We start from the raw sequence: 59472 nt of genomic DNA on the forward strand, positions 1-59472 counted from the left end.
CCAACCCTTGAACCGTTGCTGTAAATCTCCTCATCAAATCCTCCCCAGTTGGGACACATAGTTTTTCGAGGGCAGGAGCCAGCTGTGTCCCCCTTTGCCTGGCAAAGCAATAAAGCTATTCTTTTCTACTTCACCCAAAACTCTGTCTCTGAGACTTGATTAGGCACTGGTGCACAAAGGCTGAGCTTTCGGCATCAGAGCCAAGACACAACCAAGCTAAAGAGCAGGAGAAGGAAGGATTTATTACCTGCAACAACTTAGGAGAACACCAGGATCTTTCCCAAAGCAGTGTTTCTCTGAACAGCAGAACTGGGGGAGCTTTAAGCTAAGGGTATAGGCATATTCATGAAGGAGCTTGGGTGGCTGACAAAGTCCAGGCTTCAGTTGATTGAAGTCATGAGTGTCAGAAAAGGTCAACCTCATCATCCACTAGGTTCTAGTTGATCTGGTGGTTGAGTGCTTCAGGCTAATCTGTATCATTGAAACAGAACTGGGAGCCTTTACAACTGATACGTTATCTTTGCTATTGTTACTTCTCTTGCCTGATGACAGTCGTACATTTCTGCATTCTTTTGTTCCCTCAAGATCAATGATAACTGAGACCTGTTCAAGGACAAGCATTGTGGCCATGCTTAGACCCCAAAATGGCTTGGGCCAAAAATGTCTTCTCTTCTGTCAAGAAAGCCATGCTTGGTTCTCTTTCTCCAGAGACTCCATACCCTATCTGCTTACACACAAATCATTTTATTTTCATAGATCTTGCTAAAGTGATCTGTTTACTGAAGAACCCGTGGAAGTTAACATATGTTGTGATTCTAGATTCTACCTCCCAGGGCTCAGTCTCTCTGTCTGTAAAATGGGTCAGTTAAGTCATGGTGCAGGTACATGACAGCTTTTGCTGATTTGAGTCAAAATGGGGAAGGGATATGAGAACAATGCTATTCAATTCTTTTAAAGCTACCTTTGTTCTATGTCTAATTCTGAGATGATTCCAACAATTTCTGGTAGCCATATCTTCCTTTTTTAAATCAGACTAATAGGAGATAATTTTGTTCTTGTTTCTTTGGTTTGTTTTTTGCTTTTGAGTATCTTGCTAGCTACACTATGTCAATCATTATAGTTCTGAAATTTATTTTCTTGGTCCATGAAGTACAACCAACCGGAACTGATAGACAAGCAGATTTCTTGTTCAAGTCCACAGTTCTTGTTTCCGAAAAGTCTGCATGTATCTATTTTAGCAAGTAAAGCATTTTTACCATGATCTTAGCTTCTTAGTCTTTCTCTTGTCACCCAAACCCCAGCACCCACTCTTCATCCCACCCACCACTCCTCCAAGGCACCAGGTAAGCTAATCCCTGCCTGGAACATCCCTCCCATTCCAGGTCAGGCCCCTCCTTTCTCTGTAAATTCAGGACTTGCCTATTTTACAAACATTTCCTGAATTGTTCCACCCTGTTCCAGTCACTGTAATCTAAGTGATTACAGCCTGATAGCATGAACACAGAGAAATGATTCCAATGCATGTTAGAAAGCATAGACTGTTGAACATGTGTTTCTCTTTTTCTCATCAGCAAAGCCTCTCTCCACCTAATACCCTGTAACTACCTCCCCAAAGTTAATAAATCAGAGCATTTAGGACCGGAAGCAGTCTTGGCAGCTAAGTGACTTGCCCAAGGTCACAAAGCTGGTTCCAGGAAGAACAGCCTCCTGCCTCTTCCTGTCAGGGTCGGTGACATTGACCACACCACCATCCCATCAGGAATTCCTGGGAGAACGTCTACTGGCTTTAATATCAACTTAACGCTTACTGGCTGATTTCGGAATCTAACCAGGAGACACTTGGCACTCAGATAAAGAGTTCTCTTAGAGATTGGCTACAGCAGTTTCCTAGAAATTTCTCTGCCCAGAATTAATCATATCTCTCTGAACTAGCCACTTCCAAGGCATGGTCTTGGCTAGGACCTTGAAATCACCACCCTCCTGACTCCATAGCTGTTAATGGTCTGCCTTATAGATAGGACTTTGATGTCTAGTAATTTCAGAAGCACATTAATCCATTTCAGCACGCTTATTTTGAACCACAGTGCCTCAGGTACACACACTTCTCACCGTAAACATCTTATTCCTTTATATGCTCTGACTTCCACCACAAAACATGGATTTTATTTTAGTTACTTCAATCTGAGATAAGTACAACTTTGTTTAGACTGTAAAATACATCAAAAAATGGCCTTTAGAGATTAACTTTTTTTAAACATCTTTATTGAAGTATAATTGTTTTACAATGGTGTGTCAGTTTCTGCTTTATAACAAACTGAATCCGCTATACATATACATATATCCCCATACCTCCTCCCTCTTGCGTTTCTCTCCCACCCTCCCTAACCCACCCCTCTAGGTGGTCACAAAGCACCGAGCTGATCCAATAGAGATTAGCTTTAATGATGAATTTAGTAACTCTTTCAAAGAAAAGACCTCAAAAATGCCAGTGTGACTCTGTCTCTGCAGGGTGAGTGGGTCTCAGCTGTCCCCATCCATCGCTGGCTGGGGTGGGGTGGGGTGTGGTGGTCAGCAGCTGGTCAGCTGCTGGATACCCGGCCACTGCCCTCACAGCACAGGGAAGGGGCTAGAACCCACAGGCCCCCGGCAGTGAGGTTGCTCATGATCCCTCCTTCCTCCGGTCACTAGTCCGCACTCTGTGCAATTCCACCAGCAGTGTTTATCACGTGTCTCAGCTCCACCTGAGAGCTCCCTGAGCCAACTGCTTAAGCTAAATCCTTAGGAGCCCATGAGACATGGGGGTTACTCAGCTGGCCAACATGTAGTCACCCTCTGCCTTGATGGGAAGAGAAAGCATGAAGAAGATCTCCTCCCCTCTTCCCACGGGTGCAATATTGCTCACCCCACCCCCTTGATGGGAAAGCTGGACACTGGATTACTTTGCAAATAACTGAAAATAGGAGGATTTTGCTTGTGCACCTAGATTCCCAGCAGAGCCCCAGGATGGTGAGAAGGATTTTCAGGGAATGAGGCCTCTGTGATGTGTAAAGACAATGGAACAAAGCTACTCCTTCTCTGTGTGCCCACCCGGCTAAGTCCCATCTGTGTACAGCACACCTGACCCCTAGGGAGCTGTTCTCTAGCAGGGGGAGCGGGAAACCCCAAACCCACTTCCCAGGCTAAGATCAATTTCTGAGACACGCGGTAAGTTTCCGGCACTCAGTCCTGCAGGGATTTCACAAACACGAGGTGCCAGGCACTAGGCACCCGGCTGTTCCCAGGGCAAGAGATAAGTGTGGCTGCAGCAGCCAGGGAACGCTGCACACACCAGGCGTTTGAAAGGTGGCTTTTGTTCGGGAGAAGGGCGAGGGTGGTGCCGGAGGGAAAGCAAGAGGCTGGAAGGAGCCTGCTGCGCTTGGGGGCGGGGGGGGGGGGGCGGTGAGGAGACAGGCCGGCGGAGGGAGCTACTGGAGGAGGTGGGGTCCCTGCATCCCCGGTGGAGGGTGTGCACTCTGACTGCCCATATGGGCCACACTCCCTGCCACCTGTTTCCTTTGTGGGACACGCCCTGCCTTTCCTTTGCCCGGCTGGGATCTACCTGATCTCCGAGACCAGGGTCATAGGTCACCCCTCTGGGAAGCCCTTGCCTCCCTCCCTGCGCACCCCCACGTCTGAGCTGCCCCTGCCTGTGTCCCCAGGGCTCTCGGCATACGCGATGACAAGGACTGGCTTGCTGGTCGACCTCCTACTAGGTCGTGAGCGCTGTCGGGCGGCACCCCGGGGCCAGCAGAGAGTCAGCATTCAAGTCTGCTGAACATGGAGCCCGATGAGGAGGGAGGAGGGGATGAATTATGAAAGCTGAGGGGAAGGGGTTCGCTCCGCCCCTTATGGGGACCTACAAGGATTGAAAGGGTGTTTCTTGGCTGGTATATGGTTACTCGAGAAGACTACGCGTGCATTCCCTGGGTTCATGTGAAACCCGCCAGGGCTCCAGGGCTACCAAGGATGTCAGATGCCTCTCAGCACCTCGGTTTCCTCGTGTCAAGAAACGGTTTCTCAGAGATTGTCACAGGATTGCTGGACATTGTTAAAATCTTTACCTTTGACCCAGCAATCCCACCCCTGGGACTCTGTCCCATAGAAATAAGCATAAAACCCAGCCCACAGGCATATACAAGGATGCTTATTGCAGCTTTGTTTGTGGCGGTAAAACACGGAAACGAAGGGACGCCAATGAGGGGCACATGGGCTGTTATGACACACTCGTGCCAGGCAAGGGGGAACGCCCACCTCCACGAAGTGACGTGGAGTGATTTGTCCAGGATCCTGCCCAGTGAGGGTAGCAGACATGACCCTCCCTTCCCTTGCCCTTCTCTTCCTTTCCAGAAGAACTCATCTGCTTTGTGTGTGCAGGGCAGGCAGCCACATCCGGGCTGCTGGAGCCAGTCAGGGTGAGAGGGCAGCTTGCAGGACAAGTCAGATTCTGAGCAGGGCATGGAGGGGGAAGCCTAGAGGGAGGCTGGCCCAGGGGGAGTGTCAGGGCCTGGGTGAATGAGGAGGGCATCTGCTTAGAGGGGCTGCCCAGCAGGGGTATCAGAGGCCCAGCAGAGAGGAGGGTCCTATGGGGGCTTGGGCTGGGGCTCAGAGCCCTGGCAGGGTGAGGCGAGAAGTCCAGGAGGGCTGAGGGGGATTCTGCCTGGGGGAACAGCCCAGATGCCTCACTGTCAGAGGTGGGAGGTCCAGAGAAGGACAAGTCGGAACTTGGATAAACTCTTTGGTGTTAAATGGGAAAGGGAGGTACCAGTGTGAATTCATGGTTGTCAATGTACATAATAAGTATAGATTCAGATGTGTGTATGTATAGATGCATGTGTACACATATATACATATGTGTGTGAATATATATACATAGGTGTAGCTATATATGTGTGTGCGTATGTGGGTATAGATATGAGTGTGTGCACATGTCTGTATAATCTGTAACTCTGTTGACTGGAAGCAGCCACCTCCTGCCCTTGCCATCCCCCCATAGCGACGAGTGCATCTAATGCCTGAATCTTGGCTTTTAAATATCATTCTCTGTAAAAGGAAGAGAAGCTCCTTGGAGAAATGGCCAATTCCAGTGCTGGGGCAGGGAAAGCACAGGTGAGCCTGTAACATCTGGTATCAGAAAGCAAGAAAGTGTTCAAATAAGGAGGGGGACACGTCCAAAGGACACAGACATGGACATCAAAGTAAATCATGAGAGTTAACAAATTATAACCCATTACATACAAAAGGAATCTATGAGTCCGTCTAATATAAATAAATGAGTGAATTGAAAGTTTGATGAAGAACAAGATATTTACATAGTGTCAACTATTTATTAACTACAAAGAGAAAAAGAGCGACTGTGCTAAAACAGATACAGATAGCACCACGTAACCAGCCATCAAGCTGTGTGCCATCAGCAATGATGAGTAGAGCCTGAGCACCACCGATAGGCTCCCACGGGAAGAACCCGTCATTTCTGTACTGTTCCTGCCAAAGATGACAAGGAAGCGCACTCCAAGGTGTTCAGAGCCGATGGCGCATCATGTTGGCAACTTTGTCTCAAATGGATCAGAGGTTCAAAAAAAATAATAATGAACAGGTATTTTGTATCGTACTTGCAACTTTTCCATAAGTTTTAATGAGTAATGCAAAGCAAGCCGTTGAAAACCCTTGAAATATGATCTTAATTGTGTAGAGCAATGACAGCCGCTCACCTCTGTCCATGAGTGTGTCTCTCTTTGACTACACGAGTACAGAGACAAATAAGAACTCCCACGAGGTACGCTGTACACGGTGACCTTGGGTGGAACCAGGAGCAGAGGGAGGGAGCCGAGAATAAGGAGAAAAAGTAAAAGACTAACTTAAAAATAAAAAAAAAACTTGCAATCATACACTTAATGTAAAATAACGTGTGTATTGATCTGCTGGGGCGGCCAAAGACCGGGTGGCTTGAACCACAGACTTATTTTTTCACAATTCTGGGGGTCAGAAGTCCAAGGTCAAGGTGTGGGCAGGGTTGGTTTCACTCTGAGGCCTCTCCTGGACTTGCAGATGGCCGCCTTCTCACTGGGTCCTCCCTCACATGGTCTTCCCTAGATGTGCACACATGCGCATCCCTGGAGTCTCTTCAAGTGTCCAAATTTCCTCTTCTGAGAACACCAGTCACACTGGATTAGGGGCCATGCTAACAGCCTCATTTTAACTTAATTTCTTTTTTAAAGGCTCCATCTCCACGTACAGTCACATTCTGAGCTACTAAGGGTTAGCAATTTGGGAGGGACTTGATCCAGCCCATGTCAGTGTGAACATGTACGTGTGCACACATATGTATACGTATGTGTATGTGTGTATATGTTTGTGGACGTATATGTAAAAGCCTAGACTGATCATCCTGTGTGTTCCCAGTCGTAGCAAACTTCCACTGTGACTTGTTCTGGACTTCTTGTTGAAGGACATTTGGTGACTCTTGCTCTTAAAAAAAATATTTTTATAGGGTTGTGTGTTTCCTGAGTTTTCTTAATTCCAGTCAAAAGCAACAGCAATTCTGTTGTTTCATTTTAGGTTAACCTAGTCTTGGGAAATGACATGGGTTCGGGTAATCCTCTCTGATAACAGGATGTTAATGAAATGCTACACAGAGTCCTCTTCCCTTTGGGGTCAAATGATCAGAGATCAAACTGTCTTTTCACGACAGCTCCACTTCTCATGAAGTATATACGTTTGTCCCTATCATTTCTTTGTCTCATATATTGTTCTGTGGCTTCATCAAGACATTTCATCTCCCCATCCCCCGTGGGGAAGTTCCCCACTTCCTTTTCTTTCCCTTACACTTTTCGGTTTCAGCTCATTCAGTCTATGTGTTTGGAATTGTCTTTTCTCATAACCAAGTCCCACATACCCATATTGAATGAACAGTCCAACACCACCTCAAGAAAGAAAAGACACACCATCTCCAAAGCCCGATTTCAGAAAAGAACAACCTGCATTTTCTTTAGAACATCCATTGTGCATTTGGTGCTGTGGCTTCTCAATTCCTGTGTTTGTCAGGCCTACAGAGATGTGGGAAGTGTTTTGCTTGCTCTAGAAGTGCCTCAAATAAACCTTCAGGTCGCTCTGTTTTCTTTTCTCCAATCAGTCTAGTTGGGCTGTCAAACCACGAAGTGGACAGAAATAAGCTCGCCCTCATGGTCTGCTAGATGGAGCGAACTGTACCCGTCACACGTGGTGTCATTCCTCAAATCAAGCACTGGGGTTGCAAGGACATAGAACAGCCGGCACCGCTGGATTCTGGGAGTTCAGCCCCTGTGGTGGGTGCAGAGTGTACTGGCCTTGGGCTAGTGCTACTCCGCTGTTCACACGCTACTGACCTCACCTGTTTGCCTTCTCACCTGTGTCATGGACAAGGGCACTCCTCTTCTGTATTCACTGGACAGCCCGTTAAGTTCTAGGTCACATATGACCGGGCTCCATAATGGCAGAGCCCTGTGGACAGGGAAGGTAAGAGGCAGCGTGCGTGTAGCAGAGATGAGGGGTTGGCTGGGAGGTGGGAGGTCTGGGTGACATGTCTCCCTCAGAAGCTTCCTCTGAACCTCAGATTACTCACTGGGAAAACGGGGGTTCACGAGCCAACCTCACAGCTGTCTGTTCCACAGTTGGGCCGTCCAGGGGTATTCAGACAGCGTTTTCCCAGAACACTTTATTATCCTGTTTCGGGGAGTAATAAGGCCATCTGCCTAGGGATGCTGCTCTCTGGGGCGGGACCAGGGGAGCAGAACCCACCGTGCCTGGGAGGTTCGGAGCCCACGGAGGCTCTCTGGGGCTCATTCAAGCCCCAGCCCCTCCCTCCTTGGGAGTCTTCCTGCTCACGGGTCCGTCGCACCTGAATGGCCGGCGCTGGGCTGCCGGCTCCTCCCTGCTTCGCATCAGGTAGGTGAGTACTCTGCAGACACCACCAGGTGGAGTCAACGACTCAGTCTCCCTCAGGGAGCGGATCTTCGGGACCTCGGCCCCTAAGCTGAGTGCAATCTCCCTGCCAAGTGTGATTGTCTTGTTCAAGCACACTCCAGAAAGTGGGGGGCAGGGAGACCTGTCCCACTGACCTATCGGCCCAGATCAAGTTTGCAAAGCTATGGTAGCCAGCAATGCATTGTCTTCACCGGCTCACGGTGGACAGTGCATGTGCTATGAATTTCTTCAATGTTCTTCTCATGCTAGGGATTCGCTCTCTCAATCATTCAAATTTTACTGAAACCTACCCTACACCCAGCTCAGTGCTGGGGACTGAGCTCCCACAGACAGATAAGACACCGTCCTTGCCCTTAGAGAGTCCTTGTTCTAGTGAGAGGTGAGCACACAGAAGGCATGGGTATCCAATAAATACTAATTGACGTGCAGATATAAGAGCACAGCCCACACTTTGCATGCCCCTCCCTGTTAATGTGGAATACTGACCTATTCATTAAAAAAAACTTTTAGAGGCTACAGAATGTAGCTATGGAATAATCCAGTCCAACGGACCAAAATGGGGAGCCAATCCTTGACCTTGATCCCTTGAAGCCAAGTTTCTGATCCTTCATAAGACAAGTCACTAAAGTTTTAAAACTTGTAGGTAGAAGGGCTGAATACTGGTTGTGACTGAAAATCACATTTTGGGTTCTTTTTGCTCATTGGAAAATACTTTCTTTCCCCTTTGCTCAACAAGTGAAGCCAGTGATGGCACAGGTGACCATATACCTATATATCTTTCTGCAGCATCTGTGTGCCTGATGCCTATGTAATAAACCCATCACCAGGACACAAACTTCACCTTGGAGGGCTGAGGGCTTGCTTTGCTACCCAAAAAGGAAACAGTGACACTCGGCATTTCATAGTGCTTCCCGGTATTCATTAAACAGAATCATAATCAAGAGAATATTAAGAGTTTCAAGTGAAACTCTTTCTATTGATATAAAAAAAAAACCATACAAACCAACTGAAAACTACAGGAAACATTTAAAGGAGACCAATGGAAAGTATAGACATCAATATCTTTTCTATCAACTAACAAAACTCAGTTATAAAGTCCGGTGTTCACACCACAATGTCAGTAACAACAAAAGCAAATAACTTGGGGAAAAACTTATTAAAAATGCACAGGGAGGGCTTCCCTGGTGGCGCAGTGGTTGAGAGTCCGCCTGCCGATGCAGGGGACACGGGTTCGTGCCCCGGTCCGGGAAGATCCCACGTGCCGCGGAGCGGCTGGGCTCGTGAGCCACGGCTGCTGAGCCTGCGCGTCTGGAGCCTGTGCTCCGCGGCGGGAGAGGCCACAACAGTGAGAGGCCCGCGTACCACAAAAACAAAACAAAACAAAACAAGACAAAAATGCACAGGGAATAGATGTCTATCTCAGTAAATATGTAAATATTTACATATTTACAGAGTGACATAACTGAGTTGCATAAACTGAGAGAGAAAATATTTCTGGATGGTGAGATTGAAGAGATTAAAGTACTGTAAAAATGGCAGTTCTTCTCCCAAAGAATTGAGACGTTCTATTTGATCTCAAAGGAAATTTTAATGGTGGTGGTTTTTTTTTTTGAACTTGAAAAAGTTAACATAAAGTTTATCTGGAACATGGACTGAATAAATAAGAACAGTCAGTGAATAAGAATAGTGTAGGTCTTATCTACAGAAGACCCTTTCTATGATTTAGAGTAGGCTTATAGAAGTATAAACAGAAAAAAATAAACAGAAGAGAGCTAAGAACCCATCAACAGCTCTTAATACACATAAGAACTATATATTTTATAAAAGTGGCATCACAAATCAATGGTGATGGATATTTTTTAAAGTAATGGTGCTGGCAAAATTTCTTGACATTTTGGAAAAAATAATGTTGGCTTCTTATCTCACATCCCCAATAAATTCCATATGAATTAAATAATAATACAGGGAAGATAACTCCATAAAAATCACATATGTGAAAACTTTATACCCTCTCAGGAATGAGAGTCCAGGCATAAAAGCAATGGAAGAAGTAAAAGAAAAAAATCTATTTGAGTTTTGAACACCTTTGTAGGTTAAAACTCCTTAAAATAAAAAGGCCAAGAATAAACTGGAAAAAAATTGTTGGCACAAATTTCCACCTTCCTAAAATGCACTGGCTTTTCCTTGGCTCCCCATTCCAAGAAAGAACAGGCTATTTCTGTGTTGGTGTGTGCTGTACTGTTCTTATTTCTGCTTTCAAGACCTCTGTGTCCATCCATCAGAGACATGTGAACACCTCGTGTGGAAATTCCACCCTTTACTTTCCGAACATCTATGTAAAATAGCTAAATACTTCCATGCTTAAGAAACTCATCATGGTAAGTGTATTCTTATAAGTGTATTCCTTTAGATTTAGATTTTAAAACTAAAAATGTGGTATGGTCCCTTTAAGAAAAGTTGGTTCATAAAATTCTCAGGAGGCAAAAACTGGATTTTGAAGGAGTGAACTTCACCAAACTTCAAGTGGATACTCGATGGGAGAAAAGGACTTCACTGGGAAGGGGATATGACTCCCTTGATAGGACAAGAGGTCCCTGAACGCACGCACGTCAGTGACAGGAAGATAAGTGAGGGCAGGATTCTCTAACTTCGTCAGTACCTGGCAGATATGATTTACCTAGCAAACAAAATCCATGGATTATTCATCTGTTCAGCTCCAATATAAAACCAGGATTAATTTTACTTACAGCAAATATTTATTGCATGTATGCAATATAAAATCATAGCCACATGCATACATGCTTGTTAAAAGGAAATAAAATCTAGTTAATTTGTAACTTCTGCTTCTGATCAAGGTGGAGTAAGAGATTTACTCTCCTGCCTGAAACAATCATTAAAAACCAAATAAAACACATCAAACCGTCATTTTCAAGGTATTGGACATCAGGCAGTGAAGAACAGTAGTCCTAAGAGATGGGAAATAGGCAATGTGAGCCCTCTGATGACCCCACCTTACTGCCATGAGAGAGTTTTCAGGCCATGGTGCAGGGACAGGGAATCCAGGTGGTGCCCAGTGGACTTCCTTAGTCAACAGAGCTCTATTAAATCAACAGAGCTGAGAATATGGGAGAACAGGGTGCCTAGAATTTGTAGAATAAAATACTAGAAGGAAAATTGCATGGAGAGAGAATTCCTGAGGTCTATGGAAGGTCCTCTCAAGAATGCAGCAGAGTACTGCTAGGCAAATGCACATGAGGAAACTGTGAGGCTGGGTAAAGACCTGTCTGGAAGGATGAGTGGCAAGGGTGCCTGCTACTCACACAGGGCCAGAAAGAGTGCCTGTCCCCACAACAAGACAGGGAAGCATCATAATTAATGGGTCATTTTGTAGGGCACTCAAAGTCATATTTTGTCAGTAATGTGAAATAATTAGCCTGAAGCTAAATGCTGCTCTGTTTCAACTAAATTCTTAAAGCAAGACCCAAAAGGATGAAAGTTTTTCCAAGTAAGTTAACTGCATCCCAAAACAAAGCTCAAGAATACTTAGATATGGAAAAATATTCAGCACCAAACAAAGTAAAATTCACCAAGCATGCAAAGAAACAGGAAAATATCTATGAGGAGAAAAATCAACCAATCACAACCAACCCAGAACTGATTAAATGTTAGAATTAGCAAACAAGGACATAAAACAGTTATTATAACTGTGCAATTGTATTTTAGATGTTCAAGAAATATTATAACTATATAACTGTATTCTAGATGTCCAAATCAAACATTTAGAGACAAAACTACAAATTATTAGACAGAAATATACTGGATGTGATTAACAACAGATTAGACATTGCAGAATGAAAGATAGTGACTTTGAAAACAGCGATAAAAGCTATCCAAAATAAAATACAAAAAACCCCCCACAAAACCTTAAAAAGATGACAAAATCATCAGCAAAATATAGAACAACTTCAAATGACCGAATATATGTATATTTAGAGTCTTGGAAGCAAAGTATAAAGGGGGACACCAGAAAAAACTATTTTAAAGAAATAATGAATGATCTTTTTCCAAATTTGGTGAAGAGTATAAACCCATAGATCCAAAATGCTTGATCAAAGACGCCTGAGCACAAAACATGAAAAAGATCACACCAGGTTACTTCATAATCAAATTTCTCAAGCCACACATAAAGAAAAAATCAGAAAAGCAGCTGAAGAAAAAAGACATGGTGTATATAGAGAGGAGCAAAGATAAGGATGACAGCAGGTTTCTTTTTGGAAACAGTGCAAGCAAGAAGATAGTGGAGCAACATCTTCAAAGTACAGGCACATCTAGGAGATATTGCAGATTCTGTTCCAGACCACCACAATAAAGCAAATCACATGAATTTTTCGGTTTCCTGGTGCATATAAATGTTATATAATATAACCTACGGTTATATCATAATTAATTGTGAAATACTAATTGCTTTACTCCTAAGATTAGTAACAAAACAAGATGTCTCCTCTATCCACTTCTATTCAGAATTGTACTGGAGATTCCATCCAGCTCAATCAAGCAAGAAAAAGAAATAAAAACCATCCAGACTGGAAAAGAAAAAGTAAACTGTCTTTATTTGCAGATGATTTGGTTGTCTATGATAGAATCTACAATTAAAAAAAAAAAAAAACCCTACTAAATTGGACTTCCCTGGTGATACAGTGGTTAAGAATCCACCTTCCAGGGCTTCCCTGGTGGCACAGTGGTTAAGAATCCACCTGCCAATGCAGGGGACACAGGTTCGAGCCCTGGTCCTGGAAGATCACACATGCCTGCGGAGCAACTAAGCCCGTGTGCTACAACTACTGAGCCTGCACTCTAGAGCCCGAGAGCCATAACTACTGAGCTCGTGTGCCACAACTATTGAAGCCTGCATGCTGAGAGCCCCTGCTCCACAACAAGAGAAGCCACTGCAATGAGAGGCCTGTGCACCGCAATGAAGAGTAGCCCCCGCTCACCACAACTAGAGAAAGCCCTCAAGCAGCAACGAAGACCCAATGGAACCAAAAATAAATAAATAAAATAAATTAAAAAAAAAAAAAAAGAACCTGCCTGCCAGTGCAAGGACACAGGTTAGAGCCCTGGTCTGGGAAGATCCCACATGCCATGGAGCAACTCAGCCTGTGTGCCAAAACTACTGAGACCGCATGCCACAAATACTGAAGCCAGTGCACCTAGAGCCCATGCTCTGCAGCAAGAGAAGCAACTGCAATGAGGAGCCCGCGCCCCACAACAGAGTAGCCCCCACTCACTGCAACTAGAGAAAGCCCTTGCACAGCAACAAAGACCCAACAGAGCCATAAATAAATAAATAAATAAATAAAATTTTAAAAATAATTGAAGATATTATATACACAAACACAAAAGTAAACCATTAAAAATAGCTACTAAAACTAATAACGGATTTTATCATTGTTGCAAGATACAGGATAAATATGCAAAATATGTTTATATACTAGCACCAATCAAAAATTAAATTTTGGGGGGGGTCTTTATACATATCCTTTAATGCATCTGTGCAAGAGTGTTTCTAGGTGAGATATAACAATTAAAATTAAACATTTAAAAAAATAGCACCAACAATAAGAAATAGTTAGAGAAATATTTGACAAAAGATATGCAAGACCCCTATATTGAGAGCTTGCAAAAGAATGATGAGAAAAATTAAAGAAGACCTAAGAGAGAGAGATGCCCTTTTCATACATTGGAAGACAATATTGTTAAAATTTTAACTTGTGCTAAATTGATCCTCATATTCAACACAATCTCTATCAAAATTCCAGACGGCTTTTCTGTAGAACTTCACAAGCAAATTCTAGCATTCATATGGAAATGCCGAGAACCTAGAATAGGCGAAGAACTTTGAAAAAGAACAAAGTTGGAGAACTAACACTACTTGATTTCAAGATCATTATAGAGAATTCCCTGGCGGTCCAGTGGTTAGGACTCCACGCTTTCACTGCCGAGGGCCCAGGGTTCAATCCCTGGTCAGGGAACTAGGATCCCACAAGCCGTGTTGCATGGCCAAAAAAAAAAAAAAAATTATTATAAAGCTACACCAATCAAGGCAATGTAGTATTGGCATAGAGATAGCCAAATAGATCAATGGAAGAGTCCAGTGTCCAGAAATAGACCCATACATTTATGGACAACAGATTGTGACAAAGGTGGAAAGTCATTTCAGTAGAGAAAGCAGAGACTTTTCAACAAATGATGTTGGAGCAATAGGATATATCCATTTGCCAAGAAATTAACTTTGACACATACCTCACATTGGATATAAAAATTAGCTCAAAAAGAATCATGGATTCAGTATACACATTATCACACAGTAGATATATGACCAAAAGCTAAAATTACAAAATTTGTAGAAGAAATCATCAGAGAAAATCTTTGTGATCTTGGGTAGGGCAAATATTTCTTAGATATGGCATCAAAATCACCATCTATAAAAGAAAAAATTGATAAGTTGGACTTTATCAAAAATAAAAATTTCTTCTCTTTAAAAGATATTATTAAGAGAATGAGATGATAAACCACAGACCTGGAGAAAATATTTGCAAATCATAGCTGATAAAGAACTTGTATCCAGAATGTGCAAAGAACTCCCAAAATTGAACAATAAGAAAACAAGCGATAAAAGAATGGCAAAATATTTGACCAGACACTTCGCAAAAGGAGATAGATGGATAGCTAACAAGCAAATAAAAAGAGGTACAAGATTAATTTGTACACTTCTGTCGGTTTTCCAGCTGAAGTAAGGTCCTGCAGGGGGCGCTGGAGAGCAGGGAGGGGTCAGTGAGGAAAGCAGGGGGTAGGGGATAGTATGCGTGAGTGTGGCGTAAGGTGGGGAGACCCGAAGGTCTTATTCTAGAGCAAGAAGTAGAGCCGTGGAGGAGGAATGGTATCCCTTTGTTTGCCAGACCGGAAATAGTAGATTGTAAAGGGCCCCGGGGAAGTAGTGAAACCAGGTAGAGGAGCCTCGCCACAATCCCCGTGAGAAAGCATGGTGGCTTGGGCCAGGGCGGTGGCAGGGAAGGTGGTGAGAAGTGTCCGATTCTGCTCATTTTGCCAGCTGGAGCTAATGGGTTACCTGTGTGTGCAAAAGAAATAGGGGTCAAGACTGACGTTAAGGTTTTTTGGCCTGAACAACAGGAAAAAAGGACTTGCCATTAACTCCGAGTTCAGGGGTCTTAGCTTGCAAGCTTGCTTCAAAATTCCTTTCAAAATGTTGAAAATCTGAACCCGTTTTAAAAAGGCTGTTAATAGAGATATTTCAAGCTTAAAAATAAAATGACTTCACTTGCTACTTGATTAGCTGTCTGTTTGAAAATTGGTAGCAGCCAAAGAAATATAAGATTAAAAAATTTGCTAGAGAAAACATTTGAAAATGAAACGCTCCTTTCTGGTTAATAACAGAGGGGTGGGTGGGAGAGACAAAGTCCGGTTTTAGCTGCAACTAAAATGGATCCAGTCTGGGCAAAAAAAGAGTGCTTTTCGGGGAGGAAACTTGGAGAAGTTCTGCATTGTATAATTTAATATTCATTCAGTTGTGGCTTCTGCCACCCTGTAAGTTGGTAAGCAGAGCTGCGGAGAAAAATAAGCTGGACCATTTCTGGGTCCTGACATGGGCATCAAAGAGAAGGAGCATGGGGGTGAGAGCAGCCACCTTCGAGGGGGAAGATGCCTAAGAAGCAGAGAGCTTGGCCAGGTGCTACAGAGCTGCTGATGCCCAGTAGGCAGAGGCTGGGGGCAGGGGTCTCTTTAAGGTGCGGAAGAAAAGGAGGTGCAGGAGCAAACTCCCTGCCTGTCAAGGATTCGTAGGACATGAGCTTTACTGTTCACCTGCCCCTCCCTGACCCCCAGCAGCTGAGCTACTTACCCAGACTTACAAAACTGTCAGAGTCTGAATGGACTCCTGATCTTTATTTATTTTTTTTAACATCTTTATTGGAATGTAATTGCTTTACAATGTCGTGTTAGTTTCTGCTGTATAACAAAGTGAATCAGCTATCCGTATCCCCCCCAACTCTTGCGTCTCCCTCTCACCCTCCCTATCCCACCCCTCCAGGTGGTCACAAAGCACCAACCTGATCTCCCTGTGCTGTGCAGCAGCTTCCCACTAGCTATCTGTTTTACATCTGGTAGTGTATATATGTCACTGCTAATTTCTCACTTCGTCCCAGCTTAACCTTCCCACTCCCGGTGTCCTCAAGTCCATTCTCTACGTCTGCGTCTTTATTCCTGCCCTGCCCCTAGGTTCATCAGAACCATTTTTTTTTTTTAGATTCCATATATATACGTTAGCATACAGTATTTGTTTTTCTCTTTCTGACTTACTTCACTCTGTATGACAGACTCTAGGGCCACCCACCTCACTACAAATAACTCAATTTCATTTCTTTTTATGGCTGAGTAATATTCCATTGTATATATGTGCCACATCTTCTTTATCCATTCATCTGTCGATGGACACTTAGGTTGTTTCCATCTCCTGGTTATTGTAAATAGAGCTGCAATGAATATTTTGGTACATGACTCTTTTTGAATTATGGTTTTCTCAGGGTATATGCCCGGTAGTGGGATTGCTGGGTCATATGGTAGTTCTGTTTTCAGTTTTTTTAAGGAATCTCCATACTGCAGCGGCAGAGGCTGGCTTGACATTGCAACAGCCTGAGGCACACCATGTGTTCTCCCGGGGAAGCTGTCCCTGGGTCTCGGGACCCTGGCAGTGGCGGGCTGCACAGGCTCCTGGGGCGGTGTGGGTAGTGACCTGCGCTCGCACACAAGATTCTTGGTTGCAGTGGTGGCAGCGTTAGCATTTCGTGCCCATCTCTGTGGTCCGATATGATAGCCGTGGTTCACGCCCGTCTCTGGAGCTCATTTAGGCGGCGCTCTGAATCCCCTATCCTTTCGCACCCTAAAACAAATGGCCTCTTGCCTCTTCGGCAGGTCTAGACTTTTTCCTGGACTCCCTCCTGGCTAGCCGTGGTGCACTAGCCCCCTTCAGGCTGTGTTCACACAGCCAACCCCAGTCCTCTCCCTGGGATCTGACCTCCCAAGCCGGAGCCTCAGCTCCCAGCCCCCACCCGCCCCGGCAGGTGAGCAGACAAGCCCCTCGGGCTGGTGAGTGCTGGTCAGCACCGATCCTCTCTGTGCGGGAATCTCTCTGCTTTGCCCTCTGCACCCCTGTTGCTGCGCTCTCCTCCGCGTCTCCGAAGCTTCCCCCCTCCGCCACCCGCAGTCTCTGCCCACAAGGGGCTTCTAGCGTGTGGAAACCTTTCCTCTTTCACGGCTCCCTCCCAGAGGCGCAGGTCCTGTCCCTATTCTTTTGTCTCTTGTTTTTTCTTTTTTCTTTTGCCCTGCCCAGGTATGTGGGGGTTTTCTTGCCTTTGGGGAGGTCTGAGGTCTTCTGCCAGCATTCAGTAGGTGTTCTGTAGGAGTTGTTCTACATGTAGATGTAATTATTTTTAAGTTATTTATTTAATTTATTTAATTTTTGACTGCATTGGGTCTTTGTTGCTGCGAGCGGGCTTTCTCTAGTTGTGGAGAGCAGTGGCTACTCTTCGTTGTGGTGCATGGACCTCTCATTGCAGTGGCTTCTCTTGTTGCGGAGCACGGGCTCTACGTGCACGGGCTTCAGTAGTTGCGGCACGCAGGCTCAAAAGTTGTGGCATGCGGGCTTAGTTGCTCCATGGCATGTGGGATCTTTCCAGACCAGGGCTCAAAACCATGTCCCCTGCACTGGCAGGTGGATTCTTAACCACTGCACCACCAGGAAAGCCCCAACATGTAGATGTATTTTTGATGTATTTGTGGGGAGGAAGGTGATCTCCACATCTTACTCTTCCACCATCTTGAAGGTCCCTGACTCCTGATCTTTAGACCCACCTTAGTCAGTGCTCTTTCTGCTATCCCATGATGCTACATCCAGCATAGTGCTGTGCATGAAAAGGGGCCAGGAGATAGTCCTTGCCTACTTGGACTTAATCACAGAAAGATTCAGTTCACAATGCAGAAGATGTAGTAATTCAGGGCAAAGAGATCAGTGCTATGTGGGGCCTCCATACGCCCTGACCATGAAGCACTGACCCGATTTTTTTCCACCCCCAGTTTTCAATTTGACTGTGGATATCTCTGGCTCCTGCACAAAGCCAACTCAAGATGCATCGCCTGGTACTATGAGGACGTCTCCCAGTACGTAAACGTATTTCCTCTTACCAACTGGCAGAGTGGCAGTGTAAGCAAGTAGAGGTGCTGAGCCCTCGGGTGGCGTCAGCAGCATTCCTGAGCCATCTCCCAGAGCTGTAGGCATTTCAACAACGAGCAAGAAGCAGCACCTGCTGTGGCTGCTGGCACTGGCTGTCGGCAAGGATTTGCCCCATCAGATGCTCAGCAGTGCCGAGGGAGACTCGTGAATGTCGTCACTGGCACACTGACATAAATTGGAGTTGAGCTTGAATTTCACTGGCCGTTTTCTGGCTCGGGTGGTCTTTTCCAACCACAAGCTGCTAGACTTCAAAGACAACAGCTCTGCAGAGTCAGAATCCAAGCCAGGCCTGCCAGTGACCCCAAGCAACCTGTAATTAAGGGAGCATCTCACCAGCCAGGAAGGGCTGGGTCATGGTGGTACCGTCCCCAAGGAAGAACATTCTGGGGCCTGGTTTCACTCACCCTCCGCTGTCTCACTTATTTGTCAACATGGTGAATAAGAGGCTGAAAAATAGGACCACAGGGTTTCAAAATGTGGATTATCTGGTTTTTTCCTCAGGTGTCTGAATGCACTGACCAGAAGAAAAGATCCCAGATAAAACTGGATGTTTTCAAGAAGTGAACTTTAACTTTGCATATATTACACCCAATTATCAAATGAACAAAAGCTGTGTAAGGATTTATTTACCGTTTGGCAAGCATATGGTCATCCAATCATCAGCACCACGGAAAATGACCAAACACAATCCTCTGGGCTTGGCTCAAGGCATTTATTTTTTCACAGGTGAAGGAGATGGAGAGAGAAACAGATACTTTCTTAAAAAGAAAATGTGAGCTTGGAAGGAACATTTTGGTTACTTAGAATCAGCTCAATGAGTATCCTTGAAATTTCACAAAAATCTTTGTTCTTAAGTACATTGGGGACGACTCAAACAGTACAAGCTTGCCAAGCCGGAGTCAGTAGAAGCTACATTATTTTGAGGGTCTGAGCCCAGGCCTCTGTTGCAAATAGGACCGAGCAGTTAACTAATACTAGCCCGGAGGTTTTATTGCAGTTTCTGTGAAAGAGCCCGAGAAGAGGCAACAGGAGACCAGGGATGCTATTGCAGGGACTGTCTCTAACTAGCTGTGTAGCATAACCTCATTTACTCTCAGGGCCTCCACTTCTCATCTCTAAAAGAAAGGATGTGGACCAGTAGTTCTCATCTGGGGACATTTAGCGACGTCTGGGACATTGGTCATGACTTGGAGTGGGAAGGGTGTTACTGGCATCTAGGGAGTAGACACCAGTGACGCTGCTATGTGAGAAACCTGGTTTCCATTAGATCGGACTGGATTTCCCACAAGGCAATACGTAGCTCAAACATCTTATGGGTCTATAAATAGTTCACTATATTTCTTCCATTCCAGATCCCTTGTTTTTAAGTTGTCCCAGATTATTTATCTTCAATATAAGTAATAATTTTCATATGTTACCAAAAATATGCAGATAAGTAGCACTTTTTTAATGCTTAAAAAAGCAACAATAGAATAAAACCTCCCAAGTCATTGGGAACAGCCTCCTAATAAATATTTACAATGGCAGTTGGCAATGATTCCACATCTTTCCAGGGTATCATCTATGTCCCAGCAGTAAAATTAATCTTTTGAGCAGCTACCTTAATAGCTGTTTGGATGATGTTTGCTGAATAAATGATTCATCAAATAATGTCTCTGGTGTTGAAAGAAACATGAAGCTTGGGAAAGTCCTAAACTGTGGGAACCAGCGAGGCAAGGACGTCAGTGTATGACTGTCATTGTTGGGCCCACGCACAGATTTTAAAAATAAAATAAAGCCCAAAACCTTTTCCCTACAAAATCATCTTTTCCAATAGAGCCTTTGTTTAGAAGAACACGCATTTCTTCACAGACTCCCAACCTTTCCTAAAGCCTGAGTCAGGTGCACCTTCTTTGGTGCTTCTATAGAATCCCATGTAGCATTGAACTTCTTGTATTTTATTATAAATGTTTCATTTGTCTCTCTGGCCCTCTGGACTCTAGGTTCCCTGAAGAAAACGCCTGTGCCTTGCTCATTTGTCATCCTCAGCACCTAGCTACAGAAGGTATACAGTAGGCACATCATAAATATTAGTTGACACTGGTCAACATGGCAGACTTAGCAGATCTCCTCTGTGATGCTCCTCACACAGGTATATGCTGGATAGAACCATTGACGGATAGAGAGCCAAGCTCCAAAGCAAGAAAGGGATCTCCCTAGAGGCTAAAGTCATAGAAGGAACTCAAAATCAGAGGGGTGGTTCTTGAGATTCAACGTGAGTTGAGTCCATGGAATGCCATAAACCCCTTGGTGCTGGGGTTTAATGCTAAGGAAGTCATGGATACAAGCCCTGGAGGTGATGAGCAGCTGAAACTGAGCTCCCCAAATAAAGCTAAGGGTTGGAGGAAATTCACTCCCAGAAACACAAAAATAAGGAAATCTAAAAAATATTTTTAAATGAGTAGATTTTTAAAGTTTTAAAGGTTTTCAAAGTATGGAAAGGAAGTATTTGATTGTGTGGTGCAAGAATACAGAATTATGTTAAAAAGAAAAAACCAAGGAGATTGAAAAGCCACCAAATAGAAATTCAGCCATTTAAATAAAATGCCTTAGACAAATTAAACTGCAGGGTAAGGACAGCAGAGGAGAAATACATCTGGGAACATAACATAGACCTCAACACAGAGAAATAAAGAGACGGAAAATGTAGGCAAAAGTTAAAAGAAATGGAGAAAAGAGTGAAAAACTCCAGCTTATTTATGAAGAGTCCACTTGAGCGACAGCTGAGAGAATGGAGCAGAAATATATCTGAAGGAAAAAGAGAGCATTTTCTTGAATAAGAACTCCTACGAGACTTCTCCCCTCACACTGGTGGAGCTGTTGTTCTCTGACCAGGTACGTCTGCTTGCTGATGGCATTGCTACAGCCTCAGAGACCTAGCCGAGGGGATTCTGGAAGAGAGTGGCCTAGAAGGCAAATTCTCCCTGCTCTGAGACCACACCCCCAAACGTGATGTCATGTCTTATCATTCTCTGGGACTGTTTCCCCATCACGCTGTTATGTCTCCGACCAAGCCTGGTTTGGTTTCTTTGCAGAGAGTAGTTAAAGCTTCTTCAGACAAATAACTAGCTTGTGAGAGGTGGAACATACACACAGTAATGGCCAGACTGTATAAAGACAGAACTTCTGCATCCATCAGTTCAGGAAGCCAAATAACAGCCTGCAGCAACTGAACCAAAACAGCCAGAACTTGATTAATAACTGGTAGCATCTCTGTTTAGGACCTACCATAGAAAATGAAATACGCAGCCCTAACCAATCACACAGTCGCCCTGCTTCTGGTCAGCTGCCTTCAGCTTCCCCGTGCCCGCAGCCTCCATCAGGGCATTCCTGGAGCTGTGCCCTTCTCCACTAAGAAGGCTTCCCACTCCTCTGCCAAAATGCAAGGGGCTGACTCCCTTGGTACAGCAAGCTCTGAATAGAGAGCCTTTTTTTGTCCTCAATTGCATGGTTTTTGTTCATTTCCACACTTGCTTAGTTTAGCTTTTAGCACAAATGAATTTTTTCCTCTAAAAATGGATTATTTCACCCTCTAAAATTAATATGAAGAAAAGAGGTAAATTCTTCAATTTAATTCTCGGTTATACACGACTTTCTTCTGTGTTCCTTTCCTGCGTGCTCTGGGTAAATGAATATAGCTTGTAAGTCCCCCAATTTACTTCCAGTCCTATGAAAACCACGACCTTAAGCTGTCTATTCTTTCTATTCCTGAATCAAAGGAACCTAAATTCTGAGACTCGATCTTGAGGAAATCTCAAATATAAATGACACTTTGATCACTTGCCATCATCTTTCATTTCAACCAGAAGTAGACAAGCCTTTCCTTCATCTTCTACTTGAAGTTGTCTTTCTTGGGAAGATGAAGAACTTCTAGAGGAATTAATTCTGTTGCTGATGTACTTGATAACTTTTCTCTTACTAAATGAGGGTCGTAACCCAAAGAGATGAAAAGGACACAGACAGTAGTTGATCCAGGAACCATATACCTCACACAACCCAGCTTGGCTCTACCTGTATTAATGTGGAAGGTTGAGAGAAAGAGGGGAGAATTTATATGTATTTACGCTGTGGTGATATATCTGTAGCATACTAAGTGCTATGAGGGTCTTTGTGCATGACAGAGAAGACTTTGGATTTACAACTAGCAAATCACTAAGTCCTTAAATTATGGTGTTTAAAGGATCCCTAGAGATTTAGTCTGTGCCTTTCTATTTATGGATGGGGAAATTTAGGTGGTGTCAGCCTTACCCCTCCAATATGGATTTCCTCATCATCATTTCATCTAATGAATTTAGAGTGTGTTAAAGATTGATGCCTAGATTATTTCATGAGATTAAAAAAAATCATTATGAACCAATAGATTTTTAAAATACACGTGTGTTTCAATGCATTGCAGTTATTATTCTTGTTGGTGCCCCAATTGTCATGCTGTAGGCCAATGGGAGCATCTTTATGGGGTTCCTTTGCCCTTTCGGCATGACCAGTACTCTCGTATTTTCCGGCCTGACAGGATGTCCCAGCTCATCGTGTTAATTGACTCCCCCGATCTGGAATCAGCAGTTTTTCCAAGGAGATGCCCCTCCCTTTCATCCGCTGCACCCCTGCTCTGAGCTGAAGTCACAAAAAAGTTAAGATGTCCTGGGCCCGTCCTTTCTAACCAGAATTCTTTGAACCTCAGGCACAACACTTCTACTGGCAAAGCTTATGGCTTTGCTGTGAATTAAAATCTCTGTTTCTGACACTTTTTAAAAAAAATCAGCTTGGGGCTTCCCTGGTGGCGCAGTGGTTGAGAGTCCGCCTGCTGATGCAGGGGACACGGGTTCGTGCCCCGGTCCGGGAAGATCCCACATGCCGCGGAGCGGCTGGGCCCATGAGCCATGGCCACTGAGCCTGCGCGTCCGGAGCCTGTGCTCTGCAACGGGAGAGGCCACAACAGTCAGAGGCCTGCATACTGCAAAAAAAAAAAAAAAATCAGCTTGGGATTAATTGACATCAGCATTATTTATTCCTTTTGACTCTGGCACACATACCTGTGTGGAAATCCCCACCTCATAAGCATATGAGAGGATTACAGGCCGTGTTACCCTCAGTGCTCTGGATAAGTGGTCTTAAGAAATAATAACTTGGGGACTTCCCTAGTGGCACAATGGTTGTGAATCCACCTGCCAATGCAGGGGACACAGGTTTGATCCCTGGTCCGGGAAGATCCCACATGCCACAGAGCAACTAAGCCCGTGCACCACAACTACTGAGCCTGTGCTTTAGAGCCCACGAGCTACAACTACTGAAGCCCATGCACCTAGAGCCCGTGCTCAGCAACAAGAGAGGCCACAGCAATGAGAAGTCCATGCACCACAACAAAGAGTAGCTCCCGCTCGCCGCAACTAGAGAAAGCCCGTGCACAGCAACGAAGACCCAATGCAACCGAAAAAAAAGAAAGAAAAAAAAAAAGAAGTCAGTTGAGGAGGAAATTGATCACTAATCCAAACTTAAAAAAAAAAAAAAAAGCTGAGAATTATGGAAATGAAAATCTTAAAGATTCTTCTCTTCTCATTCTCCAGTGGCACCCATGTAACATTAAAAGGTATGCCTTCTAGCCAGACCAGGTTCACTATCTCTTTGAAGAAAGCAGTCCAATCAAGTTGACTCGCTCCTGGGTCTTGGTTAAATGCCCATGAAAGTTCGATTGTATTGGGTTGGCCAAAAGGTTTGTTTGTTTGTTTCCATAAGATGGGTCTAGTAGCACTTGGTTGTCTTTAACTTCATTCAAAACAATTTTATTAGATTGTATGTGACAGCTGTCTTATCAGTGTGCATTTAAAAAATGCATCAAAACTGGTGAATTTTTGTATAGCCATTTTAACATTGAAGATGGAAGAAAAAGAGCAACATTTTTGGCATATTATGCTTTATTATTTCAAGAAAGGTAAAAACGCAACCAAAACGCAAAAAAAGATTTGTGCAGTATATGGAGAAGGTGCTGTGACTGGTCAAATGTGTCAAAAGTGATTTGAGAAGTTTTGTGCAGGAGATTTCTCACTGGACGATGCTCCACGGTTCGGTAGACCAGTTGAAGTTGATCACAATCGAATCGAGACATTAATTGAGAACAATCAATGTTATACCACGAGGGAGATAGCCGACAGACTCAAAATATCCAAATCAAGAGCTGAAAATCATTTGCACCAGCTTCGTTATGTTAATTGCTTTGATGTTTGGTTTCTACATAAATTAAGCGAAAAAAACTTCTTGACCTTATTTCTGCATGCGATTCTCTACTTAAATGTAATGAAAAGCCTCTGTTTTTAAAACAAATTGTGATGGACGATGAAAAGCAGATACTGTACAATAGTGTGGAATGGAAGAGATGGTGGGGCAAGTGAAATGAACCACCACCAACCACGCCAAAGGCTGGTCTTCATCCAAAGAAGGTGAAGTTGTATATATGGTGGGATTAGGAGTTCTCTATTACAAGCTCCTTCCGGAAAACCAAACGATTAATTCCAACAAGTACTGCTCCCAGTTAGACCAACTGAAAGCAGCACTCGAAGAAAAGTGTCCAGAATGAGTCAACAGAAAATGCATAATCTTCCATCAGGATAACACAAGACCGCATGTTTCTTTGATGACCAGGCAAAAACTGTTACAGCTTAGCTGGGAACTTCTGATTCATCCGCCACATTCACCAGATACTGCACCTTCGGATTTCCATTTATTTAGGTCTTTACAAAATCCTCTTAATGGAAAAACTTTCAATTCCCTGGAAGACTATAAAAAGCACCTGGAACAGTTCTTTGCTCAAAAAGATAAAAAGTTTTGGGAAGATGGAATTATGAAGATGCCTGAAAAATGGCGGAAGGTAGTGGAACAGAAGGGTGAATACATTGTTCAATAAAGTTCTTGGTGAAAATGAAAAATGTGCCTTTTATTTTTACTTAAAAACTGAAAGCACTTTTTGGCCAACCCAATATTTGGACATTAATATAGAGTTTGCTTTGTCAAACAAAACCACATAAAAGTTGAGCTACCAGATTAGAGAGCTCGGGGCCTGTATGAGCTGCAGATTCACCCCGACTCAGAAACCAAAGGCCAAAACCAAATTCTCTGCACTATTTACATAGGAAATAATACAGTCTTTAAAGACAAGTGGTGTCTGTGAAGAAGGAAACTGTAGTCATTTAACTGCCTGAGTGTTTTAAACATTACTTTTCCCTGCAGCTCTTCAAATGAAGCCTGTGAAGTCAGCCAGGCTGCCTTGTGGTTTGGTATCAGGCACGTGTCTTGTATTTTAACACGCAGCGTTCAGGCCTTTTGGGACCCCCAGAGCTGCCCAGAGCTGAGCTAAGAGGAGAGAGAAGGTGCTACAGGAAGGAGGGACCCCCAAAACCTCAGTCACCCGCCTCGTTCCTGCTCCTTCTAAGAAGCCACCTTGATGTCATGGCCAGTCTAACTCCACCTTCCTGGCTTAAAGGGAACAAGCACAGGACCACCATTTTGTGGGGAAAGCAGAACCAATAAAGATAAACAAGATAAGAGATTTCATGGATGAAGGAAGCCCAGGGAGAGCCGATCAGCCCTTCCTCCGCGGGATGGTAACTGCAGCACGTTGACGGAGGAGCTGCCTGTCTGCTGGTGTCAGCTCACCCCGGCTTGAGAGGGCAGCACCCAGCTCTCCAGCACCCAGGGGACCCCCACCTGGAGTGGTGCTCTGGGACCCGGACTCTGCAAGTTAAGGGGAAACCAGAGCACACATCAGGATCGTCCCTGGTGGTGAGGAGAATAGAACACCTGCCACATGCGGAGCTGGGGATGTTTACTCTGGAAAGAGAAGATTCTGAGGTCAAAGAAAGCCATCTTCCAATACAAGAATTTCTGTGTTAGGTTTTAACCTAACCTATCTGACCCCTAAAGAAAGAATAATGTCCAAGCGTGTGGAAGATTCTGGAAGCCGACTCCTGATGCGTGATGAGGAAGATCTTGACAGCAATCGGTAATGCCTAACAGCGGAGTGGGCTCACCTGCACAGGACGTGTGTGTGAAACCATGTGGGACAGATGTTTCGGAGATATCAAAGTGTCAGTTCTGATGTCCTCTGAGGTCCCTCTATCCGGAGGTTCTACAGGCTCATGATTCTGGGTCAAAGCAGATCTCCTGCCGCTGTGGCCAATATACGTAGGTGGGCAGCAGGGCAGTGAGGAGGACCGAGGCCAGTGCAGGATGGGGCGGGGACAGCGAGGAGGGAGAAGGCGGAAGGGAGGGGGGTAAGGAATGTCTTGTGGGTGAGGCTGGCAGCAGGGAGCCACGGCACTGGGGGGTCCTGAGTGTTCCCGCTCGTCAGCTCTCTGACTCGAGTATAGTCAAGAGCTTACAAGTTAGGAGCCAGCCCAGTCTCACGGATGCTCTAAGGCAAGGCTGGGCGCAGTCTGGTTGTGTGGACTCTCCCTTCCTGATCCGCCCGGTCTGCTGCCATTACCCCTGTGACTTGCCTGGAGAACACACAGCCCTCACGACCTTGAGACAACCTGCTTCCAATCCTCCTGGTCTCAGGTGAGCTCCAACTTACCTTCGTATGGGACGGCACTGACCGGAGGCCACGTCGTACTTTTTCTCTATGTCATGTGTCTACTGCCTAAACGCTAGCTTGTTACTGGGTGGGGCTCACAGTTCTAACTGCCCCCCTGTCCTCTGGTGTGGAGAGCTCAGAAGTCAGCCTGGGCACAACTGGCCTTCCTTGGTGCTTCCAGAACATAGCATCTGGGGACAATATTTGTTTACATTACAAAAGAACCTGATAAAAGATTGAGAAATACTTCCAACACTCATTACAATGAATCATCCGATTATATGGATTAAGTGATCGTTCAGCGTTGGATCAGATCAGCCTCTCGCCACGCTCCTGAGCGTGTAAGCAACCCCACAAAGGAAGTGGTAGGTGCACAGGAGACCAGACTCAGGTTGTAAGCCTGTGAACCCCACCGCTCCATTCCCTCCCTCTCTGGGGTTGTTCTTACTCACCACCTGTGTGGCTTTGCTGTAGGGTCTGTCACCTCAGGAGGATGGGTCTTATTGTGGCCGTGCTGTGGGCTTGGCTCCCGGGCTGGTATTTCAATGCAGAAGTGTCAAATGACCAGGCAACCGATTGCTGTAAGTGATCTAAGGTCTTGCCTTCTCCTTATCTGATCATTTGCTGTAAGTAATTCACAGTGAGTTTCAACATCACTTCTCCTTGGCAGACGACACTCTTCTTGCCTCTCACCTGGTGCCCTCTTGCTCATGGCATTGAAGACCTGGTGTCTTGATGTGGACCATTTCAACGAGTCAAATCCAGGGTGCAGGTGTTTATACAATTTCCTAGTAAGGGGCAGTGAGGACCACCTGGGTCCCTGGAGTAGGTGCTGAGTTTTAGGACCTGGGTCACTTTTTAACTCACCTCCTCCCACATCACTTCTGGCCAATGCCAGAAGGCAGGGGAGGTGTGGGGACACCCCTGCCTCGGGTCTGACTCATCCTTAACTGGCTGGCTGACACTGAGGAAGTCCCTAAACCACTCTGACCTTCAGTGTCCTCTTCTGTAAATAGGGGCATGGTCTCTGGATTACAAGAGAGACACGGCTCCTCCAAGGCTCCTTGGAGCAGAATACACGCTCAGCAGATGTGAGTCGCCTTCTTTCCTCCCTTCCTCCCTGTCACGATCTCTGCCACCTGCCGGTCCTCCTCTGGTTCCCGCCATAGGCACCTGGGGTCAGAGAAGAGGCTGGAGGTGGAGGTCGGGGAGTAAGATTGAAGCCCCATCTGGCCATGCTGGACTCCTGGGAGGAACCATAGACCACCCCAGTCTCCCCACATCAGCCACAGCAATGCACAGACCTCTATTGTGTGATGGGGTGTCACCTCGGGGAGCCAGGAGTCTTGTTCTGGTAGTTCCGGAGGCGAGAACTAGTCCATTAGGTTGAGAGCACGTGGACAGGCATATAGAAGATGAAGTTGTCCATCAATAGGGAATGTCGGGCAGTGAAGCTGGCAGTCTCCAAGGTCCATGGCTGTGCATTGAGGATCCTGTCGAGGGATCCACACATTTGACAGAGGTGGGATGAGGTGATACCTGGTCCTGCCGATTGTTTCCAACTGGGGAATAATGTCCAGGGTGCTCAGCACCCTTGTTAGAGGACAAAATCACACTGCGGAATCGCAGATGGCAACTCTTCAGGCAGTGTTTCGTCTTACAGAGCTATGGGATTATTTTAAGAGACAATGTGATTTGGGGCTAACAAGAGACTGATAAAAAAGAAAAAAACCTTAAGAAAAGAGGAATGAGACATCCATTAGGGTCATCGAAAAGCTTCAGCTTATTCCTGGGAATCTAGAGAGAGCAGGCTTTTGTTGGGACTTTTGATGGTATTTTGTTGGGACCACTGGTATCTCTGGCTTGCTGTGTCTCCAGCACCCAGTCTGGGTTGTGAGCAGGAAAACTGCCCACTGGGTCACTTTCTGGGCCCAGAGGTCCCTGCCTTCTCTCCACTGTTCAGTGTGTCCTGGCAATTGTTTTATATGCAGCATGCTGGGGTTTTAGTTGTACTCAGTGGGAAGAAAAAGGAAAAGGCCATCTATTCCATTTTCCTGGAAATGGAAGTTAAAGGTATGTTTTTCTTGTGTGATATCACCATATCTTTTTGCTGGTTGGTATTATTTATCTGTCCTTTATGTTATTAATGATTTTTCATCTTTATTTGAAAAATCTCTCTGCCTCTAGAGAGCTCCTGAGCAAAGAACCGGATCTCATCTCCAGATTCAGGCAACCGGCCGCGGCCTCATCTCTCTGGAAAGCCTTCCTGTTATCTGTTACCCAAGATGGCTGTGGGGCGAGCCACGGCTTTCGGGGGCTGGCGTTTTTAGTCTGTGACAGTTTATTACCTCAGAGGCCGAGACCCCTGCTCACCACGGCCCACCCTTGGCCTTGGCCAGTCCCGGTACAGTCAGCAATTTAATCCAGTTCTCATTTATTTTGTTTTGCTTTAGCCCACTGAATAGTCAGCAGGTAGAATTGCATGCATGACTCTGTGCCAGAAATACTCCCCCAGCTCCTGGTTCTATAGAATCTGAACCCACGCACTCAAACTGGGGCCGGGGGCAGCAGGAGTCCCCCCCATCCTGCTAACACCAAACAGAGAACCTCCAGGAACCTGACAGAGCCCAGGAGAGGTTGACAAGGACCCCAGAGGCACCCCGGTTCTTGCTTTTTTAAGAAAACAAAGTTTGCAGCTGCAATGGGGAGGAGGACTTCTGTGGGTCACTACTTTTCAACCCATGCTATTCTACCCACAGGAAAACAGACCCCAACGGAAAAAAAGGAGAAAACAGGATTAAATTTCTGGTATTTTAATATGCAGATATATCAGCAGGCCACCTTCCTGATGTGGCAGCTGCCCACCGCAGTGAGGATCCTTTCCCCACCAGGAAAGATGTTTGCCTGTTTCCCTTGCGTTTGGATGCAGCCAATACCATCCTAAAGAGCCCCTCCACCCCTGACCACAGGCAGAAAGAACTAAGACCAAAAAACAGCAGAATGAGACCACTCCTGCCTGCATTACACTTGACCTACATGTGCGGAGAACATTTTATCCTTTCCTCACAAACAGGTCAAGGGGTTCCAGGGTTCAAAGGCAAGAATGCCAGATTGTCATTCTTTAAAGAGCAGAATTATAAAATCCTGGAAAAATCAAAACAAACAGCCCCAGCATGTACCTCGAGTGCCCTGGCTGTTGTTTGTAGAAAAAGCACAGCGATAGAATTTGCAAACCGTCTTGAATCCAGACAAGAGCTCTGACCGGGAGACCATGATTCGCATCGTACTCAGCAAGCAAGGCCAAAATTGTGTGCGTTTCCCTGCGACACCTTAGCGAAAAGGTTGGCTGTGTGAGTGAGATATGAATATATTACCTTCCTGGACACTCAGTTTACTACAGAAGATCAACAGGGCTGTGATACGTGAAAGTGCTCGGATTTCTCCCCGTGTGGTACAGAGGAAGGATTGTTAGTGGGGCCGGCGCGAGGCAGGGACCCACTCACCAGAGGGATGCTACATTAAACACAGCATCTTGCCCTGTGACTTGCTCGGGGAGTTTCGGGGGAGCAGGACACACGTGGCCGGGGAAGCGCCTGGCTGGGAGTTGGTCCGACCAGTAAAAGTCTGGACCAAAGGCTGGTCGCTTTCTAAAATAAACTCACCCTTTGACTTTTGGTCGGGGTTGTGCTGAGCTGGGCCCAGCCTCGCTCAGTGGCGTCTGAGCAGCACAGGAGACAGCACTGGGACTTCTCTCGCCAGAACAATGCCGACGGTGGACGACATCCTAGAACACATAGGGGAATTCAACTTTTTCCAGAAACAAACATTTCTCTTCCTCTCTCTGCTCTCTGCCGCCTTCACCCCCATCTACGTGGGCATCGTCTTCCTGGCCTTCACCCCGGACCACCGCTGCCGGAGCCCCGGGGTGCCCGAGCTGAGCCGGCGATGCGGCTGGAGCCTGGCCGAGGAGCTCAACTACACGGTGCCGGGCCCCGGGCCCGAGGGCCAGGCCTTCCCCCGCCAGTGCCTCCGCTATGAGATGGACTGGAACCAGAGCGCCCTCGGCTGCGTGGACCCGCTGGCCAGCCTGGCCGCCAACAGCAGCCTCCTGCCTCTGGGTCCCTGTCGGCACGGCTGGGTGTACGACACACCTGGCTCCTCCATTGTGACCGAGGTAGGTGATCATGGGACTTAGAAGGGATGGAGAAAGCAAAGAGTGCAGTTTTTCTTAAGGAAGAACCCAGGGAGGGCCAGATGTGCTCTTTGGACTCAAAGTATCTTATAAAAAACAAACAAACAAATTAATTAATTAATTAATTAAAATAAAATCCTAGTTTGCAAGAAAACGTACATCCTCTTATTTGTCTGGCATTTGAGCAGGTGAGTTTAAGCTTTAAATTCTGACAATAATGATTCTGGTGTATGCAAGTCTCAGTGGTAAGAAGCAAGCAAAAACATCAGAATTCCTGGAAATTATGCCAGGAAAGGGAAAATTTTCAAGCCTCCTCTTTTTCTGGAAGCCCCGACTTCCCCTCCACTCTGCCATGGTACAGATGGACACCTGACACCTCATGGAACTCACCTGAATGGGTGCCTTACTGTGATACAACGTACTTTTCTCTCGATGGCTAATTTTTTTCTCTTTAATTTGCTCGAAGTATCCATATCAAACCATTTGGGGTTGGAGCTTATGCTATGGTACTATTATTTTATTAAAAACTACACTTGGCATTAACATCTAATCATGAGGCCTCTTTTCAATAAATAGAAAGAAAAAATGGAGACTTGCTGTTTTAAAATTTTTTATTGGAATACAGTTGATCTACAATGTTGTGTTAGTTTCAGGTGTACAGCAAAGTGAATCAGTTATACACATACATATATCCACTCCTTTTTACATTCTTTTCCCATATAGGCCATTATTACAGAGTATTGAGTAGCGTTCCCTGTGCTCTACAGTAAGTCCTTATTAGTTGTCTGTTTTATGTATAGTAGTGAGACTTGCTTTTATTGGAGACAAAGCAAAATGGGGGGATAAAATTATTCTGCAAATACAAAGAAAGCCAGGTGCCTGGCTTAACTTAAAAAGACTGCTTGGATGATGTGAAGATATTCTGTACAGGCATTAAGGTAGAAGAGCCATTTGAAGGATCTAAAATGGTCTGATAGTTACATGAAATGTGGAGGATTGAAGATTTAACACCATAAAACTTTTTTTTTCTTCTACAGTGATTCTTTATTTCCAGCCTCCATTGGCTTAACATGTTTGTGATTTTTGATTAAACAAAATCATTAAAAAGTAGAAATAATGTTTAACCAAGTATCTGGGCATCCTGTGATCCAGTCAAGTTGACACATGAAATTAACCATCACAGGAAGCTACCTGTTTCTTAAGGCCTGGACCCAGAAAATGGCAAAGTATAACTTCCACCACATTCTGTTGATCAAGTACCATAAAACTTTATTTTATTATTATTATTTTTTTTTTTTGCGGTACGCGGGCCTCTCACTGTTGTGGCCTCTCCCGTTGCGAAGCACAGGCTCCGGATGCGCAGGCTCAGCGGCCATGGCTCACGGGCCCAGCCGCTCCGCGGCACGTGGGATCTTTCTGGACCAGGGCATGAACCCACGTCCCCTGCATCGACAGGCAGACTCTCAACCACTGCGCCACCAGGGAAGCCCCATAAAACTTTTAAGAGGCTTTTGCAGCGTGGTTCATGTCATTGTTCATACAGAGATGGGAGCCTGAGGCCCAGAGCAGAGAAAAATTTTGCCCAAGGCCACAAAGTGAGAAAGTTAGTCCTTAGCCCTAGAAAGGGGTTTTCTCCCGACCTCCAGGCCAGCACCTGTGGCTCCCCAGAACCGTCTCCTGTTCCAAGTGAGGACAAAGGTAACAGCCATTAGTAAGATGCTAATTCCCCTAATTTAAAGAGACACTGAACAGCCTGGCTTCCTTAGGCCAACGCTTGTATGTGTCCACACACCTATTTAATAAAATTACAAAGAGAAATGGTTTGTGCGTAAGTAATTACCCAATTTCAGCTCATTTAGCTAAAACAGAGTTCAGCCTGATGACGTACCGCTAGATGGAATGCTAAACAGACTGCGGGACACATCTTCGGGGTTGTGTAAAGACAGTTAACACGAGCAAGAAAAGAGTTGGTTTACTGTCATCCAGTCACATCAGTGCCATGCAAGGAATACCTCCTGAGTTCCCTGGGTTGAGCTGTGTCTAACAGAATTTTGTTTTCTTTCCCTCCCAACCCTGGACACCCTGGCCCCTCGCAGTTTAACCTAGTGTGTACCAACTCCTGGATGCTGGACCTGTTTCAGTCGGCTGTGAATGTAGGATTTTTTATCGGTTCTGTGGGTATCGGCTACATAGCAGACAGGTAGGTACAGTACAAAAGTGGTGGAATGTAATCAGTCCAAGGAGAGCGCTTGGATTCACCTGCCCCTGCTTGAATACCATCCATTCCCAGAGCACACAGACCACACTTCCCTGAATTGTCGTGACGGTCTTAGATTTCTCTTACAGCTTTGATTAGCATGACCAATGTCTTTATTTTCTAATTCTCTTGGATCATAGAGGGATGTTTCAACACTGGGCAGCAGTGTTTCCTTGTGGGCTGTCCAGAAGCTTAGAGTTAGAAGGGAGAGTGATAGAGGATTTGATCCCTTTTGTAATCCCAGTTCTTTCTTTGGCCTCATGCCATCCACCTGGTCGTGCATCTTCAGGGCCTCTGAGCTCTGTGCCGTCCTCTGCTTGCCTCTCCTGTGCTGGAACCAGGTAGAGCACAGTTCTTACCTGAGCCTGTGGCATTGCAGGATTCCTGAACTGGGGCCCTGGGGCCACATGTAATTATATGTCTGGAACCTAAGATATAATTTGGTGAAAGGGAAACAGGGTCTGCACACCGGCAGAAGTAAATATCCACTTCCCTACTGTCATGTCCCTGGAGAGAGATGAGGAGAGACCTCTCCACATGGAATGTGCAGCAGGTGGTCCTCACGCATGGGTCCGTGTCTCCGGGAGCTAGTTTTCAGTGACTCATACTAATCGAGCTGTTCCTATGTCTTTTATTTATCCACTATTTTGTAACCCCAGGTTCCCTGGGCTGGAAGCTCCTCATAAGGTGCATCTTTACTCTGTTGATGATCAGTTAGACATTATTAGGAGTCCCCCAAAGGGAAAGGAACAGGAAAGGTGGCTTTATACTTGCTAAGCACCTTAGGTAATTTGGCCATCAGTGCTAACTATTTAATATTCCTGATACTGACTGTTTATTGAGTATTTCCCATGTTTCAGGCACCGTGTGCAACATTTTGGAGAGTATCATCCTCTTTAATCATTAGTCACCTAGGGAGAGAGTGAAATAGTGCCATATAACTGTCTAATAAATATACAATCTTTTATAATTTATTATAAGCTATAACTATATGCATTTAATTCTGAAATAAGTGGTAAAGTAAATACACGTTACGCTTGTTGCCTTCCCCAACTATATCTTTTTTTTTTTTTTTTTTGCTGTACGCGGGCCTCTCACTGTTGTGGCCTCTCCCGTTGCGGAGCACAGGCTCCGGATGCGCAGGCTCAGCGGCCATGGCTCACGGGCCCAGCCGCTCCGCGGCATGTGGGATCTTCCCGAACCGGGGCACGAACCCGTGTCCTCTGCATCGGCAGGCGGACTCTCAACCACTGCGCCACCAGGGAAGCCCCCAGCTATATCTTTGATACAGATAAACCAAAAGCCGTGAGCTTCATATGAGATATAGATAGAACATTTTCTCTGATGATACTACAGTCTGGATTAAAACTTGCAAGTGTGTTAAAGATTAGTAAGGACGGCTGAATCCATCACACCCTCAGGGGCGTCTGAACTGTCACAGCCGGGACCCCCTGTGGCAGCAGGAGGGAAGGTGGCAGTGAAGGTGCTGGGTCACGAGGCAGCCCCGTGCATCACATCACTTCTATAACTGTCTGCTCAGCCTCCCTTCAAAGGCTCCTCCTGGGACGCTGTGTGGCCAAGAGGCTTGTGAGGTGCAGAGGAAGGTCATTCGCTTTCACTTTTATTGCCGCAGAACTGGAAGTAAGGCCAGTGGTTTGGAAATGACCCCTGAAATGACCCCTGAAGTCTCGCGAGGCGCCCTGACGCGGGTGGTCGGGAGTGCGCCCTGCCCCCCGCGGGTGGCGGTCTGGGCCCCTGGCTCCCGGTTCCCTCTCCACTCTCTCTTCCAATGTAAGGAGCAGATTCTAACCCTCAACTCGCCAGCACAGAAGTGAGCGAACAGGGGACTGAGCTTCACAGCTGGTTAAATGAATGCGTTGATTATTCCCATCCCGCTCAGGGTAGAAGACCGATTATCATTCTCTTCCTGACTTAAAATCCCTGGTCAAGGGCTTCCCTGGTGGCGCAGTGGTTGAGAGTCCGCCTGCCGATGCAGGGGACGTGGGTTCGTGCCCCGGTCCGGGAAGATCCCACATGCCGTGGAGCAGCTGGGCCCGTGAGCCATGGCCGCTGCCCCTGCGTGTCCGGAGCCTGTGCTCCGCAACGGGAGAGGCCACGACAGTGAGAGGCCTGCGTACCGAAAAAAAAAAAAAAAAAGAAAAGCTGGTCAATTACCACCTTCTTAGATGACCTCATGATTTTGTTCCTATTGTTGAAATCTCCCATGCAAAATTGACTACTCATTATTCTTCTCCCCAAAGCTGTGTACAGCCCTCTCTTTCTTTTTCTTAAACTGTCTGAAGTCTGGTTGGTTGCTGCCCCCTTCTCTTCTGTTTGTGAATGCAGGTAAGGGTGCGTAAGAAGGCAACCACCCTACGGGTCCGAAAAGGACACTATCTATTGCACATTTAATGCCTATTACTGAATAATTGTCAGGGTTTATAGAATGGAACAAGAATCTCATGGAAACCCATCTGATGCTACAGATTAAAGCAACACTAAATAAAACAGATTGTCAGCTATGAGGAATTTTTAAAATATTGTTACTGAGCCCAAGTTCACTCTGCTCGCCACTTGACAGGCCAATAAATTGGAGACGAAGTGTTGACACAAGGAACACGGCTTTATTCAGAAAGCCAGCAGACCGAGAAGATGGCAGGCTGGGTCCCCAAAGTAACCAGCTTATCGGGGTTTGGATGCCAGTTTGTTTTATAGAACAGAGAGGGGGAGGAGATGAGGAAGTAAAGTAAAAACACCATAAGTTTTGCAAATATCCCCTGGAATGGCCAGCCTCGGGGAGGGGATGTGCTCATTTCTTCTTCCTTGCAGCCATCAGCAAGTGGACAGGGTCCAGATGTTTCCCTGAACAAAGGCACTTTGGTTTAACATTCAGGCAGAGGGGCAGGGTTCCCTGAGGCAGGCCATTATGTAGAGACAGTATCACTTTAGTGAACAAAAAGAGCAGAAAGCAAAGGTTAAAGTCAAAGAAACAGATCCAACATGTAGTCAGACTTGGTTCTCTCCTGTAACAATATGACCTAACAGCTGATGAAGGTGTCTTTTGGAAGAAAGCCAGGAGCACATTATGAACAGGTTATAATAAGAATACTGAGCCTTACACCAAGTCGACTTTCTGAAGGTCACCTTTGCAAGTAGAAGGAGGGAGGGACTGGGGATACATGCTAGAGATTTTGAAAATAAACCTTTTGTAAGATGTCTAATTTGTTTCATCATTCAAACCTCCTAAAGAATGATTTTCAGAATCACCTGACACCAAAAAAGTAATATCTCACCAATTCAAGGTTTTTTTACCCTAATGGTCAGTAATTTAGTGTGAGGCTTGTAAATGTTTAACAACTGACTCTCTAAAGGAAAAAGCCTCAATTTGTAGGGTTTGTTGATCTCCATGTTGTCAAGGCTCCCACAGTGGTCCATTTCAAGCTACCAAAGTGAGGTCACTGAACACAGAGTTGGCTAGGCATATTCACCATTCTATGGTATTTCCACCATACAACTACAACAGATAGACATAAAAAACTTCCTGAGCATAGATAATGGTCAAACACAGTAAAATAATTAGGAAGAGATGTTTTGCATATGTATTACACGTGTTTTAGCAAAATTTACTTTATTGTAAGTGTGTACTTTCATTTTTAATAATGGCTGTGTTTAACAATCAGCTCACAAATTTTCTGAAAGTCTATCAATCAGCTCTCAAGAGCCAGCACTGCACTGTCCAGATTTCACAGTGGAACGAGATCAAGGCAGAATCAAAGTCCCAGTGGGTCGCAGTCAAACTTACTCAACTCTGTGGAATCTTTCAAAACTAGCTCTCCCCTACGTACTATGTGCCAGTCATCTTACTGGGCATCCCTGTGTGTTACATTTCACTTAGGATCATAACAGCCTTTGAAAGGAGAGTTTATTATCCCATTTGCAGATGAGGAGACTGAGGCTCAGTGAAAGGAAAGCAGTGCTTCCCAAATGGTAACGTCCATATTAACCACCTGGGGTTTTGTTAGAGTTATGATTCTGATCCAGTGGGTCTGGAGTGGGCCTGAGAATCTGCATTTCTAACCACTTGACCGTGATGCTGATAGCCCCAGACTACAGTCTGAGTAGCAAGTAGCTAAAGGACTTTTGAAGCCAGCAGTCCTGGAGTTCACACCCCATTCTCTTTTATTTGCTCTTCGTTTTTCATTTAACCACTTAAGTGGTTCTGTTGTGGGAGGGTAGGAAGTGGGGGGAAGGTTCTCGAACCACTCTCCCAAATCACCAAAATTTCTTCCAGCCCTGCCCCATTGTGTTTTTTCATTTCATTTTATTTTATTTTATTTATTTATTTTTGGCTGTGTTGGGTCTTCGTTGCTGCGCGCGGGCTTTCTCTAGTTGCGGCGAGCAGGGGCTACTCTTCGCTGCAGTGTGCGGGCTTCTCATTGCGGTGGCTTCTCTCGTTGCAGAGCACGGGCTCTAGGCGTGCAGGCTTCAGTAGTTGTGGCACACGGGCTCAGTAGTTGTGGCTCGCGGGCTCTAGAGCACAGGCTCAGTAGTTGTGGCGCACGGGCTTAGTTGCTCCACACATGTGGGATCTTCCCCGACCAGGGTTCGAACCCGTGTCCCCTGCATTGGCAGGCGAATTCTTAACCACTGCGCCACCAGGGAAGTCCCTGCCTTATTGTTTTAATAGCATTGTGTCTTTATGTGAACATGTCCCCTAGTGAAGCTGTTCTGCATTGGTAGATTCGATTCTCTGAAGGTTTCCATGCACTGAGTTTCAGATGGTGAATGTTCCCTCTCATCAGCCATGGGATTTTGTCCATATACAGGAGCATGATTATGGTGCTTTGGGATTGGGCTGAGTCAACTTTGGAAGTTGAAGAGTTATCACTTCAGCACATACTTATCAATTCTTTGAGGGTAAAGGGAGGGGTCCAGGAAGAAAGGCTAAAACATTGTGCTGATGTGACTTTGGAAGGCTGTGGATAAACGTCCAGGGGGTATATGCTTACAGTGGGGAACCACTGACTGAGAAGTTTAAAATGATGTGGTCAAAACAGGGTTTTCAGAAGTTTAGCAGTTTACATGAATTACTAATGAGACTGCTTGATCTTTAAATTTCAGATTTAAAGCCTTAATAATCCCAAGTAATTATTAACAATGTTGTGGATTCTTTTCAAATGGTCAGTTCGTTTTGAAATGGTCACTAGAGCACAAATTGCCTGAAAGAAGAGCAGCGATTAAAAAATGTCCAGCCACATCAAATGTGCACTGCTAAGGACGTGGCGGCACTAGTGACATTCAGTTTGAAGTGGATAAACAAACAAAAATTAAATAAGACATCGCTGTGCATGAAGAATTTTTAAAATATCCACTAACAGCTAATTAGGGCGTCTCTTAGAACAAAACCAAGAGGACGTGATGAAATGTGGAAAAAAGAGACTGAACCTCAAGTCAGCTTTCAGAGAGGCAGCTTCGCAAAGGGAGGGAGGGAGGGAGGAGGGCTGGGTGCGAAGCTCTTTAGATGTAATACCACACTTAATCCCCTGGTCAGGCTGGGTCAAATAGCTCTTCTCCAGATGAAGAAACTGAGAAAAGCCACATAACTCGCCCGACCTCCCAGTCAGCGGTAAGGCCAAGGTTAAACCCAGGTTCCCACGTTTCCATCTACTCTGTGCACTGAGACACTCTCCAGGTCCCTAAACCGATGGGACCCAAGTCTCAAATAAAATGTGCGGGAGCAATCCTGCTAAGGTACTCCACGGCAAAGGCCTATGGGATGGCAACAGGTGAGATGATGACAGTGCCACACAAAAGACCGTTTCCATGGAGACACACAAATACCATGAAGTCCAAAGGCAGTGTTGAAAATGGATGGGGAAATACATTGAACACGGAATTTTGTTTTTTCTAAAGCAAAAGCTCCTCAGTGGGCAACTAGTTGAGACTGTTGGTGCAAAGGCCCAGCTCATGTGATGACAGAAGACCTAGATGGGCCCTTGCGGCGTTCAGCACTGGGTGGCCTGAAGAATCACCCCCTCCCCACGTACCCTCCACAGTGGGGGGCTGAGAGGTGCTCCAGCCCGGGGTGAATGGGCCTCACTGGGCTTCAAGTTTATACATAGTGCCCTGGTGCAAAGTCCCGATGGAACTGACCTGAAGTCAGGGATTGTCTTGGTGGGTATGAGTCTGTACCTCCTGAATTTCCATAATTCAGAGATAACCTCCACTTTAGTTTAGAGTTCCATAACTTCCATGATTTTTCTACAACCCTCATGAATCTAATCTAATTCCATTCCCTCTCTTTGTTTTCTCCTTGCAGGTTTGGCCGTAAGCCCTGCCTCTTGATCACAATCCTCATAAATGCTTCATCTGGAGTTCTCATGGCTATTTCCCCAACCTATACATGGATGCTAATTTTTCGCTTGATCCAAGGACTGGTCAGCAAGGCAGGCTGGTTAATAGGCTACATCCTGAGTAAGAACGCTTGTGATTGTAGCTGTGGGGGACATTGTTGGCAAAATATAGTCAATCACGTGAGGGTAGCTGCACAGGAAAATGGACTCAGCTTCAAGACAATGTTGAAAGAATTTTCTTCTGTATCAAAAGAATTTCTGAAATCTTTTCAGTAAACTCATTCTGCATTCCTCCTAGAAAGAAAACAATGAAGCAGGAATGAGAGTAAACATCATGCCATCCAAACTCTTATATAACTCTTCAGGAATTTTTGTTTTCTGTGCCCTGGGGTGTACCACAGAGAGGAAATCTAGCCTTCAGGCTTTACAGAGAGAAAATTCATTGATGAGAATATATTAGATTTATAAGGGGCTTTATTAATTTGAGTCCATCCATTCTAGCAAACCACAGTTATCTCCAATGTATATGCAAGGAAACCAAGGATAGAAGTACTGTGGTCAGTCTCGGTTCCTCAGCGAGCCATGTGTAGGACCAGGAATATCATTTACATCCTACTCATTAGGAACCAGGGTTATGCTTAAGCTCCATGGATTATAAGAGAATATTTGAATTATAACAGCAGAGCATCTGTAAATTAATATTAAGGAGAATTGCCGCCACAATTAGATCTTGGGAATTCACTCCATCATTGCGTGCCCTTCTGCTACATTCAAATAGCATCCACACAAAGGGAAATGGACACTGAAATTAAAATAATATTAATCAATCTTTCATTTCGCACAGGAGAACTAGAATATGTGTGCTTAAAATATGACCCAGTAAAGTTAATTTGGGGGATTCTATGAGATGAAGAGGAGATGGTGACTAATATCTCAGGTGCCTGTCATGGTCATCACCTGATCTATGTCTGGGCAACAAAGGAATTAATGTACGCAGTTATTCGATGGGAAGTTTGGTTTCTCATACACGTGACATGTAGAAATATGTAGAATTTGAGTTTAAATTTCATCCTTCTCCCATTAATTTCTTCTCCAGTCCCTCTGGATGTCCTTAAGGTGCACCTGTCATTCACCCTCTTTCTACCTGCCACCCCAAGACCTCATCCATGACCGCAACCACTCTGAAAGACAGACATTTCTATTTATTAAGCATGTACATAATTTTGTCTGTTTTTCTAAAATGCTTTTGGATAATTCACAGTGATTTATAGAAATAATTTTAGAGTGCATTTCTATTTGGTTTACAAATAGTTGAAGTCTTTAACATGATTACCAAACATTTAAAGCAAAACTCTGTGGTTCATGGAATATCTAGAATCTCAATTCTAGAATATCTGTAATATAAAAATGACTATTTCTTAAATCCATGTACCACAGACTTCATACTTCTGCCATGCTGTAGTCATGGGATTGGATAAGGCTGATTATTATACCATGTACAGTGTTATGCTCATACACCAGGTCTTGGAAAATAAACAGCCTGATTCATAGTGTTTTCCAATTTCTAAGTTGTAAATACTCCCACCATGACTGCTTTTAAGATACCAATGGGTTAAAAACCAGCTTGTAAAATTCCTGAAAATTTAAAAATCAGTTCTTGCAAGCCAGTACTAGCCGACTCCGGTCAGCTTGGAACCCCACCACCAGGTTTCCAAGCCATTTAAACACATTAACAGGATTGCCAAGAAAATGTTTAACTCATGTAAGAGGACAAGTTATATTGAGCTATTCATTTACGTGAAAATCATCTATGCTCTAAAGTCAATGTTTACCCCATGTAATATGGGATTATAAGATTTTACATTAATTAACACAACAGCAGGAATCATAACAAAATAGGTCCCAAAGAACATTTAAAAGTTTTCAGAGGGCTGTATAGAAAATTCTAGAACTTGGACTACTTTTTGAGTTGGCATTCTCATTTCCCCATAGTTAGACAGCCAACGCACTGTCGTACTGACTTGCGTTGACCATGTGGGTTCTCTCTGCAGTTACAGAACTTGTTGGGCTGAGCTACCGGAGAACGGTGGGGATTTTTTACCAAGTGGCCTTTACGTTTGGGCTCCTGGTGCTCGCTGGGGTGGCATACGTCCTTCCGCACTGGAGGTGGCTGCAGTTCACAGTGACTCTGCCCAACTTCTGCTTCTTGCTCTATTACTGGTAAGTCCACGTGGAACAAGAGGAGATAGACTGAGATATTTTATTTAGCTAAAGAGACCGTCTTCCCCAATGCACACCATCCTTCGAAACTAAGATATCCTTCACTCTTCTGTTTCACAGGAAACCCAGGTCCATGTTTCAGGGATAAAAATCATAAGCTTTAACCTGTCTTCCCCTATGGAAATCAGATGTTCTTTCACTTTGAACTTAAGAGTTTTATGACTTGGATCTCACATTTTTCACCTTATTTTTGTGGTGTTTAAAGTAGCTTCCAGTAACCATGATACCCTTTAAAGAGACTGACAATATTATTGTTCTTATTCTGCCCCTCCTCAGAAGAAACTTCAGGACAGAGAAGGGGAAGTATGGCACTTTTGTCACCACTTCCAATACCATGCCCAAAGCAGACATCCCCAATCAATCACAGCAGTCTTTATCCCAGATTAGGCCAACATGGAACCCCAGAGAGACCAAACCAATCAATCAGAGTTACCAGGGCAAGTGAAATATGTTTGTCACCCCTGCCCACGGGAAACATGGAAAACAGTAAAAACAGAAGAAACTATCAGAAACTCTAATGCAAGTTTACCTGAGATAAAGCAAGAGGGATGCTAAGTTATCAATCAAATCTCTCTCCTATGAAAAAACCCACTTATTTAGCTCCTGGACATATCTACCTGTTCTTCCCATAGTTGTCTTGTCTAAGAATTAAACATCTCAACCCTTCCCAGGAAGCCTATTTCTCCTCCAAAAGCCAGTAAAACTCTGAGAGTGGTCCTTAGTTTCATCCCTATATCCTTTCTACCCCCTTTATATCTCTGAAACCATCCCTTTTTTCCCCTATTCTCATTAGGAATCCATTATGTCTTGCCTGGATTTCTGGGTAGACTCATAACTGGTCTCTTTGACATCAGCTTTCCCATCCTCTAATCCATGTTTCACGCCGCACTGTAAAAATTCAGGCCCACCCCGTTACTCTCCTGCTTAAACGTCTTTCAGTAGTTTGATTCCCTTCAGAATAAAGACCTAATGCTTTAGCATGACAGAGAAGGCCCACCTATTATCCAAGTTCTGACTATTTCTGAAGCACTTCTTGCCACTTTCACTCAATAGAGTCAAATTTAATTTTCTTACAATTCTACAAGCTCCACAGAAGAGTAGAAAATAGGTATTTGGGGTGTTTTGTTTTCTTCAGATAAATATTCAGAAGTGGGATTTCTGGATCATACAGTAGTTCTAATTTTTTTAAGGAACCTCCATACTGTTCTCCATAGTGGCCACACCCATTTACATTCCCACCAATAGTGCACCAGGATTCCCTTTTCTCTACATCCTTGCCCACACTTATTTCTTGTCTTTTTGATAACAGCCATTCTGACAGGTGTGAGGTGACACCTCACTGTAGTTTTGATTTGTTTTTCCCTGGTGATTAGTGATGTTGAGCATCTTTTCACGTAGTTGTTGGCCATCTGTATGTCTTCTTTGGAAAAATGTCTATTCAGATACTCTGCCTATTTTTAAATTAAATTGCTTGGTTTTCTGCTATTGGATTGCATGAGTTCTTTATATATTTTGGATATTCACCCTCTATCAGATACATGGTTTGCAAATACTCTCTCCCATTCAGTAGGCTGCTTTTTCATTTTGTTGATGGTTCCCTTTGCTGTGTAGCCCCTGCACAGTTTTATTTCCTCTGTAGATCCAACCAAACCTCACTGTGTAAGAGCCCCCACAGAAATCTCCTTATGATCCCTGGGGGTGGGTGTTCAGTAAGATTTTCCCCTTCACTCAACGGCACTGATGACACTTTTCCTGTGCCCTAGGTGTGTGCCTGAGTCTCCCAGGTGGCTGATCTCCCAGAACAAAGATGCTAAAGCCATGAAAATCATTAAGCACATAGCAAAGAAAAATGGAAAATCTCTGCCTCCCTCTCTTCAGGTGAGTCAGCAGCTGAAGTATCAAATCAGGGAACAGTGAAAAGGAAGATTTGGGAAAACCGTGCATTGTCGCAGTGGGGAGTGGCAGAAGGGGCCCACCCACCATGTGCAACAGGATATTTCTGGTGTACTAAGACTTGTGGTTCCCTGGTAGAATATTTTAAGCAGATGGAAAACAAAACTAAAGGAAGCCAAAAGTTTTAAAAGTCAAATGAGGAGCTTCTATCTTTTTCACATCTTGACCATGTTGCCCCTTAGGCCCCGGTATTCAAAGTCTTGTTTGCCTGCATGTCCATCAACATCCTCAGGGAGGGAGGTTTTCCCCAGAGGGAAGATTCTTCAAACACAAATAATTTCTTAGAATTTTTAAAATTTTGGATAGAAATTATCCCAAAATATTTTAAGCAACCCCTGCCTTCCTGAATAGAACAAATTACTGAAGTGTTCATTTTCTCTGCATTTAGTGTTTTGCCTTTAGCGGACCTCATCACCTTTAATTTAAACCTTTTCATCTGACAAGGCTTGGAAAAGAGAATATCAAGCTTATTAGGAATTTATACTGAAATAAGAGTAAGTCATTTCTGATGAGGCTCTAAGATGAGTGACCTGTAAGAATTTGAGATTGACGTGGCATTTAGAGTGAGGATTTGGGGGCTCAGAGCTCTTTTTCTTCGTCTCCTCTCTGGTTTCTGGGTGTTTGGAATATGTATTTTTTCCCATGAATGACAGGCATAGCACTGATTCTTGGATTTCAGATCCTCTCAGAAACTGGCCAGGGAATAAGGCACATGTGGGTCACTGTCTCGCTCAAGGTCAGAGTTCACGTGAGGGTGGTAAGTCTGGTCACTGCTGGTCTCCTGGAGACTTCTTCCCCTCGTTCCTGGATCTTTCACACAACATCATGTGTTGCTCCAGGAAGGAGACATAGGGGAGTGGGTCTCACAAGGGTTCTGCTTCCTGAACCCTGGAGATGAAATATCCCCTCCACCACCTACTGTGTCATCTAGAGTAGGGCTTCTCAATTCTGTGCACAGGATCACCTGGGGACCTTGTGAACATGCAGATTCGGGTTCCATCTGTCTGGGCTGGGGCCTGAGATCTTTCATTCTAACGAGCTCCAGGTGATTCCGTTGCTGGACTGAGTGCCAGGGTCCCAGATCACTCTCCTGACCTTTAGGCCACACACTGGTCTAGGTGTGCAGAAAGGGCGTGTCAATGACTTCAGCCCTCAGGGCCACTGGGCTGGGCCTTGATTTTACCCCACCTGCTTTACCAGCAGTATCCCTTTATATACGTGCATGAGTTACCTCACTTCTCTGTAGCCCAGCTTCCTCTTCTGTGAAATGGGGTGAAAATTGTAGACCTAACTTGTAGGGTAGTTGTAATGATTAAACAAGCTAATGTGTGTGAAGGGCTTAGCTAGTCCTGGGCACGTTAAAAGCACTAAGCAAGTGTAAGGCATTATGTTCCCTGAATGACCCTGGGATGCCATCATGAAATATACAAAGCTGTTCCTATTTTTTCTATTCTTAGAGCCCTGGATCTGATGAGGAAGTTGGTGAGAAGTTGAATCCTTCATTTCTTGACTTGGTCAGAACCCCTCAGATAAGGAAACACACTTTGATCTTGATGTACAACTGGTAAAGATTATTTTTTACTTCAAAATCCTTCCAAATTCTTTTAATCTGAATCATCCACATAAAGGGAGGGACAAAGAGTACCTTCAAAACATAGCCTGGGTCCAGTTAGCATCAACGGTGGATTGCAAGTAGGATCATTTATAGGTGGTTATCCTGAAATTATTTTTCTCAGGCAGATGTTGAAATCAGCTTACAGTCCCAACGCATAGATCACTACATTCTCAACCTTGGCTTTCCCTTAAGAATCCCCTGGGCTGGGCTTCCCTGGTGGCGCAGTGGTTGAGAGTCCGCCTGCCGATGCAGGGGACGTGGGTTCGTGCCCCGGTCCGGGAAGATCCCACATGCCGCAGAGTGGCTCGGCCCATGAGCCATGGCTGCTGAGCCTGTGCATCCAGAGCCTGTGCTCCACAATGGGAGAGGCCACAACAGTGAGAGGCCCACATACTGCAAAAAAAAAAAAAAAAAAAAGAAAGAAAGAAAGAATCACCTGGGAGATAGTAAAATGCCAAGGCCAGACCCCTCCCTGACAAGGATATGGATTTAATTGGTCAAGGGAAGGGCCCAGGAACCAATACTTTCAAAATCCTCCAGGTGATTCTAATATATAGCCAAACTGAGAACTATTGGTATAGATTAATTTTTTTCAATTGAAGTATAATTGATTTACAATATCGTGTTAGTTTCAGGTGTACAGCAGAGCAATTCAGTTATATATATGTGTATATATATACATGTACATGTATATATTCTTCTTCAGATTCTCTTCCTTTATAGGTTATTATAAAATATTGAGTACAGTCCCCTGTGCTATACAGTAGGTCCTTGTGGTATAGATTAATTGATGATGAGTGTACATTTCTCCTGATTGTACAAGGCCTTTTATTTTTCTTTTCTACCTGGAGAAAATAAATAAGTAAACTTCCCGAACAAGAATAAACCACAGGAACAGATGAATCGGTTTGCAGGGCAGAAATAGAGACACAGATGTAGAGAACAAATGTATGGATATCAGGGGGGGAAAGTGGCAGGGGGTGGTGGTGGTGTGATGAATTGGGAGTTTGGGATTGACATATATACACTAATAGGTATAAAATGGATAACTAATAAGAACCTGCTGTATAAAAAAATAAAACAAAATTCAAAAATTCAAAAAAAAAAGAAAAGAATAAACCACAGGAATAATCCACTGGCTCCACAATCCCATAGCAAGCCTGACCGTCCTCACCGCCTGCAGGCCGCTCCAGAGCCCTGTGCTGTGGGTCCCGCAACAGCCTCCTTTGCTGCAGCATGCTTCCCTTCAGCGGGCGGCATCACTGGGATGACTCACATCAGCCAAAGGAAGCTTCATGGTCACTGACAAAAGCAAAGCTCATCAGGAATTAATTTAGCAGCCTTCACGATATTGCATGTAAAATGCATCAGGGAAATTTGGCTTCATTATCCTTTCTTTTTCTGAGTAATTGTGATTCTTGCTAATCATCCTCATATTTTCCATTACAGACAACGAACATTTTTAGCCAACAAAACTAGATCAAAATGTTGCTGTATCACGTCAGAAGATAAATCACCAAAAGTGGGCCTGTACCCATTTGGGCATTTGGTACCCATTTGGTCTCCTGGGTTCCTAATATTTGGATTAAGTAGTCAATCCCTGTGATTTCGACTGCATTAGAAGACCACAAAGAGAAAAATAATTAACAACCACTAATAGCTTGATACAGTTTACTAAATAAATCACTCTAGTAAGACATTTCTTCTTGCCTTTCAATTTGGTCAAGGAATGTTAGCCTAATCCTTCCCCTTTCATGGTTCTGGGGTCACAGCCAGCCCCCGCAGTGGGTCAGATGGTGTTAAAGCAATGGAATAGAGGGAAAAGCCATCATAAGAGGACAAAAAAAGGTGACCTACAATCAACCTTTCTGTGACTTGCTCCTGGTGCCTGGCTTGACCTGAGCTCTCCTCTTTGCTCAGGTTCACGAGCTCTGTTCTCTACCAGGGCCTCATCATGTACATGGGCCTCGCCGGGAGCAACATCTACCTGGACTTCCTCTACTCTGCCCTGGTCGAATTCCCGGCCGCCTTCATCATCCTCGTCACAATTGACCGCGTGGGTCGCCGTCACCCATGGGCTGCCTCCAATATGGTGGCAGGGGCAGCCTGTTTAGCCTCGGTTTTTATCCCTGAGGGTAAGTGTCAGGCCAAGCTGGGGTCTTGTCTTCCAAGGCCCTGAGAAGAGGGGGTATTACAGCCCTTTGAGAGAAAGACCATGTCATTTAACATCCGAGTCAATCCGGAAAGAATGAACAAAATATCTGGGACCTTCCTGAGTGAACCCATATGGCAACTCTGCCTTTAAGAACAGTGGCACCCAGTGGTTGCCTGATGTAATATAATAACACCCAGTGGTTCTTTGATGTAATATAACAAGAGAGGCTAGGAGGACCCATGCCACAGGCCATCGAGCTGGCCCAGAGCAGGGGTTAGAAGACCACAAAGAGAAAAATGCTATTTTTGGGGGGTGTATGCTATTTCTTTTGGGGGACTTCTATAGACTAAAGTTGGTGCAACTTTGGAAGCTGGTATAATTGTGTGGTCATTAATCACTGGGGTCTAAAGTGAAGAGAGTATCAGGATTGTGTCCGAGGCTAAAACAAACAGACGTGGGGAGTTTTGCTGAATTGTCCTGAGTCTATAGAAGAACCGATTGTGCATTCTTGTCCCATTCTGGAGGGTGCACTTTCTCCTTGCAAATGCCCCTGGGGCACTGTTGGGAGACCAGGGAGTGAGCCCAGCATGTGTCAGTGGTGTGTTTTCCCCTTCAGATCTACGCTGGCTAAGAGTTACTGTCGCATGCTTGGGTAGAATGGGGATTACAATGGCCTATGAAATGGTCTGCCTGGTCAATGCGGAACTGTACCCCACATGCATCAGGTGAGCACATTCCCTTCAGCATGAAGAAAGCAGCTGGGACATTTGTTTACTGGTGAGAACGACCACAGGTGCTGGCAGAGGACACCGTACTTTTTTCTTCAATTTATTTTATTGAAGTACAGTTGATTTACAATGTTGTGTTAATTTCTACTGTACAACAAAGTGATTCAGTCATTATATATATATACATACACACATTCTTTTTCATATTCTTTTCCTTTATGGTTTATCACAGGATATTGAATCTAGTTCCCTGTGTCCCTGTGCTATACAGTAGGACCTTGTTGTTTATCCATCTTATATGTAATAGGTTGCATCTGCTAATCCCAAACTCCCAATCCAGCCCTCTCCTGCCACCCCCTCCCCCTTGGCAACTACAAGTCTGTTCTCTATGTCTGTGAGTCCTTTTCTGTTTTGTAGATAAGTTGATTTGTGTCATATTTTAGATTCCACGTATAAGTGGTATATATGGTATTTATCTTCCTCTTTCTGACTTACTTAGTATGATCATCTCTAGGGAGGACAGCTTACATTTCAAAATGCAGGGTAAGAGAGGTTGAGACCATTTCAAGGCAGTATGCAGGTCACACCTCACACTTACAGGATAGGGTAAAACACAGAAACCATGTGATAAGAACAGAAGCTGTTGAATTGCCAGAGAGGGATGACCAAAGGTCAACATGAGGGAGAGTAGCCCGAGCAGGACCATAGAACAGAGCTGGGGAGACAGTGATGAAAGTAAAAAATGAAAATTGTCCCCAACACCAATTAAAAATCTTCAAGAAAGTTCATATAAAACAAGTACAGCAGAATATGAATGGAATTATGTACCATGTATCATTTATGTGCATTGACAATAACATGTACACTTTCAGTTCACACACACGTTTCAATGATTTGGGGAAGTATTTATCTGGGGGCGTGTGGGAGATAACCACTGTCCTTTGATAAGTCAAAGGATGCATCAGTGTCCTGTGTTTCAGGAACCTTGGGGTCCTCGTCTGCTCTTCCATGTGTGACATCGGGGGCATCATCACGCCATTCCTGGTCTACCGGCTCACCCGCATCTGGCATGAGCTTCCACTGGTGGTGTTTGGTAAGGAATCCTCAGAGATGTCTTTGGATGAAAACCCACTTTTAAGGGGCCTCCATGTTTCTACCTCAAATCAAGTGCTATGTTTACAAGTCACTACTAGGTATGACTGGTAATTGAAGTGTAGGAACACCAGTATTACCAACGGTATTAGCAGCTGCCAACACCGAGTCTGGGAGCCCACGAGGACGTATGCCCACAGAGGTGCAAAGTCAAGGGAGACTGAGGTGGAGTTTCCCCTCAAGAAGACCCTTCTCTCCTCACTGATTTCCACCCCTTTGTCCAAGAGCTCACTCTTTCTGCCTCCTCTATGCCCGGGTGTAGAAAAGTACAAATGCTTTTACTTCATTACTTCAAAAAAGGCCGTTAAAATTTTGCAAAGGGCAATTTCAAAACCCAGGGGAAACAAAGACCAAGAAAATGCGTTAGAATAACAGAAACACCTGTGTGCGTGCTGGGCACCCCGGTCCTCAGATTCCTCGGCAATTAGACTTCAGGAGCATATGGGCACAGCACTTCCCTCTGACCCTGAAGGATGTACAGACACTGAGCCTGCCTCTCCCTGACCAGCCCACAGGAGAGAAGGCGAGGGACAAACCTAATTATCAGCACATGCTGAACGCGAAGTCTGCAGACTGTGAAAGGGGCTGGGAATCCTGGGCATTTCCGTTGTCTTTCCCCACAGTGGTAGACAGAGGTACAGGTCCTCTCCTTCTGTGCGTCCACGCAGACACGGCTCCAGAGCCATACACGTTAACACTCACCTTGTCAGTGTTAGCCCCAAGGTCTCGATGGACACATTTCAATCTTCTTTCAGACGCATTCTGAGTCTTTATTTATTTATTTATTTATTTATTTATAGCCCGAGCAGGACTATGCTGTGCTGGGTCTTCATTGCTGTGCGCGGGCTTTCTCTAGTTGTGGCGAGCGGGGTCTACTCTTCGTTGCGGTGCACGGGCTTCTCACTGCGGTGGCTTCTCTCATTGCGGAGCACGGACTCTAGGTGTGCGGGCTTCAGTAGTTGTGGCACATGGGCTCAGTAGTTGTGGCTCACGGGCTCTAGAGCGCAGGCTCAGTAGTTGTGGCATATGGGCTTAGTTGCTCCGTGGCATGTGGGATCTTCCCAGACCAGGGCTCAAACCCGTGTCCCCTGCATTGGCAGGCGGATTCTTAACCACTGCACCACCAGGGAAGTCCCTGAGTCTTTCTTTTAATTTGACAGAAATGTAACACTTTTCCCCATGGGCATACAAGACTTAATCTGGGGTGGGGGGGGGAAGGGAAAGCCCAGCCCGGATGCCCAGCAGGGGGTTAGCAGATGGTTCTCCCCTTAGTGTCATGCGTTGTCACACACAAGTGTCTCTGCTCATTCCCTTCTTCTCAAGGGATTTGTGAAGGGGAAATTTTCTACTGCCATAGATCTGCCAGCAACAGCTCCAAACCGTTGCTAGAACTCAGCCTTGAAAGAAACCCAGTGAATGTCTCCGCGTTCCAACTTAATAACAGGATGGCCCAGGTTGATAGAACACGAGCTCTTTATCCTGAAATGACCAGCGTGGCTGGCCCTGCTGGGAGGCACGTGGCCCAGATTCTTTCCTCCCTCAGCTCTGGCCAAGGGACCTGACCCCAGAGCCCCCTTTCCATCTTGGGGAAGCTCCCTCACACACCCTGGATCCTTCCTTCCATCCCGATCTTGCCCACTCCCTTAGATGGGCAGTGAGTGACGCATGGGTCAGCGGGACATTTCTGGGTAGAAAATAGTTACTTCATTAGTACATATTTGATTTCTCTTAGTACCATTTAACCAAAAAATTGCTAAGTCCAGACCCAGAGGATCCCCCCATACCCAGACCCTCCCTCGGACCTTGCCTTTCCATCGAAAGATAAAGGATTTTAACTGCATTTCAACATTGAAGTAAACTCAAAGACAATTCTCAATTTTATTTTGCTGGTAGTTTCCTTCTCTCACCAACTTTTAATAGCTAGCAGGAAGCAAAGCTAACAGTTTTACACTTTTTCTTTCTCTTTTCACACAATAATGGTGTGCCAATTGTGCTCTTGAAATAGCCCGAAATGGTCATCTAGAAGCCTGAAAACCAACAAATAAACACATTGGAAAATCATCATTGAAAGAGCACTGGAAAAATTGATAAGGGATATCCTAGTTAATTAGGCCTATCTTTGCAAATATATAGTACTAAATGGATGATAATTTCATTATCTAATATATTCTTCACAGTTCACTCACTGCAGAGAATCGAAGCCAGCTGAATATGTCTCTTGTTTGCATGAGTTACAACCAAGTGAATCTCTCGAGGTTTGGGGAGATCTTGAGTGGTTAACTATTTAGTTCATGCCATGTGTCAGGCACTCTTCTAAGCACTTAACAAATATGAATTCATTTCAGCCTCTAAACAAGTCTTTGTGGTGGAGATACCACCCCACTTTCTGTCGGGGAGTCTGGAGTATCAGGGGGATCATAGAACTTCTCAGGGCTCTGAGACCAGTACTCGGGGTGTCAGTACTAGACCCAGGTGCTCAGAGCTACAGCCGTTGCCCTGAACCACTGCACACTGGAGGCCCGTATTTCTGCCAGTTTTAAGCGTGCAAAAAGTGGAGTCCAGCAGGCATTTTTTGAAACCCCCCAGCTAGCAAAAGAACCCACATCCTATTTCCTGCATTCAATGACGGAAAAACATATAAAGATGTAACCGTAAATCCTAAAATCTTAATGGGAATTTAGAGGAACAAAAACACCAACATCTGCAAAAAATTACAGCTGGAGACAAAGGAAAAAAGGAATAAGAGAAATTTATCCAATACCTGAATCAGAACAGAAAGGCCTAGCTATCTGAAAAAGACTATATATATATCCATATATATATATGAATAACTTTGCTGTACACCTGAAACTAACACAACATTGTACATCAACTATACTTCAATTAAAAAAATAAAAAGCAAAAATAAATAAATAAAAATCCAATAAAAGGCCTGGCTATACTATTTAATGCTGTTATGAAATAATGCGTATTCATTACTCTTATTTGCTGGTAATGATCCAAGTTTCTGACTCATTTTCTTTACTGAGTGCTTTATATTGGCAGAGCTATATTCTTTCTTTTCTTAGCATTGGTTCTTTTTCAGAGTTATTTTCTGACTCCAAAGTATCTTAATATCATGGCAATGTCCTCTAGCCTAGAATAACCTTGACTCAAAATGTTAAGTATTTCATTTCCCTATAAGGAATTATAATCCAGCAGAGTTTGGAATGGGCAAAATATTTATGATGGGGAATAGGGCAGTCAGAGATAGCAAAGGAATCTGTAAGGAAATCAGCAAAAAAAAAAAACAACTTTTTTTTAAGAAATAAGGAGAAGTTTAATTATAGAGCCAGCATGGTTCAGTTCTGAATGTGACTTGCGTCTGTTGGTTTTCAGCTGTAGTTGGCCTGATTGCTGGAGGACTGGTGTTATTGCTCCCAGAGACCAAAGGGAAGACTTTGCCTGAGACCATTGAAGAAGCTGAAAACATGCAGAGGTAGGGAGCTGGGATTCCTAAATGAACTATTCAGTACACATTTTGGGAAAACTCTGGAGCCAGTTGTAAAGAAAGATGAGGTTGAATCTATACCTCACACCATACACTGAGATCAATTCAAATGAAATCAAAGACTAAAATGCACCAAAAAGGAAACACTAAAAGAATGAAGATACTATGGGAAAATACCTTTAGCCTTTCATAGTGAGGAAGGTCTTTAAAATTTGACCACAAATATCCAGGACCCATTAAAAGAAGTTTGCCTTCATAAAAATTTAAAATTCTATGTTGAAAAACTACCATAAACTTAAAAAATATAGCAAACTTAGGGAAAATATTCACTCCTTCATAAAGGGCTAATTTTCCGAATATGTAAAGAGGTCTAACAAATCCATAAGAGCAACCCCTCAACAGAAAAAAATGGGCAAAGGACTTGAACAGACAATTTAGTGAAAGAAAGAAAAAAACAGTTCCAAAATATATTAACATATGCCAAATCTCTTTCATAATAAGAGAAGTACAAAGTAACACCGCAGTAATAACCACTGAGATTGTTAAAGATCAAACTGCTTGGCAACATACAGGTGACCCTCGAACAATGCAGGGGTTAGGGGTGCCAACACCCTGTGCAGTCAAAATCCACATGTAACTTACAACTCCCCCAAACCTTAACTGCTAATAACCTGCTGTTGACCAGAAGCTTATAGATAACATAAATAGTTGATCAACACATATTTTGTATGTTATATGTATTACATACTGTATTCTTACAATAAAGTAAGCTAGAGAAAAGAAAATATTATGAAGAAAATCAAAAGGAAGAGAAAATACATTTACAGTAGTATACTGTATTTATCGATACTGTAAGCTTACATCGTCTGTTTATAGACAAATTGTCAGTACCTACATTAACATTGTCTTATAAGATACAAAACACTGTAGATGTTATATGTATTACTAACACTAGACATCAAAAATGAAAAGATAATGTAAAAAAGAAGTCCATATTTATTAACAGATATAGTGACTCAAGCATTGAAAATGAAGAAGCAGCAATATGATTGCTTTATGGTCGCCTAGTGTAATTGATAATACAATTGCTTTATGGCAGCCAAGCCTATGCACTAATGAATGAATTGATATAAAATGTTTATGTCATACAGTATTACAGTCATATTCATAATACAGTATTGGAAACATTGTTACATTTTTTAAAACACCACTTACCTGTGATGATAGACTGATATGCAGTTTCTCCAGTACGAGTGAGAAAGGCATGTTGTACGATAATGTAATTCTTTGAAACCAAAATTATGACACAGAAAATGAACACTTTAATTTTATATTAAATATCACTCACCTTATGCCTATGTAAGGATAGACTAATGTCTACATATACTTTATGCATTCATGACATGCTTAACTTTGTCTTAACTTTTTCAATATTTCTAGGCTACATGGTTCATCTGAGAGTTTTTTCAAATCATCACAAAATGCCAAAAAATTTTTCAATATATTTATTGAAAGTGGACCACATAAGCGGACCCATGCAGTTCAAACTTGTGTTGTTCAAGGGTCAGCTGTACCATGTTGGGAAAAGTTGTGGGGAAATAGGCAGTATCCTACATCACCAGTAGGAGTCAGATTTAAAACCTCTATGATGGGCAATATAACAATAGTATCAAAATTACAAATGTGCTTATCTTTTTACCTAGCAATTCCACACTTCTAGGAATTTGCGTGTGCAAAATGGTGTATGTACAGGGTTATTCATTCAAGCAGTATTTTTTATGTAATGAAAGATTGGGAACTTTCAATGCCCATCGATTGGGAGACCAGTTAGATAAATTATGGTACGTTGTTCAATAAAATACTCCTTAGTCATCAAGAAGAATGAGGCAGCTTGATATACACTGATAAGGAAATTCTCCTATGGGTATTATTAATGAAAAAAAAGTAAAACATAGAAAAGTATAGAGTCTATCATTTGTGTACAAAGAGCAAAAAGCATATATATTAAATATATATACAATTTACTTGTATCTCTGGAAGAATATGCATAACATTGATTGTCTCTGGAATTGGGAGGCTATGCGACATCAGTAGGAAGAAGACTTTGCAGTGTATTACTTTTTGTACTTTCTGAAAACATATGAATCTATTTAAAAAGTAACCTTAAAAAATCTAAATAAAGAGAATCACATAGGACACATTCCCCATGAATTTGTTTATGTGATATGCTTAGATATTATTGTTTATTTTAACCATATTCCATTTTTGGCACCATGAACTGAACTGAATTGTATCCATGCTACAAACCCTTCACATTTTGCATATTAAGCACTTGGGAAAGGTCACAGCAGAAGAATCACAGTGGTCTGAGGCTTTCCCTAGAACTTGGAAGAGGCTTTGAATTCAGCCAGATGTCATGCAGTGACAGCCCACAGGATACAAGGGTCTCAAGAGCTTTACTTGGCCCCCATATTTTTTAAAGTGGGAAATCCACATAAACTGAATTTCCAGGATCTGTTTTTTAAAAATCAGAGGATTGGGTAACACTGAACAGGCATTTCCTCCTGTTGACAATTTGCAGGAGCTGAGTGGTGACGGCTCAGCTCTAGAAGGGCCTGCTCGCTGGAGTCGGCCACAGACACGCATTCCCTACGTCCTGTGCCTAGGACACTTCTGTTTTCCGCCTGGCGAGTGTAGATATTTGAGTTTGAGATCCTTGACCTTGATCAACCAGCCCCCATAGACCCCATCTCAGTGCAGCTTGCCATGCACATGAGTGCCTTGCCTTGAGGACAGAGACTCTACCCCATTTACGGTCGTGTCCCTAGAGGTAAGCACAGAACCTGGCACACACAGAGCAGGTGCTCACCAAATGTGTGTGGAATAAATGGAGAGCTCCTTCTACAGCATCCCTAAGTGACGTTCCCCCAGGCTTTTCCCAGCCAGCTCCGGCGTCAGGAAGGCAGTAACATGTGATGGCGAGGAACAGGCCAGGTCTGATGCCGAAACCTGGCCTCTGTGCACCGACACCAAACTGAATCTCAGAGACAGAGTTTTGGGTGGAGTAGAAAAGAATAGCTTTATTGCAGGTGCCAAGCTAGGAGTCCAGGGCAGCTGGTGCTTAAAAGACCCGAACTCCCCGAAGGCTTTCAGGGAAAAGTTTATAAAGACAGGGTGAGGGTGGGGGTTTTATGGGGTGTGTGATCAGCTCATGGAATGGTATGTCATTCAATAAAGGACTCCAGCCATTCTGAGTGGTTGATGGTGGTGTAATCGGGAGTCAGCATCATCAACCTTCCGGCTCCAACCGGTCTGTGGTCTCCGTGCTTGTGGGCAGCATGCAGTTAACTTCTTCCACCTGGTGGGGGTTTCAGTATCTGCAAAACAGCTCAAAGGACACGGCTCAGAATAGTACCTATAGTCCTTAGGGAAGAAATAAATGTCCTTGACTTTGGCTACTGGCTAACATATTATTATTTTTTCTTGCTTGACTGTGTTTCTTTCTGCATTTTCTCACTTGTCTGATTAAATATATTCTTTGATAAAGTTCTTCTACAGACAAAAGGCAGGCAGAGGACATGAGTGGGAGTCTGTTCTGGGAAGACCTCATAGGGTCCCGCTGGGTTATAGGTCCTCACATTTCCTATCGTGTGGCCTTAACTCCTCTAGGCCTCAATTTTTCTTCTGTAACTGGGGACAACTGTTCCTACTCGTTGGATTTTGGTAATGATTAAATGAGGTAATACATGTAAAGTGCCTGGCCCTTAGTAAATGTCCGGTAACCACCGGGATTATTCATAGAAGTTTTCACAGCTGTTCTATAAAACAGGAAAATATGTACCCAGATGATTTATTGGAAATCAAATTTTTAAATATATGCCGAATGGTTTTTGAGATAGGGAAGTGCAGCTCAGTGATATACACTTACACCTCTACTTGAAAGAGCTTTCCGTTTTCATCAGGCTGGCTCAGAATAGGCTAAAGAGATATTTTAAAAGATTATTCGTGTTGTTAGTTTATATTCTCGCTAATTATGTGATCTACAGATACTTCTGTGAAGATTCGCACTTTCCTGTTTTCTGTATCACATCTAACCCAGTTCACTTTTCAAAGATAGAAGACAGACCTGTAAGGCTTGTGGCTTCTTTGTGAGAAGATGGGGGACTGAGGCAGAGGTGGGCAGAGACTCCCCTGCAGAGAAAGGTGAGGAGGGGCAGCCTGCAGTGGGCAGAGGCGGCCAGGAGGGGGCGCCCGACCGCAGTTGGCCCCTGGGGTCAGGCAGGCTCCCCGCTCAGGAGAATCGACCCAGGCAGAGCATCCCAGACACTGAGCGAGAGCGGAGAGAACAGGGAGGGCAGGAGTCCCACTACCACCCAAGTCATTCGGTCCCTGAGCCCATCCAAGGTACAAAGAGAGCTTTCTGGCTTACTAACATACACCTCATTTCACCCCTGCAGCCTGTTTCCTTTTCTGTAAAATGGGGTCACAGCAGCTAACACGTCCTAAGAGCTTTCACTAGTGCTTTGCAAGCCCTTTTCATGCATCACCTTATTTAATCCTTGCAACAATCTATGCAATAGGTAGTATTATTAACCCCATTTGACAACAGGAAAACACAACAGGGCAAGAGAGATTTGCCCAAAGTCAGTAAGTGACAAAGCAAAGTTCTCGTCCTGGAAGTCCAGGGCCCGGGCTCATGGACGTGCCTCAGCTCAGAGGGCTGGGTTCACCCAAGGTGCCCGTGCCGAGCTGTGCTCAGCTACCAGTCACTGTGGCTGCCGCTGCTGCTGCTGTTGACATGGAGACCCCGGGAGCTCGGCTGATGAGCGAGGGCCCCTGCACCTGGAGTCTGAGAGGACCAGTGACTTGGGTGAGCTTCTGCTCGTCTCCCCGTCTCAGATGGGTCCAGAGGCTGAGGCAAGACTAAGCGCCTCCGAGTCAGGGGGATTCTGTGAGGAGCTGGGCCCCAGGAGCAGCCCCACGCCAGATTTCAGTATTATCAACAGAAACATGTCAAGAGGGCTTGGCTGGGAACAGCAAAATGAAGAAAGCAGCATTTCTGCACTGAATGTCAGCAACATCCTGGTGTTCATAAAGACAAGATGACTGAGAAAAGCTGCAATTTGAACAAGTTTTTGAATTGTTTTTTTACTTATTTACTTTGACTGAAAAGTAAATAAGCTTTAATAAAAATAATTTCTCAAGTCTTATTTGCAGAACTGATGATAAGTGTCTATATTTTGCAGTCATCATTTTTAATTGATAGAAAATTAAATTTAGACATTTACCACATTCTCTATTATGGAGAGGGGTGAAACACCTTAAATAAGGAATGTAGGCCAGTCCCACTCCTGGGAGATACTTTTAGGTGTGACTCCATCCACGTTATCTATTCACCACGCTCTTGTCCATTTTCTTTTTGAGCATCACCACTGGGAACTCTCTGCAAGGCTGATCCTGGACTAAAGCTCATACCCATTTTTTGCTCCATTTATCTATTATCCACTTTATTTTGGTTTTCAGCTCCTCATAATCTCTTTCTCCCCTCTCCATTTTTGTTTTATTATTGCAGACCAAGAAAAAGCAAAGAAAATATGATTTACCTCCAAGTCAAGAAGCTAGACACTCCACTAAACTAAGAAGAGAGAGCTGCTCTGGTTTGCTTCGATTACACAAGGCCAGAATCAGAGATTTCCATTCTCATCCCGAAGCCCATACAATTCAACCTTACTTCTCTTCGAACACGGTTCCCTTCGATCAATAACCAAATGGAGTTTGTTGTACTACTGTATAAAATCTGCCTATGGGACGAGGTCCCGCAATCTTCCCTTGCTTATACACTTTCAATGACCTCATCTTACGTAGGTAGCCTAAGAGGGAATGCCTGTACTCCCCTGGACCAGATATTTCCAAGGTACACGCTAGAATGTCCCAAGGGGAGAAGTAAAAAGTCTGTCTAGGAAAGAGGTAGCTGACACATGAAAAGAATGTCAAGATTTTGTAACTTATATCAGCAGAAATCTGGCTAAGGGTTTAGGAATGAATTGTAATGATACGAGGCCCAGGAGGATGAAACATAATAATGGATCGGGTCAAATTTATTGACATGAGTGCTCTAAACCAAGATTCTAGATTTAGTGTGCTGGCCAGAGCATCTAGCATTAGTCCCAGCAGTTAGCAGAACAACATGAGAAAAGATATAAGAGAGTTATTTCCATAATTTGAAATAAGTTGGACTTCTTAGGCAAGAACAGAATCCAAGAGCCATAAAGTGAATGATTGATTGATCAATGTGACTACACAAAACAAGGCTAAATTCAATGAGGCTAGCTGTATAACACACACCCCAAAAATAAATTTAATGGATGAATGACAGGTTTGGGAACATATT

General features: G+C 44.3%; 1 protein-coding gene across 1 annotated transcript; it reads left to right on the forward strand.

Moving 5' to 3' along the window:
• Window positions 1-30669: 30669 nt before the first annotated feature.
• Window positions 30670-58720, forward strand: LOC309811036 (solute carrier family 22 member 2-like; the record flags this gene model as incomplete). The annotated part of the gene is made up of 11 exons (XM_082633513.1): window positions 30670-31080; window positions 33195-33298; window positions 39675-39829; window positions 41760-41928; window positions 43752-43866; window positions 45399-45505; window positions 47477-47691; window positions 48328-48436; window positions 49420-49532; window positions 52970-53069; window positions 58654-58720. The coding sequence occupies 11 exons, from the start codon at window positions 30670-30672 to the stop codon at window positions 58718-58720; spliced, it is 1665 nt and encodes a 554-aa protein (XP_082489639.1).
• Between the last annotated feature and the right edge of the window lie 752 nt (window positions 58721-59472).

Source organism: Mesoplodon mirus (assembly GCF_964341445.2).
Source record: "Mesoplodon mirus genome assembly, chromosome: 10".
NCBI lineage: Eukaryota > Metazoa > Chordata > Mammalia > Artiodactyla > Ziphiidae > Mesoplodon > Mesoplodon mirus.